The 72,089-nt window shown below is 35.5% G+C and overlaps 1 protein-coding gene across 2 annotated transcripts; it reads left to right on the top strand.

The window, feature by feature from the left end:
• The first annotated feature begins 29,283 nt into the window (after positions 1-29,283).
• On the top strand, positions 29,284-69,292 carry LOC145673354 (uncharacterized). 2 transcript variants are annotated; one of them, XM_081742990.1, is made up of 2 exons: positions 29,284-30,379; positions 65,275-69,292. In XM_081742990.1, exon 1 carries the CDS (start codon positions 29,912-29,914, stop codon positions 30,377-30,379), a length of 468 nt encoding a protein of 155 aa, XP_081599116.1. In that variant the 5' UTR covers positions 29,284-29,911; the 3' UTR covers positions 65,275-69,292. The 2 variants fall into 2 exon arrangements, with proteins under 2 accessions (XP_081599116.1, XP_081599115.1); XM_081742989.1 differs by having other exon boundaries at positions 29,284-30,409.
• The last annotated feature ends 2,797 nt before the right edge of the window (positions 69,293-72,089 follow it).

The following is a 72,089-nucleotide window of genomic DNA, read 5'->3' as shown; positions in this document are numbered from 1 at the left end:
ATGTTCGGTCCTTAATGAAGTTTTTGTCAGCTGAAAACAGCGACCTGATTCAATGAATATTGAATGAGTACGAACAGGACTAAATCCATAAGACATTTATTACCATGTGTAACAGCTTATATTTGATTTATTTTAGAATAAAGTCATTAATGTGATGCATTAATAGTATGTTGTTTCTTCAACCAACCAGGATTTTCGAAAAATGGGCACATAACATTTTATACAAATACGTTTATAAATATGTAAAATAGTATATATTTTTCATTTAATACAGCCTATTTATTAGCAAGTAGGTCTTATTAAAAAACCTGTTATAGGTATTTGCAAGCGTATGTTATTGTTATATACTCTGATAAAATCTTTAAGGCTCTTTTTCTCCATTCACGGAAACGTTCTATGTGCCCTTCTTCTGGAATAGGCCTCAATTACAAATGTTCGGTATATGGCCTCTTAGTTATGGACAGACATCAAGCCGAAAATCAAGCTCTTCACACATTCGGCGCAGCATGTCCCTATGAATGCGTTCAAAATTGCGGGCTATTGTTGATGCGGGCTCGCAGTTCTGGCAGGTTTGCTTGTAGAGGAGGTGTGAATACTGAATCTTTCATATAAACCCCCACAAAAAAAGGTCTATGCATGGGGTTGGGTCAGGAAAGCGTGGATGCCCGACATGAAATGCTTTCTCGGCGCCCTTCGCCATCTTGCCTCACTGCTCACTGCTGCGCTCTCTTGAGAGGAATCTGAAGTACGCCTGCAACAAACAAAATGTTTTGGGTTTTTCTACGTTTCTGTTGAATTTTGTTAAAATTTCTCAATTACAAGAGCTACAGTGAATTTATGAAATCGCTTTTCATTTATAATAACCCTGTATTTTATGCAGATTATTGATAATTATAGTACAAAGTTAAGTAAATATATTCTATGCTATTAGTATCCTATGAATATAAACATGATTAATCAGAATGAAACTATGAAGCATAATGATGGACAGTGTTTACAAAAGGTAATAAAACATAAAGAGTACTGTTTACTAAAACCATATATGTCAGCTGTCATATAATAATATAAGTAACTGCAGTAATAATATTAACTAATTGGAACTACAATAGCGAATGTTAATAAATACATGAATACTTCATTTACAGTTATGTTTTTAGGTGTATGTAATTACCAGAGAAAAGATTTATATTCACTTACTTGTCACTAAAGCTAATATTACGACTTTACCAACAATCCTAATGATATATATCTAATTACCCTAAAACTATCAATACTTATAAGTTATAGTCAAAATAAAAGCTTACCTTGTATTAACCACTATTTCTCTGGAAGTCCTACCTCGTGGATGAATCAAAGAAATTTGAGAACCACAAAAGGGGAAGAAGATATAGGAAAAAAAAAATAATGTGTTAATATGTTATGTATGTTCATGTTTGGTATATGTATATCTTATATTAACCAATTTTATTACATGTGCTAATAATGCAATAATATTTTGAACCTTAATCACTATTTTGATAATTTTGATTTTGTGTTATCTGTAATTGTAATTCAGTTTTATTTGACTGATTCCTTGGATACTCCCCCTCCCCCAATTCCGCATCTGGATGCGTTTGTTTCTGTTCTTGTTCTTGTGTTCTAAGCTGCTGACTCGGGCTATACACCTTACCTATTGTGAGTGCTTCCGCTTTTGCGCAAACTCTTCTTCCGCTGCATGTAATATACAGGATGTTTCAAAACAACACCGACAACTTTGGAAGATGATTCCTGACACCAACATACGACAAAAAGTATAGACCAACCTGGGTTCACAAATGCTTCCTTTTGGAGGTATAGGCTGCCGAAAACATGAAAAATTGAAATTTAAAGGTCCATAGCTCCAAAACTATGGGACCTACCGCAGTCGGGTCAAGACTTTACTTAGGAACTAATATGTGCGCTATTCAAAAATACATGTTTCAGAATCCTGCGGTACTTACGTAACATTTTTTATAGAGGGAGTTTGGCTACAGGTATATAATCTGAAGTACTCACCAACTACCTCTATAAATATTGTTGTGGAAATACCACAGGATTTTGAAACATGGATATTTGGTTAGGGCGCACATTAGTTCCTAAGTTGGCTTGACCCGACTACGGTAGATCCCACAGTATTGGAGCTATAGACCTTTAAAGTTCATTTGTTCATGTTTTCGGCAGCCTATAACTCCGAAATGAAGCATTTGTGCATCCAGGTTGGTCTATATTTTTTTGTCTTATCTTGATGTCAGGAATCATCTCCCATACGTTGTCGGTGTTGTTTTGAAACACCCTGTATATGTACTAGATTACTTATCCCACTCTTCGTCTTCCACTGCGTTGAAAAAGGCCTGCATTATGATAAAAGATGCATGAAAAGAAGATCATTTGACTATATTGCAGTGTCTACGAGGGAGACGACTCAGTTTCATGAAAGTTCATGAGAACCTAATGATATTCTTCAGAGATATAATGTGTCCGTAAAACGCGCAACTCGAACTTCAGAGTCTTAAACCTTTAGAGCCATCTGTACAAATAGAAACAAACTCTCTCTCAAGATCTGTCCATGCAGATATTACGATATAAACCGTGAGTGGGGGTTCGATATTTATCCTCATGAATGCTAGAAACATACGAAGGTAAAGATTTTTTTTTTCATGAAACGTGAAAACTCAGAAATTAAAGGGAATTGTAGCTCTTTGTGGACAGATGGGGAGGCTAATGGGGAAGCTGGGTAGAGAGATGTCGTTCTAAAAACATCCGACACATTGGCGTCAAATGTAGATATCCTACGGCCGTCATAATTTTATGTCATGAAAAAAAAAAAAAAACATTGCTATCATTGCGACACTGAATATAGTACGATAGCACATGTGGATGGCTATCAACAACCCTACAGATAAACTCTTACAAAGAAACTTGGAAATCATTGAGGAAACGTAATAATCTATCTACACCCAACCATGACTTCCTGTATTTTATAAGGATCTAACATTAATCTTCAGAGCTAGACTAAGGAACTATTGCAGTGTTATTGAAATTAACCGACTTCATTGTGTACCTGTACTTTAATATAGATATACCGATTTAGATTATTCTATTTCAATTTCAATGAGTATACTTAATAGAAGATTACAATAAATTATATGACCATCTGATTGCAGTCTTTCGAGTTCTACCATGAAGCTCCTCTGCAAAAAATAGAATTAATGCTATATGTACGGTTCACGTTAATTCCGTAAACCGATATATATGTGGTCAAACATTTCACACTTTATAGGAAGTTAGTGTTCTTTAGTTTAGGTATCTAATTAAACTAGTGGGCTAAGGAAATAGTGGAAGAATTAAATAAACTTTTTTAAAAAAAGTAACTGACTTTAAAAATGCACTGGAAAACCGAATTTTTTATGAAAACAATATTAACCTATTTCAACAAAAACATTAAAAAGTAGAAAATATAAAGGTAACCAACAAAGTTACGTCGAGATCTTTGTTCCATTGGCTCTCACACGTGAGTTGAATACGAATGGAGATAAGGCGAAGTTCAGTTGTTGGTGTGGGTATGTCCAACGTACTACCTGGTTGTGGCAGTTCAGTTACACCGTAAACTTGCGTAAGGACAGAGTAAACACGGGACTTCCACAGAACGTCATAATGGGGTGTATTCTGTACGAGTTCAAATAGGGGTCAAACTCCCCTCAAATACCACGCCTTTGGTGAGGGTGTCGTGATGACTTTCCGTGCTTAAAGTCATCTTCGATTTCTTCCCTAACTTTTGTCAACCATTTTTCTTTTCCTAGATGGCAGATTGTTGTAATTTTGTAATTTTGTTTCTGATCATTTTATATTGAACAGGGTTTTTCTCTTTTAGTTTGTTCCTTGTAATAATTCCAGGGTCTCTAAGGCTTTTTAGGTTCTAATTTCCTATTTACGAACAACACTGTGACCACATTTCTCATACATGACTTGATAGATTCCCAACTACCTTCTTCTTCTTCTGTTTACATTATAGCACTCTTGAATTTATGTATAAGCTCCATATCCTTCGGTGTATCTCCTCTTGCTCACCTCAACCATAGGTTGGTGAGCAACATGGAAAGGGAAACTTCTCTCTCGCTTGAGAGAAGTGTTTTATACTTTGATAAGGTCTCTTTTTCGTAACTGCATCTAAATATTCTATCCGTGGTCTTTCTCTTCCTAGTTTTCCTCCTGCCTTTCCCTCTATCAGCACGGTGATCCAATCGGAGTGTCGAATAAGATGGCCAAGTATGCTGTTTCTTCTTTTCTTATTATCTTCATGATCTGTCGTCCTTTATTAGCTTCCTTTAGTACGTCTTCATTCCTTTCCCTGTCGATCCATGATATGCGCAGCATTCTGGGCCAATATCACATTTCGAATGCTTCCAGTTTGGACATTTCAGCTTTTCTCAGTGTTCAAGTGTCTGATCCGTAAAGCGCCATGCTCCATACCACAGTCTTAATAAATCGTCTACCAACGTCCAACGACACATTTCTTAATGTTAGCAATCTTTTTTTTGCTATTGAGTACTTGTTTAGCCTGTGCTATTCTGGAACTTACGTCTTTTACACTTCTTCCGTCCGAGGATATTGGACTTCCTAAATAGGGAACGTCTTAACGTTTTCGTTTTTCTCTCCATCTAACTATACGTTTGCCCCTTCCTGTCCTGCTCTTGTGTATTTTATCACTTTGTTTTTCTTACTTATCTTCAGTTTGCTTGTTGTTTTTTTTTCAGTTGGTCATTCTATAGCAATTTTTCCCCTAAATGTTTCCAAACATGCTTCTTGAATCTAATGTTGTATCTTGCAGCTACAAGTGTATGATCACTATCTATATTAGCACCTGGGAAGCCAATGGCTAGTTTTTACTTGGTTTCTGTATCTTTGTTTCACTATGATATAGTCTAACATGTACCTCTCGTTGTCACTGGGAGCCTTTCACGTGAATCGCCTTCTCATCGGGAATTCGTGATATGTATTTGATGAAACCATTTCATGCTGTCACAGAATTCCAGTAACTTCTCACCTCCTTGAATTTATTTTTTCTACTCCTAACTTACCAACATATTTGTGGCCTTCATGTTCTCCAATGTATTGGAGAGTATGGGAAGTGCTTTATGGTGCGATACTCAATGAAAGGAAAATCCCATTTTTCCCCTCCTCGTAGTGGAGAACAGGCAACACATCAGACGGCTAACGTAGGTGGGACCGAATGTCTCCCAGGATATGGAGTCTCCTCTATCAAGTGCCAACGGTCTCCTTGGGGAGCGGATGAGCGGAAAGCGGTAGGACATCCCTTGCCCTTGGGACTATCCCTGAAGTTGTACGAGTCACCAAGACCAACGGCATGTAGATAATGAAAGCAACGTGAAGCTACTACATTAAGATCCAATTGAATATCCCTGAAATAGCAGCCATGGCAGAGTTCAGTAGGAACACATGAAGACCACATGATGAAAATTATCATCGAAACTAATTTTATATCAGGTATTAATGTGTTTGGCTTGCTAAGAACTTTTATTTCTTTTAGATAATAGTAATGCATTATTCTCTGGTTTTATGTGCTTTATTATTATTATTAGCTGCTTCTTGCCCTTTTATTATTTTATACTTTTTAGCCCTTTTGTTGAAGTCCATTAATATTACCTTTTAAGATTTTTTTTACGAAAATTGTTTTAAATTGGGAGAAATCTCGTATTACCGTGTTTACTCCCGTAATAGTCGCACTTTTTGTGACAATTTTTAATGCAAAAATCCAACTGCGACTATTACGCGAGGAAAGCTGCCATATTATCGCTACGATCAAAATAATTTCGAATCTTGATACATACAGCATTGTGTCAACATAAAAATTAAAATATAACCTACAAACTGTAAAATATTAAAACTTGTAAAAACTAAACTCGTAACTTATTGATTTGTGGGAGACAAAAAAGTCTTCTTGGTACTGGCACAAAAGAACGATATATTTACATAATCGGGAAACATATGAATAACAACTACGTAATATCACAAAGAAACACGCACGAGAAGTGTCAGAGCTGTCCACACATGCGAAAGCCACTATTCATTCTCATCCAAAGTTTCACTTTGTTATATTTGCATGTGAACGAATCTGGGTAACTGTTCCACAGAATATCATCTTCACCTCCAACCCTAAGCGTTGGATATGCCGGTCTTTTTTAAGCTTTTTGTCACGGTATCAGATGTTATGGATGACCAACTTTGTACTATGAACTTGCATAAAAGATCGAGAAATGGAAGCTTTATTTTACCATTGTCTTTGTAGTTGCTCGAACTCGCACAAGATAAGCAATTTGGAAGGAAGTCTCGTTCACAAAGACAAAAATCTCTTAGACTGTGATTTTTATGCGGGAATTTTTTTGTGAATGTTTTTAATTCAAACTTAAGGTGCGACTATTATGCGAGGGCGACTATTACACGAGTAAACATGGTAATAACAAAATAAGAGGCACTTTCTAAATAATCCACTGAACGATTTTGCAGATATAAAAGAATGAAATTGTACTAACGTGTAATGAGAGTGTTCATGTGTTTTTTCCTTTCTTGCAGATGAAGTTTTCACCAGAAGCCTTTTAAGATATAATACATAAAATGAAAATGAAGGATTCATTTCGTTCAACAATAACTGTAGTACTAATTATATCTGTAGATCTATCGTGTTGCATGCAACATCTACCGCTATTAAATATCTCTAACAATAATGGTGCATGCAATTTGAAGATTTGGTCAATGATAGGAAACACATTTTCAAGATTTCTGAGTAAGACAAGTAACAAAATCCTTAGTGTTATTATTTCATCAAGCGAAACAATCTACATTGATAAATATGTGTCTCTAATAGAAACAGAGTATCATATCCCTGTAGTTATTCATTGCATAGAGCAAAATTGTAACGGAAATATTTCAAGTGGGATAATACCAACTCCTGAAACACCTAGAGACAGTGGTTATTTCCTCCTCTTAGTGGACACCATATATACTCTAAAAGAAATGGTTTCTCAGATTCCGGTGCTAACCTTCTGGAACGCCAAAGATAAATTTATTGTTCTTTTCACAAAATCACTCAAAACTCCGATAGATGAGACATTTCTAAAAGACACACTGCAAGAATTTTGGAAAAATAAAATCCTGAATATTTTGTTAGTAATGACAAATGAGTGTTGTACCAAAAACAATGCTGTTCACAACGCAGATAATTATTTTCATGTAGTATATTACCTCCCTGTTCCACCTACTGGTTCAAATAACAAACAAGATTTTGGCGAAAATATACAAACTGTGAGAAGGAATGTTAGTGAAGATAGTGACCATTTAGACTTTGATTACGCCAACAAGAAAAACTATCCAGGATACCCAATACATATAACAGAATATTCGTACCGATATCCTCGTTTGAGGAAGAAGGCCGATGGTACCGTTTATATTATTTCTCCTTCGTTGAAAGCTATTATTGATCACATGAAACTTATACCCCGAGGTTTGAAGCAAAATCCTAGCAACAATTCTTATTTACAATTTCTGGTGAAAACAAATAAAAATCTTATCAGATGTGATCGGGAACTTGTTTTGTCACAAGCGGACATGGTTGCAGCTCCCTTAACGATAACTCCAACTAGATATGGGGTTCTGGAGTTTTTGCAACCACACTGGTTTTTTCATTTTAAGTTTCTGGTTCCCAAATCTGTTTTAATGCCACAATGGATGCATTATTTTCTTCCATTTGAAAAGACTTTATGGGCAGCCATAGGAGCTCTCTTCATTTTCAGCACAGGATCAGAATATTCTTTGCAGTACATTTTGCGGAACCATAAAGGCTGGATTAATAACACGATGTACATGCTGTCCATAGTTATTCAATTATCCGTTCCCAGAATTCCAGAGAACAGAATTTTAAAATTTTCCTTCCTAGTATATATATTCGGGTATTTAATAATTAACGCTTTATATCAGAGTTCTCTGGTTAGTTTTATGATCACACCTAAATATTATCCCGACGTAAACACCATTGACGATATTATTCACAGTAATTTTCCTGTGGTCAGCTATATTCAGTTCGCATCTCGAATTACCAAAGTTCCTGACAAAAAATTTCAAACACTAGCTGGTAGAACTGTTATAGGCAATGAAAGGGAGACTGAAAAGGCAATGATGCGTGCTGCAAAGGCAAAGGATGTTGTGATTTTTTTCCCATCATTTATTGCTTCAATCTTTCGGAATCGTTATTTGTCTGAGAATGGTTCGCCAACACTGCACATTGCTCATGAGAATGTTGGGCTGGCCTATTCTGCATATCTCGTCTCCAAAACGTTTCCTTATTTTGAGAGAATGAATGAAATCACGTGGAATTTGATTGAATCTGGTCTTATGTATAGGTGGGTTAACCTCTACGAACAGGGATTTTCAGCGGCATATCGTCATACTAAAAACTGTGTAGTATTGTCTTTGCACCACTTTCAAGGGCCATTTCTTTTGTTGGGCTTTGGTCTCTCAATTTGTGTTATTGTATTCTTGATTGAAGTCTGTGTACGAAGATGTAGAAAGAACTATTGATAGTTTCCTTTACGAAAGTGTTTGAGTTCTAAGTGTCTTACATCAAGAAAGGTAACTTTTGTTTACTCGCATCGTTCTGTGTTCTGAGATCTAGAAAAAAAATAATGCTAGTTTTCTCGATGGAAGCTGTAGAGTTCTAAATGTCTTGCATCAAGAAAATTACTTTAATTTTCTTGTTCTTTGTGGAAACTGTGTACAAAGAAATGGATAGAACTATTGATAGTTTTAACAGAAATGAAAGAATTCCAAGTATCTTACATCAATAAGATTACTTTTGTTTACTAGTATCGATCTGTGTTCTGAGATCTAGAAAAAATAATGTTAATTTCCTTGACGGAAGCTGTAGAATTCTAAATGTCTTAAATCAAGAAAATTATTTTCATTTCCTTGTGTTCTTTGTAGAAAATGTGTACAAAGAAATTGACAGAACTATTGATAGTTTTTACAGAAATGAAAGAATTTCAAGTGTCTTACATGAATAAGACTACTTTTGTTTACTAGTGTCTATGGATGTCTGTATATAAAGGTATAGAGAATATGCTACTTTCCTTGATTGAAGTAGTAAGTTCTAAATACCTTACACCAAAATTGTCTTTTCTTTCTCGTCTTCTTGGTAGAAAATTGTGTAAGACAGTATAATAAAGATAGTTTCCTTAAAGAATGCAGTATAGTTCCAAGTGTCTTCCAACAAGAAGATTATTTTGGTTTACTTGTTTTCATGGACGAAATCTGTGTACAAAGAATGAAAACACTAATATTAATTTCCTTGACGGATTTAATAGAATTCTAAGTGTCTTACATCAAGTAGAATACTTTTGTTTACTTGCCGTCTTGAAACTTGTGTGCGAGGTACTAGAAAAATAAACAGATTACTTGATGCTAGTTGACATGCAACATTGGAAAGTTTTACAAATGATTTGAACATTTTTATTGTTTTATGCATTATAAACATAGGATGAATTAATATTTTACTTGTAGTTACAAATGACTACTTTATTGATTAAAGTAAAAAAAATGACTCTAGCGGGAATCGAACCCGAGACTCTTCGCACGTTAATTGTAGATGCTCCTCACTCTGCCACCCCGTCACTAAATAACGTAACGCGTCGTACCATATATGCTTCTATTCGGAAACTATAAGATGCTTTTTCTCCGCTATTTCTGGCTATTGCGCTCACCCAGATTGTAATATTAACACTTTAAAAGTGTACTACTATCTCGCGAAAGATGGCCCTGAAGTTCATTTACCAAAGTCTGCTTTCCCGTTGTAAGATGTGAATACTCGTACTGTTCTTAGAATCAAAGTATTAGAGTTCGTATAGAGGGTATAGATTTAGTTCTACATGAAATAACGTTTTAAGAGTGAACGAGGCTTGAGGTTGAGTAATTTTTTTACATGAAATATTTTTGATGAGATGGTTTATTTTTTAATAAATAAAGTATAAATTATTGTTAATAATAATAATAATAATAATAATAATAATAATAATAATAATAATAATAATAATAATAATAATAATAATAATAATAATAATAATAAAGGAATAACAGAATTACAATATCAATTACGTAAACAATACCTTCTAATAAAGACAAGTATTTGCCATGACGGGATTGGAACCTGGGTCGCTGCCATAGGAATCTCGTGCTTTCATATTTTGCAACAAATTTCTCATACAAAGATAAGAAAACAAACTAGTAGTTACAGAAGAAAAACAGAACTTTCTATTTCTGCACATGCTGATAGTATTCAATGAATGTGAAAATAATTTATGTCGTCTTTTCTTCTTTGGAAATTGGAATTTAAGGTTAGGAAGAATTATAATATAAATTGGGATCATCGTTGAAAACAATGGCGTAGCCTCAACTTGCTGAACGTTTCGTGATGTTTTCCTCATTGAGGAAGGTCTATATAACTTATTTTTAATTAAAGAAGGAAATATCGAGTAACTTATTGTTACACTCACATAAGCAATGTTTTCTTACACGAGAATCAGTATCTTGTGTATCGTCTTACATGAAACGATTTTAACTAGCTAACAGTTTGTGTGGAAAATTAAGTGACGCGAGGTCTTCCCCGCTGGTCAAGTTGGTAGCACATCAACTTTTGGTGTGCAGGGTCCCGGGTTCGATTCCCAGTGAAAGAGCCTTTGGAAGTTTAACTATCTGGATATGTATGTGTTCGTGTCCTTGTGGAATTTTGTAAAGGTTAACGAAGTCTTGTATACGAGGAAACTCGGTTGCTCAGGAAACTGAAGTATGATCGGTTGATGTTACATTTTTTTTAAAAAAAGGTAGGTAAGTGGTTAACACATTGAACTTCTATTTGGGAGACCCGGGTTCAAATCTCCGCCTGGTTCAAACTTTTTCGAATGTTTGAATTTCAATTTCAATACATACTCAGTGTGTCAAGCAAGATCTCCTTTCCAGAAAGAAAAGGATGTTGGAATGTGGAGAATTGGAGATGTTCTGTCAATTGCGACAATAATTTACAAACTTATTTCCAGCAGTTGTTCTAGATTTGATATTTTCGTCTACTTTCAAACATTTTCTGATTCATAGGTTGTCAGTGTTTTTTATTTCTTTGAACATACAGTATATAATGAAGTAATACATTACATACACAGCAATATTGAGATTAATATATGGTGTTCATTGGACAACACGATCCGAACCATAGAGATTTTTCTTAGAATGGAGAACTGTTTGGTGCGTCATCTACTCAATTTCACTTGCATAAAGACCTGACTCAGTGCTACCAATTGCCGCCAGTGCCGACACAAGTTACATTTAAGTTGGGCTGCATTTGCTATGAGTTTTATGAGCTGCAAATTATATAAACTTCAAGTAATGGAATTAGAGCACTCAGGGGGGAGATACCTATTCTGGTGACTGTACGTAAAACTTTGTGGCAAAATGGCTACGACAGAGGGGGTGTTGCCACGGGGGATGAGAGCCCGACTCCACCAGCGACCTTCTGTAGTATGAAATAAGATTCATCTTTCATGTTTTTACAGTTCTTGTTTATATATTATCACTGCTAATTGCCATATTACTAGCACTAACTAAAGTGAAAGATTATTATTTATATAAACCAACTGGACTCCTACTTGCAACAAGGAAATCGTTGCGCATAGCTCGGCATAGGAACCAGATCATTGTTGCAGATGAAATGGAGCATTCTCTTACTTACTTCTTTCCATACGAAGACTATGAATATATCAAGACAGATACCCTGAAGCTACCCACCATACATTCGTCCAATTTCACTCTAGAATATCGCACGCTTCCTACCAACTGTAATTTTAATTCCATGGACCATTCTGGTTATATCTTGTATCACATTCATTCTTTTACTCGCTGTAGGCATAGCTTTACATTTTCTACATAAACCCTTACAAACACGAGAATAATAATCTCTTTTCCTTTCCAGAGAGATGACCCAAATTCAGATTCCAACTCTTTTTCTTTCCTTCGTTCCTACAATTATATTCACTTATTTTTGCCTCAACTTTAATAAGTCTCGTTAAAAAGGCAAAGACTTATCATACGTCTGGACATTTAATTTTCTTTGAAAAAAAAAATACTTCGTCGGTGTCTACTATTCCAACGGACATAATTCCAACCCAGACAGATACTACCGGACGTGACACTAGAATTTACACCAAACTTTATCAACAAAAACTTGAAGTATGACTACAGACAGTGATTTGGTGTGTACAATTATTGTACTTTCTGACCGCTTTGAGTGAAGTAATACCAAAGCTTTGATCGTACTCAGCCAGAACAAAAGTATAGTTCAATTACCATTTTCTTATTTTAATATATTTCATCATAATTGCTTTTTGGGGATTTATAGTGTTTTAGGTGTCTTCAAACTATAACAGTGTTTACAGTATCACGTGTTTTGAAAGTGTATCAATGTTTTTGTGTAACTACACCTCAGTGCATTAAAAGTGTGTTTTTCAAAAATAATCTTGTAGATAATTTTTTTCAGTGTGAGGATGTAAGGATCCCATATTTCTGTGCTAGAACATGTTTCTCACGCAACACGTGCTATTCTGTACAGCAGACGATACAGATAAAACCAGGAAGATTCGAAGACAGCACGACAGGAACCTAAAGGAACTAGTCACCCAGAAATGGCCTATAAAAATGGACCTGAAGAGGACAGAGATATCCCCCAACTCAGTGGACGCAGATACCCAGGCAGCGATACAGAGCGCCCTCCACGCCCTTCAACATGCAGCCCCCTCTCTCCAGCCGCTTAGACAATGCCTCGAGAAGTACAGAAAGCAATCAAGCGGATCTCAACCCACAAACCAGCAAGCCCTAACAAAATCACCCCAGCAGCACTCAGACGGGCACCCTGGAAAGTCATTGTGCTATTCTGCAGGATTGCAAATCCAATGCTATGGACAGGACATTTCCCCGATGCATAAAATTAGACCAGTCTAATTCTCATCCCAAAACAAAAACCAGCCAGGTCAGAACCCAAAAATTACCACCCAATAAGTCTGCTCTCCCACACGAGCATAATAATGGAGAGACTCATTTAACACCGTAGGATGTACCACATCCTCGCCAACCAGGCCAACCCACCACACCAATTTGAATTTCGTCCAGGCCATAGCACTACACAACAGAGATGAGTATTTTTGCTAACCCTCACTCACCCTCAGCCATCCTCACCCTCAGTTGGCTCGCTCACAATCACCTTACGCCACCCTCACATTCAATTAACACCCTCACATTCAGCCACCCTCACCCTCAATCCACCCCCTCACTCTCTCCCTCAACCACCCTTACCCCACAATCGACCCCCTCACACTCACCCTCAGACACCCTCACCCTCAGTTGACTACCTCACACTCACCCTCAGTCACCTTCACTCTCAATCGACTCCCTCAGCCACCATTACTCTCAATCGACTCCCTCACATTCACAGTTACCTTCACAGTCACAGTTACTAAATAAACAACAAGTACGGATAAATATGATTCTCATACAAGTAATTGAAATTTATATATATAGTAATATGCAATGATATACATTATATCTACGGTATATTATTATTTATATTTTATATTTGTATATATATAAAATAGATGGCAACTTTGCACTGGGATCACTCGGGCTCACGCTCACTAATCTCACATGGGCGCGCGCTCGGGCTCAGTTCCCTCAGTTAGGCTCGCGCTCGGATTCACTTCTCTCAGTTGTGCTCGCGTTCAATCAGACTCGTGCTCATTTATTTCATTAGAAGTAGCGCTGATTTGCGCTCAGGCTTACTTCCCTGAGTTGGGCTCGCGCTCGGCCTCCCTTCCCTCAGTTGGGCTCGCACTCATTTGGGCTTGCTGTGAATTATTTTATTAGTACTCGGGCTCACTGTCAATTATTGAGCCCGAGTGACGATCTCGAGAGCGTCGCGATAGAAAGTTTGGACACCTATCTAGTAAGCCAGATTTGCAAAAAAAAAAAAAAAAAAAATATATATATATATATATTTTTAGGATTCTTATATATCTTATGACCCGTTGCTGTTGACAAGTTTGCAAAAATGGAGATTAGGTGCCAATAAATATCACAAGTGCTATTCTTGGTTTCATTAATTGGTATGATAGTGCAGCTGGCAAATTTCCTTCCTTTTCTGGGAACAATATGTGGCTTAGCACTATATTGCACGAAGCCTTTCACATATATCTATCTAAATATACAGGGTGTCCAACATACAATGCAACCCGGAGTTTGGAATAGTAGAACTTTTGAACATGAAGTGATACACAAATAATGGTTATACCAAAAACAAGCCTTGTCCATGCATATATTTTTAAACTAGGAAGCAACGGTTGAAGTACTCTAGGAACCACACAGTGTTGCCAGATGTAACCGAAGGTGTAAATATTTTTTCTTTTTCTTTTTCTTTTCAAAACATGTAAATTGACTCATAACTCATACGTATGGGTGTTCCTGTCGTTAATTTTCAGTTTGTTTAGTTGGAGTGGCTTAGAAACTATGGAGCAGAAAAAAAAGTTTTTCATTTCCACCGATAACTAATCGGATGAGGCTTCTGTAAGGGGGAACCAGAGAAATCGTAGTTTTCATAAATTAACACTGTGAATTGGTAACTTTACTGATGTTTCAGTGCATCAAAAGGTGTGTTAAGGATCTGTCTACATTATGCAATTCCTGAAAACAACGAAAAACAAACTTTGAAATTATCGTAATAAAATGTTTACTTATTGGTGAAGGCAGGTGTCGTGAGCGGCCTGCTGGATAGAGTTTATAGGTCTTACTCTTAAGCGATAGAGATTATAGGCCTATATCATTTTGTTAAACATTCAACAATTTAACCTGTTCCGAAGTGAGAGACATATTTATTTCCTACTTGAGGAAATATTGCCTTACCTTTAACCTTATCCACTCCTTGTAAATTGATTAGATTAGAATCCTTTATTTAGTAGTACTGCCTCTGACAGGTTTTACTACGAGTAGGCGTCAGGCCAGGTTTCTGAACGAGTGCCGAAGGAACCTTTGAAAAATTAAGGGCTCACTGGAAGGCGTGTAAGTGAATGCAAAGAAGGTGAGTCCGCAGGCCCAAAGATTTAGAGTAACTTTAGTTGAATTAAGGTTTCATTTAACATTCTTAAAGAGATAGCAGAGTAGGAACTATATCTCGAATACGGGCTATAGTTTGGAATATAGTTTCCGAGAGCCAACTTGTGGACTCGATAACTCTTTTGCGAATTAGATTGATTCAAAATTGAGCCCAAAGATTTTTCGTTTATAAATAAACCATAGAGAGGAAAGAATTTAAGGCTTTTATTAACAGGATATGTTCCCGTATGTAATTTCATTGGATCAAATTTTATACCCCTAGACACAGCCAGAAACTGATATCCTCTGGGTTAATAGGATATTAGAATCTGTATAATACCTTTATTATACACTTTTTTAAAATATGCAAGGGATTTGGAGCAGTTTTTCTTGAGATTTCGAGTTATTTAATTGAGATTGTTTGTACGGCGGGTTGCCTAACATAATTACCATCTCCCGAGCGAGGTACGGGCCGTAACTATTATTATTATAATATATACTCACTCTCATAAGATTTAATATCACACCTTTTTTTAAATAATATTTTTTCCTTGCAATACATATATTGACTCAAAAGTATAGTAATACGTTTGTCAGTTCTTCACAACACTTAATCTTAAGTATACATCCCTTCCATATTGTTATAACTTCTGAAAAATATCAGCAACTGAACAAAAATACGTAATGTTACTTGTGTCTTAGTCAAATCATTTTCAGTTTTACACTAATAAAACATAACACATTATTTCTTCAATGAAAGTACTATAATAACAATATTGACGTGTTTGAATTAGCATAGGTTTAGGATTTAATTTAGAAATAGTTGTTTAGACGGCGCTGAATTATTGCTCGTTTTAGTTGTAGATGTAATAATACTAATTTTTAGCGTATTGTGCATGTACTGTGCGAATAAGAACAAAATGATAGAAATATATTTTGTTGGCCAAAGCAAAAAATAAGTTACGACACCATAAATACGGTAACAGTCCGTGCTTTCGTCTCCTTTGTCTCTGCTAGTGACACATTTCGTGATCTTGATCTCAAAAATTCTAGATGGCATGCCCACAAGGAATTTTCAGTTGCACGTCATTTGGCCATATACGTGTGTATGTAGAAGTCGAAACACCACAAAAGCATTTTCTCAGGTCAAGAGATTTAAAGATTACTTACCACTAACATGAACTTACGAAAGTAATTTCTTTTGACATAGTTCAGTTTCTTCCTATGATAAGACATAATTGATACTGTATATAGCACAAGTTTTCTTTCTCAAGCATTTGTCCCACTTGCTGAGTTTGGAGAAGGAGTGACTTCAGATATTGTCTTGTTATAATGTCAATAAATCTGAGAGTTTCCATTGCTTATTTTTCTCCAGACTCAAGTCTGGAAAGTATACTGCATTAATTTGTTAGAAGAAAAATTTCCAAGGGGTGTGCTACAGGTGAGTTATAACAGCATTTATATACTGTTAACCTGTTAACTTGGCCATCTACTCAGTCTTCTCTCTCCCCCTCTCTCTTTTTTATTTTTTATGAAACCATTTTCTCGTCCCTAACAGCACAATTACATATCAGGCATATGCTTATCATGTTCCCTCAGTTACATGGGAATGTGTCCAGTATGTGCCTTATGTATTTCTGAAAGAGAAATCGCATGGATGGCCAGTGATAGTCACAGTCTATGTCCGCCCCTAGGCACATGCCTGACATGTACCTTGGGAAGGTGCCTAGTATGTTCTAGGTATGTTCCCCATTCCGTAAGCGTCAATGAACCACAATATTACTCCCCCAAAATATGTTAAATTGCCTATATGCGTGATGTGTTTACATTAAGGTGAGTCTAAACAACACTTTAAACAAGTAAAAGAAATGTACTCCAGAGTGGGGGCGAACCACCAACCTTTGGATTACCAGCCGCGTGCTCTTCCGACTTGGCCATAGTTTTATTGTTCATGTGCTTGTCTTTATACAAAAAGTTTACAAGAACCAGACTGACTCCTAGGATAATACAATACAATATGTCTTACATACAAGAAAAGGAAAATGTAAAGTATAAAAATAATCGCGAAAAATAAAAAAAAATAAAAACGAAAAGATAAACCTACATCATGAGTTGTAGCTTTTTTTTAACGAGAAGGAAGGACATTACTGCAACACCACTTCTAAAAACCTACTAAAATACTGCCTGTCCAACTCGGGGGAAAAGAGCTTTCGACGAGTGCGTTTTAAAAAATCCAAGTAGGTGCGAGCATCCAGCAAAGGCACATGGCGATGGATATACACAATTGTACACGCCAGTAGAAAAAGCACAGCGTGGTGTTTGGTCTGTGGAAAATAACGAAAATCCGGAAACAAAACATAGGATGCTGTGAACTGGTATGGAGGTCGACGACAAATTTGTCCTAAGAAGGACGTGAGACAGTTCCAGATAGCTGGAGCACCCACACACTGATCGTACCGGTGGGATAGTGTATCTTCTTTGGCGCATCGAGAACACAGTGGGTCAGGAACACGTTTCAGCTCAAATAAACGAGCGCGCGTAGGCACCAACTGATGCACCACTTGAAACCATTCAACCTGTAGGTATGAAGGTAATACCGGAGCAGAGATATTAGCCCACACCTGTGACCACGTAGTCTGAGGATATCGGTGAGGAATTCGGATAATAATCTGATCGTTAGGCAACGAGAGAAGGAAGTTATACAAAGTGCGAGAATTGTATCCCGTAGGGCAGAGAACCACACCACTGTATGTCCAATAACGTATTAGTGAAGTAATGTAGTCGGACAACAATCAGCAAAGTTAATAAACGGGGGGCTCACAGGGAATTCATAACTAGGCCAAAAACATCGTATCCATTGCTGTGTGAAGGATTCGTTAATAATAACTGCAGCATAGAAATCGAGCATAAACAGAGTTTGACATTTCAATCTGAGATGTACTAGACCAAACCCTCCCTGTGAACGGGGAAGATAGAGTCCTGCACGTGGAATACGAAAATAGAAGCCACGCCATATATTCCATAGGAATAAGGAGTCAAACCGCTTAGCGAACAATTCCGGGAAGGGGAAAATTCGAGCCCGGTACCACAGCTTGGGTGCAATGTAAATATTGATAAAGTGAATACGATGAATTAAATGAAGGCGACGGAAACGCTGAGAAAACAAAAGCTGGCGAATTTGTAACAACAACGGGGACCAAATCTCCTCGAAAAGGGGAGTAGGTTGTGACGTAAACGGGATACCTAAGATCTTCAAGGAAGTGACGTGAGGTACACACGGCACCCCAGGCTCGTTAGCAGGTAAATGAAAACCATTGAACTGTAATAGGTTAGTTTTCTGTACATTATACTGTAATCCGGAACAAAGTGCAAAACGTTGCAACACTGCAAAAACCCGCGCCATAAGAACTGGATACACTCCGGTGATGGTGACGTCATCCTCATACCCGAATATATTTTGACTCAAGAAACGGGAGGGTCCAGGGGGGTGCAGGGTGGCCAACTGTCGAAGTAAAGGATCTAATGCGAGTGCAAAAAGTATCGTTGACAAAGAACATCCTTGCCTTAATCCACGTTTCAGCGGAATAAGAGGGGACAGGTGTCCGTTAATCTGTATACGGAAATTGGCCGTGGTATATAAATTGTTAATGACTGTGCGGAAGGCTAAAGGAAACCTCCAGGCTTCCAGCACCTGCAACAAAAAACTGTGATCTAAACTGTCGTACGCTTTTTCTAAATCTACAGCTAATGCACCCGCAGGCACCTGCCGAAAATGAAAATAAGCAAAAATATCGCGCAAAGAGCGAAGAGTATAGGAAAGGTTATGCGTAGCATGCAGTGCTGCCTGATAAGGACTAATGTAGTGACGGATGATTGGTCGAAGTCGGGCTGTAAGCACTTTAGTGAACAACTTAAGATCGAAGGGCAATAAAGAAATAGGTCGATAGTCCTGAACATAATGCGCTGCGCGGGATTTCGGAATGAGGACTAAGATAGCGGTATTACGACCCACTGCTTCGCCTCGTAACCAAGCGTTGAATAAAGCGGTAATAGAGGGACTGAGGTGAGACCAATACTGTTTATAAAACTGGATATTTAATCCGTCTTCTCCGGGGGCACTACTGCCCTTTGCCCGCCTGAGGACTGCGAAAATTTCCTCCGCACTAATGGTATTGATCAATGTCTGACACTCGTCATCCGTGAGATGGTGAGATAACGTGGACAAAAACTCCGAGGCATATGAGTAGTCTATGGGACGCGCACGTGCAAAGTCTGTATAGTAGCGCGTGAACTCTTGTAAAATCTGCGAACAATTAGTAGTAGTAGTGCCATCTCCCAGAATGAGAGAATGAATGGCGGTGGAACGCCGTTGTCGCAAAATCCAATCAACATGATAAATAGTTATAGTCTCCTCCGGAAAGCGATGATAAAAGTCTTCCGACAGATACGCACTAATCGACGTGTGGGAGTAAATAGTTTTAATCGGTGTTTGATACCGTTAATACAAGCCAGGTTCTCCAGAGAAGGCGGAGCATTCCAAAATTCACAGAGAGCTTGATATAAAAATTCATGTAAATGGTGGTCGTCTTCCCTTGCGACCCGCCCTTGCCATTGAAAAAAACTGCGAAATTTAGGTTTACAATATAAATTCCACCAGGAAATTACAGAGGGGTAGTACCGCTGCATGCTGCACCAATAAGGTAAGCGACGCGAGAATTCCTCTACAACCTGCGGCCGAGACATGATGTCGTTATTAATCTTCCAATAGGAAGGGCCCCGGGCCGGTGGTAGCAAGAAAGGCATTTTAAAGGCTACTTCAATCGCGGCATGATCGGACAGCGCCACAGGAATTGTATTTTGTTGTTTCACCGCAGTGCATAAACTCTCTGAAATGTAAGCGCGGTCGATTCTACTCTTCGTCGTAGTAGTGCAGTGGGTGAATACATGCTTAGAGTTTGACACAACTAAAGCGTCTTTTAACTTTAGGACACGAATAAGCTCTGACAAAGTAGGACAAGGCGTGGTAGGCGTCAGAGAACCTCGGGGATCAACAATTGCATTGAAATCTCCGGCAATTATACAATGAGGAATTCCCGGAGGAAGTAAAGAAGGAATGGTAGTTGCATAAAACTCGTTCCTCTCTTTTGTACGTGTAAAGCCAGAATGGGCATATAATGCTATAAAACAAATGTTCTGAATATAACAACGTATAGCCCTTCCTTCAGGGGCTAACACAACAAGATCATAACTCAGACCCTTTCGCACCAAAATCCCAACCCCAGTCTCTTGGTCGCGGTTAATAATAACTTGATAATTGGTAAGAAAATCCAAAGATGTAAGCAGAGAACTTATTTCTTGTAGAAAACAAACGTCTGGTCGGCGGCTTTCGATGAACTGTTTTAGAAGGGCCTTATTATGATCGGAACTGATTCTATGAATATTGAGTGATATTAACTTAAATGAATTTACTGTTAACATTATAAAATCACTCAAAAAGAAAACTATAACAAAAAGAAAAAAGTACTTACAAAGGTGAAAGTGATTCTTTCTTATGAACACTAGTAAAGTGACGGATTTTGAGACGAATAGAAAACAAACCGAGTGAAGTTTCCTGTACGAACACAAGAACTAACACTGCCAAATACATCATAACATACAATGTGGACGAAGCCCTGGAAAGCAGGTGTGAAGGTCAATAGCGAAGAGTAAACACACCACGCCTCAGGGCAATTCTGAGTCAGATATTGCCCGATGTTGTGATCGTAATTCGCGTGGCTCAGCTTGGTCTATCCCTCGTGTAACATCAAGGGCACATTGTTCCTCCTTTCGTGTAGACGTTCGAGTAACTTTCCTTCTTTTTTGTTGTGAAGAAAAATCAGCTTGCACAGAAGTAACAGTATGTTCAGCTGAGGACGGGACATTATTGTCTTGCACTTCAGACGAAGAACTGTTAACACTTCCTGCTCCGACGGACGAGTCGAGTCAAGTTCCATGACATCCACAGGCGTATTCTGTAAAGGCGGGGGTCGCAGTTTCACTTCAGAATCTTCCATAACTAGGACATTAATTGTTAGAGATGAATTCACTTGGGGGGTTCGTACTAACACTGGAAACTCGTTGGTATCAGTCAATGAAGGCAAGCCTGAGGAACTCTGAGCAGGGGCCCGGGGGGCAGTGACAGAGAGCGAAGGCGAGCAGAAGAGGGAAAAGAGCGATGCACTTTGCCAATCTCCGTCATGTGTAGAGACGTCTGTTCAGGGGCGGCCGTAGTTGGTTTTGCGTTCTTCAAAGGACACGTGGCAATCGTGTGAAAATTACTCTGACATCTGAAACAAGTAATAGGCTGCCCTTCATAAGACACACTCACCTTTCAACCGTGCACTATGATACGGGATGGTATATGCTTATGTATTTCCATATGAACAATACGTACGCCACTGTCTATGCCAGCGGGAAAAGGGGCACTCCATAATTGTGGTTCCACTTTGCGCACTTTACCATAACTTTTGAAATGATCTTCTAGGAATGATAATGGTAATTCAAGAGAAAAGTCGTATATACGCACCAACCGAATGGGGTCATCAGCGGGGACGATCCTTACTGTGTTTGTTTCCCCAGACACATGCGTGAATTCTACAGACGAAGGAGCTGTTGCTGCGAAATGTTCATAGGCTTGTAAATCTTTAAACTTAATATATATGCTATATGATTCCGCATGTAACTGGAGCGCACAAATGTTGTCGAAGATACGAGGAAACTTATTTTCCAACCACTGATATACTTGACTAGCATTAGGTTTTACATTTCTATATCTTCGGTCAAATATTAATTGAAATTGTAAGTCATTCTTATATTCCATACTACTACAAGCTATTAAACTGCAAAACACTGTACACACAGGGTGAGATTCACCGAGCACACTAAAGCACAAAACTTGTGGAATAAGCACGAGTCTTTTCAACTAACGTATGAGTAGCGATATCAGGCACTCCAATGGGACCAACACTACTCACGATGTGAACAGCTCGAGACGACGAGCTCAACGACCACGGAGGCAATGGAAGGAACATCGCTAGTAGAGGGATAAATTGTTGATGTCCTTTGAATTTGGCTAATCAGAGTGATCCTTTAACCGCGTTCGATTACAACCATTTGGGATCAGATAAAATCTGCTCGCCATGTAATTTTATAACAAAATGACGAGTTTCTATTTACTTTATTTCATAGTTCTTCCATATTCACTTTCAAATGATCTTTGACAGTTGCCAATCTAATAAAGTTGATGCGTTTGTTGCTTCTAGTACATTCCTCCCATTTTCTTCATTCCACCATTTCATTCATTTCTTATCATCACCGTCTTCTTTAGCATAGCCTGCATAACCGTAGGAAGTAAAATTCAAATATTTCATTTCATTAGTTTACCAAGGGATCGGGAGTTAGTCTACCCATGGACTTCAGCAATACAGTCACATTGCGCACATACAGCAGTCATAACTCGTCTAGTGTCGAAGAGAAATGTAGATATCGTAATAGCTTGTTCGCATGTGTTTGTTATATGACTTTAAAATGGACCTGTCAGTAGCCGCATCAAGTCGCCGCATACGCCTGGCATTTTGGAAAGAATGCCTTGAGCGAACGCACCGTCGAGTATTGGTTCCAGAAATTCTGTCCAGGAATTGTGAGACTTTCTGATGAACCTTGCAGTGGACACCACATGTGTTGGATGACGAGGCTCTGAAAGCAGCCATTGAGGAGGAAATTGGTCTAAACAGCTTGCTCAATTAGTCTAATTGATCAACTTGCAGAAAGGTTCCATGTTTCCACTGAAACACTGAGATTGCACCTGCATGGGATAGGGAAGTTATACATGTTAAGCAAGCGAGTACTCCACACATTATCTGCAGCCAATAAGGAACAATGGGTAACAGCCTGTTTATTCTTGCCCATTAACCCATCTTTGATCCCTTGCTTTCGGGTGATGAAAACTGGCTCTTCTATGGCACTCTCAAGCGTACCAAACATTGTTTGTCGCTACGTGAACCTGTTTCTCACCTCGCGACCATCTCTGCATCCACGAAAAGTTACACTCTCCGTATGCTGGAATTGTCAGCAAGTGGTGCATTTCGAGCTTCCACCTGGTGAGAGCATCACTACTGACCTCTACTCCCAGAGGCTGCAATGGGTGCACCGTTCATTGCGTCAGAAATCGGCATTGGTGAATCGCAAGGATGTGCTGTTCCTGCAGGACAATAGCAAGCCACATGTGGGAAAGAGAATCCGGGAGACCCTTCAGCAACTTGACTGATAAACTTTGTGTCATGCACAATATTCACCAGACCTTGTGCCAACAGATACCTGTTTCATTCTCTCGACAACCACCTCTGTGGGAGATCCTTCGCAAGTGAGGGTGACCTGTGGAACGCATTTACAAGTTCCCTTATATCCACGATAGCCAAGTCTTATCACCTGGGTAATGAGCAGTTGCAGAAACGTTGGCAGAAGGTGTTGGATGTATTGGATGCTGTTGGAGCTACTTCGAAACCTAAAAGTTCGTACCATCCACTGTATTGTTCTTTGTTTATCATTGCTCTAGAATGGCGAGAACGTTTGTAGTTACCTCCTGGTGATAAAGAAATTTTAAAGAGAGACTTACCGAACTACACGACAAGATAAACCAAGGGTGGATATCTGTAGCGGAAGAAAACCTCGATAAACGCATGAATGCAATTCGTGCAAGGGTTCTGAACTACATGATTTTGGAATTCCAGGAAAACTAGGAACTGCCTGGAGAAATTGAATTACATTATGTAGTTCATTCTTTGCGGTAGCTTAGATTGCATTCGATATGGTTTGATGTTCACTACTGCGCAATGATAGAACACTAGAGTCTGTCTTTTAGTATGGAGTATGTGCGATCCTCAATGAACAGATCTGACTAAATTGTTTCACCATCTTACGTTATTCTTTGGTGGGTTAACGGAAGTTAAAACAAGCGGACCGCCGTGTGTTTTTCTGACACGTTTTAATTCATACGTCTTTATTTTCCCCGTAAAATGATTAATTCCGTTTTCTTCAGTGATGTAATGTTAGAATATTTAGCGAGTATATGCTAGACCGTTTTCAAGAACATACCGTGCACCTATTCCAATATATTCTTGTTCTTTCGTAGCTTTAGGGTAAGTATACACTGGGCTATAGAAGTATTTGTTGGGTATACGGTGTATATTCCCATATATACCGCATTACATCCCTTTCTTTAAATAAATAAAAGAAATAATAGTCCTGGACACTTTTAAAATGTTTTATAAGAAATGATAGCCCCGTACACTTTTAAGATGTTTTATAAGAGATGATAGTCCTGAACATTTTAAAAATGTTTTTGTAAGAAATAAAAGTCCTGGACACTTTTAAAAGGTTTTTATAAAAAATGATAGTCCTAGACACCTTTAAAGTGTTTTTATAAAAAGTAATAATCCTGGACACTTTAAAAATATTTTTATAAGAAAATACTAGACACTTTTAACATGATTTTTATAAGAAGTGATAGTCCTGGACATTTTTTAAAAATGTTTTTATTGCAAATGATAATCCTGGCTATTTTAAAAATATTTTTATAAAAAATGAAAGTCCTAGACACTTTTAATATGTTTTTTATAAGGAATTATAGTTCTGGATACCCGTAAAATGTTTAGTTATAAGGAATTATAGTCATGGACACTCTTAAAATGTTTTGCATAAGAAATTATAGTCCTGAACACTTTTAAAATGTATTTTGTATAAGAAATTATAGTTTTGACTCTTTTAAAATGTTTTTTATGAAATGATAATCTTGGACACTTTAAATATGTTTCGATAAGAATTTATAGTCCTGGACACTTTTGAAATATTTTTATGAAAATGATAGTCCTGGACACTTTTAAAATGTTTTTATAAGAAACGATAATCCTGGACACTTAAAAATAGTTTTATGAGATATGAAAGTCCTAGACACTTTTAAAATGTTTTGTATAAGAAATTATAGTCCTGGATACTCTTAAAATGTTTTTATAGGATTGAAAGTCCTGGGCACTCTTTAAATGCTCTGTATAAGAAATTCTAGTCTTGACACTTTTAAAATGTTTCTTACAAGAAATGATGTTATTGAACACTTTTAATATGTTTTTATAAGAAATTGTAATCCTCGACATTTTCTAAAAATGTTTTTATTGGAAATGATAATCCTGGCCACTTTTAAAATATTTTTATAAGAAATGAAAGTCTTAGACACTTTTATATGTTTTTATAAGCAATTATAGTCCTGGATACTCGTAAAATGTTTTCTAATAAGAAATAATAGTCCTGGACACTCTTAAAATGTTTTGTATAAGAAGTTATTGTCCTGAACACTTTTAAAATGTATTTTTTAATAAGAAATTATAGTTTTGACACTTTTAAATTTTTTTATGAAATGATAGTCTTGGACACTTTTAATATATTTTGATAAGAAATTATAGTCCTGGACACTTTTAAAATGATTTTACAAGAAATTATAATCTTAGACACTTTTAAAATGTTTTCTGTTTTATAAGAAATTATAGTCCTTGACACTTTTAAAATGTTTTTGTAATAATAGACTGTCTAGTAATAGACATATCCATTTGAGAACGGTAATCTTCCCTAGCTGGCTCACTACCTTTCAAATCCAATGTATGCAGACTAGTGAGGGAGGAGGCAAGATAAGGGACAAGATAAGCGTTATCAAAATGTGCGAAATACTAACAGTAACTCCATTAGAAAATGAAATACAGAAAATACTATTGAGATGGTTTGACCACTTCATAAAAATGAAAGGAAAGAGAATAATGAAACAGGTATATGAGACTAAAGTTATAGGAAAGAAACCAAAAGTGAAGAATGAAGAAAGTATAGCTGGAAGGGTAGGAGGAATAATGAAGAGTAAGATATCTCACCTGTGCAGAATAAATACAGGGTGAGGAATAAGCAACATAAAGTCAAAAATGGTTCACAACGTGTAGCTCTCAAACCGTTGATATTAGGACCCATGTTCATATGCACATTTTTCTTAGAATCACCCACACTGCCATTTTGAAGTATTGCCCTTTCCTCCTGGGACACCCTATATATATATATATATATATAAGCGATGTACAAAATATTTATGAAGTTGAAAAACAATCTTGTGGAGGATCAGGGGAGCAGAATCGTCTTCAACATTGGAAGGTGGGAAGATCTGAGGCTTATTCTGGGGCATATCAATTTCATCTCACTTTCCTTTGTGACAATCGGACACAAATCATCACATTTCTCCAAAAAAAAAAAAAAAACACATTTTAAATCGGATTATTGGGGGGACAGTCCCTTCCAGTTCCAAAATTGGAGCCGACATGTCCCCCTCATCCCCCGCGATTTGCACCAGTAGAACTGAGAAAGTTATGCAGCAACTGTCAGGCGACTTCGAGGGGTTCTAGGGCGAAATGGGGCACCGAATGAATCAACAGTTCGCAGGATTACGAAAAGGTTCATTTTAACGGGTTCAACAGTGAACATTATAAGTCCTGGGCATCGTCGTAGCGGTCGTTTTGAGCAAACCATTGGTATGGTTCGTGACAGTGTGGCTGTTAGTCCAATGTAATTGGTTTGAGTTATTGCATACCAGTAGACGAGGTGATATGCCCGACGTCATTCACTATCCTGAAATCGGAATGTGTGACTAACATGTTTATGAATTTTGCTAGTTTTGAGAAAATAAAGTGCATAATTTGATGAAACAAAACCAACGCGGTTTTTGAATAACACTATACAGGGTGTTTCACAACGAAACCGACAACGTTTGGGAGGTGATTCCTGACACCAAGATAAGACAAAAAATATTGACCAAACTTGGTGCACAAATACTTCCTTTCGGAGTTGTGGGTTGTGGAAAATATAAAAAAAATGAAATTTAAAAGTTCATAGCTCCAAAAGTATGAGACATATAGTAGTAGGGTCAAGACTTCACTTTAAAAATGTTATGTACGCTATCCAAAAATTCATACTTTAGAATCCTAAGGCACTCACACAACAATGTTTGTATAGGATGTTTGGCTACGGGCATATAATTTCAATTACCAACCAACTGCCTTTTTAAAAATTGTTGCAGAAATACCGCAGGATTCTGAAACATAGATATTTGGATAGGGCACATACCAGTTCCTAAATAAAGTCTTGACCCAACTACGGTAGATCCCAAAGTATTGAAGCTATGGATCTTTAGATTTCATATTTTTTATGTTTTCGGCAGCCTATAGCTCCAAAAGGAAGCATTTGTGCACCCAGGTTGGTCTATACACTTTGTCTTATCTTGGTGTCAGGAATCACCTCCCAAATGTTGTCGGTTTTGTTTTGAAACACCCGTATATTAGGATGCTCCGTATGTTTCGACACCCCAGTTTTCTTTTGAATTTCACCCACTAAAATGGTTCTGTATCACGCCAAAGTAGCGCATGAGAATAATTAGCTCAATTGAATAATGTGAAATGGTGCCCCACAAGCAACCTCAATATTTCAATGTATTTACAACTTACGATATGGGGCAAAGATACGTTGTAAGTTTGGAAAGACAATTGTACATTAAACAAACATAGAGTCTATATTATGAATGTAATAACTAGTAAAAGACTCGAGACACGTTGAAAATAACGGGGAACACCCTAAAACTTATCCTTTGACCCCTCCTATTAAAAATTTTGAACCTGAACTCAAGATAGCGGACTTCAAGGTGGCTGCCAAGATGATACTATGTAGTAACAGATACGACTCTGCCTTCATCGTCTTAATTCCAATTGCATTCATTCAATTCCAATTTCATTAATTCATGATAAAATTTAAGTGGAACTTGCGAAACAATATACTCTTTGAAAGCAAAAAAAAAAAAAAATCAAAATCAAAATCGGTACTTCTATCGTATGTTGAAGGTACCTTATGCGTGAATATTCACACAATGAAGTTGGTTAATTACGATGTTAACACTGTCAGCGTTGAGGAGTTTCAGAGCCTAAGCTTCGAACACTATCATTAGATCCTTATGAAATTTACGTCGAGTTTCAATAAAAAAATACTCTTTCAAACATAAAATAATAATAAAAATCATACATCTTTATCAAAGCTAAGACTTTTCACTTCATTCTGTATAGTTTGTTACGTTATAACACTCTTTTTTGTTACACCATGTAGGGTAAGAATGAAAGTCGCTTTCTTTGTGACTTAACAGTGATACTTCCGATGTCATTTAAATCCAAATTCAGCCGTGCAATTTAGGGGAGGGGAATATATATATATATATGATCGAAAATAACAGATATTAGTGTGAAATCCATAGTTTTCGGGATCGCTGAGATGAACAGTGACACTTTCGATGCCGTTCAAATCCAAATTCAGCCCCACAACTTGGGGAAGAGGGGATATTAGTGTTGAATTCATAGTTTTCGGGATCACTGAAACAAACAGTGACGCTTCTGATTCCATTTAAATCCAAATGTACCCCTCTATGCCCAAAATGAAACGTATTCTCCCCGTGCGAAGCACAGGTATTCTGCTAGTTTTTAATAAACCTCAAATTATATATGAAGAGAGAAGACGAACAGTGATACTTCCGATGCTGTTACAAAATAATTGTTGACGTCATAAAATAATGTTGTTGACGTCACAGAAACAATTGCTATCAGATTGAACTTATTTATAGGTTTAGAAAATTATAAATAGATTCACCTTTTTTTTTATTTTGAGAAAATAAATAATAAAGTATACATAAAAGAAGAACCTTTTAGGCAGTAGAATTGCGTTATTATTGTTATCATCACACTCATATATTAGCGTGCATAACTTGGGCCGGTCAGAAAAGCGTCACGTTATCTATAGCATTGCATATATTACCCTTAACTTTGGTTTTCACGAAGATGGAGAAGGGGGAGGGGAAATAAGTAGCATGAGAAAAAAAGAAAATATAATGGAATGGGGAAGGTGAACTTGCTTTTGCGCAGAAGCGCAATGCTCTCGAAAAAAGTGGATCGTATACACAGAACAAAAACAGTTGACTGTGAAATACAAGAATGGATCGAAACACAATGGGGCATGTGAAAGTGCTTCTCGGCCGAAGCGATAGATTAGTTCCGGAAACAACTCACTAAAAACAAGTTTTGTTCTTCGGTTATTCTTCACAAGAAAGAAAGAAAGAAATGACAGTTTCTTTTAATCGGAAACGAGTAATTTAATTTAGTGTATGTTTAATTTCTTTTTTGTGTGTTTTGTGAATAGTGGAAGAAGATGAATTCAATGCAGAATTCACGTGTATTGAGTATTCAACGAACTATGAAAGTGGCAAACAAAATCATGTTTTGCTGCCATTACGGAGAGTGAGTCGTCTTTCTTTACAGCATGATCGAACAATACGAGAACATGTTTGTGTTTTGCAGTACTTTATTCTCAAAATTCAATGAATATTTTCGTCTAGTAACTATCTCGTGTGCATGTTAATGATTTTCTAGTGTTGTGATTTCATACACTCTCCATAGTGTACGAAGTACGTAACCTGTAGTTTTAGTTGGTTAATGTCAAATGTTCTGTGTTTCAAGTAAATTCACGAACGTCCCCATGTACTATAAACTTTCAGAAGCTTGGAATAAATACCGAATATATAATTGGATTCTGCTTACTTGAAAAAAAATCTATGTGTGTTCAATGTTCTACTGAAGAAAACTCGAAACGCAATGTGTGTTGTGACATGGCAGGACAAACCAACAGTGACGGTGAATCTTCTTCACCACCACCGCCGGGACTTGAACCAAGACCTAGATCAGCAAGAGTCCAAAGACGTTTACGCAAAGTGAGCGAGGACTCTTTGACCGACAAAGAGGAGAATTTACCCCCACAAATGCTAGAACTTCCCCCGCCCACGGGTCGAACGGAAAACGGTAACGGAAGTGGTGTGAGTAGGTCGTTAACGTACGAGGACATTCAACGAAACACGGGGATGAAAGTGCTTTCCAAAATTATGGACAGACAGAGGCATTTAGAGATGGTGACGTCGCCTGAGAAATTAAAGTTCTTCCGAGACTCTTCAAATTACAATTATCAAAAGAAACATGCACCTAGGAAATTGGAGCCATTGGAGACTCGTCGTGCGTCAATGGAATGAGTAATGTTAATTTTCAAATACTTATTCTTAGTAAGTATACATACACTGGTTGTTGCGAACGAGCCATCGGACAACAGTACACCATAGGTTAAAATTAATGCTTTATTATTATTATTATTATTATTATTATTATTATTATTATTATTATTATTATTATTATTATTATTATTATTATTATTATTATTATTATATGTTGACCCACCAATTTAACATGCGATTACATAAATATGGTCAGGTTCTAGAACACAGGTTCCCCTCCAGGTCCACTACCCTGAGGCCAAGTGAAGTGAATTAGGACAAAGCAAACTATTTCAAACAATTAATAACCGAAATATCACTTTAAATAGAAGGATTTTTTCAATAATCTACGTTATAAAATAATAGTTGGGGGAATGAGCCCCGAAACCCCTTCAGACGTATATTATTTTAGAACAAGGTGACCAGACGTCCCGTTTTAGCCGGGACAGTCCCTTATTTTCAATCGTTGTCCCGTTTTTTTTCTGATTCTCAAACGGGACGCCTAAATGTCCCGTTTTTAAGCAAACATGACCCAGGCGTCCCGTAATTATTATTCAAAATATAAATGGTCAATGCAAATTCTACACTCTTCCGTATCAACACTCATTGGGAAGGTTCAGCCGTGCCTAGAACTTCTGAATATTCAAATGAGAATTGAGTGTTGTGTGGTTCAAGTGGGAATTGAGTGGGAATTCTGAGTGTTGAAGTAGTTAAAAGTATTTTTGAGTAGTACTTAAGTTAGAAACGCTGTGTTATCATTCTTACGTGTGTATTTTGTAAATTGAAAACACTGCTGAGTCCCAAAACGCAATGTGGAAGTCATCCCCCACCCCACCCCGTCGTCGCCGATTCGTATACGTTCCGTATTTGAAAGTAAAAGTTCTGGTCACCTTGTTTTAGAATATATATTATTAGAAGAAATCCTTCAGTACAAATGTGATTTTGATTAATTAATAATTTCAAATCATTTATTTTGTCGTAATTCACCCAACTTGCCCTAAAATACAAAAGTAAGCAGGAAGATCAATAACATCAGACAATGCAAAACAATATACCAACTGCGAACAAATGAACTTCAAAGAACATTGTATGGCACAATTATTATTTTATTTATTTATTTATTTATTTATTTGTAAACACACTTACAAACACAATAGAATCAAGAAATAGAACATTAAAAGAAGCTCTAAAATGTACACAGAACACACGAAGTATAAAGCAATATTTCGCAATGTATAAGTACTTCGACAGATTTACATAATACAATCACATATCATGTTTGGCACCAATGAACAATTCAACAAAGACTCCGAAGACGAAACTGAATGGAATTTCGAGTAAGATGAAAAGCAAACTAAAATAAAAATTTATGCAAGTAAAATCAAAGAAATATAAAGAAAACTTCATTTATCTAAAATTATAATTAATTAAAGCATTATTATTACTTTATGATAAAATAATAGACCTACATATGACAAGTGTAGTTAAGTAAACAAACATGCCCCCCTGGACTGTTCAAAGATTGAAGTTGTCTTTGTTTCGGTAATAATATATTTAAACAAAACAAAAGAGTAAGAAAAACTGAAAGAAAAGAATGAGAAACGAATAGGATTCAAAACAAGATACATTTCATATATATATATATATATATATATATATATATATATATATATATATATATATATATATATATATATATTTCATGAGTTTTATAAAGAGGGACCTGTATTTTAGAACCTTCCCCACAAATATTTATGTTCAAATCTAAATATAGTAATCACCTTTGTTCTAACAATAAACAGCAAGGCATATTTACCATTATCACTGTTCATTTTGAAAGAGTTAAATTTAAAAAAATACAATGTAAGTTCAATTAAATCGCCACAAATATTACGTTGCAATTAAATCGTCACATATATTAAGTTGAAATTAAATCGTCACATTATTAAGTTACAATTAAATCGTAACATATATTAAGTTGAAATTAAATCGTCACCTATATTATGTTGCAATTAGATTGTCACATTTATTACGTTGCAATTAAATCGTCACATATATTAAGTTACATTTAAATCGTCACATATATTAAATTGAAATTAAATCGTCACACACATTAATGTAGCAGTACACAAATATTAATGCTAAAGTCTTAATATGGTTTCAGCTCTTGTCCTATTTTGAACTACAGTGGAGTACCGATTATCAGGCCTAATATTGTGAGAGGATAGGCTGGATAAGAAAAAAAAAGCCCTATAAACGGAGGTTCTATAATTACTAATTTTTCTGCGCACCCATATAGTTAAAAAAATATTTTCCATACCAAAACCCGGCTTTACTCAAATTACTCAAATTTTCTTATCTCTAAGTATAGGTCGGTAGTTTACAAATATATATGTACAGCGTATTTTAATTTGTTTTTTTTTTTTACACAAAAAGGAAGCTTAAGAATAAACTTATTGTACGGATCTTAAGATAAATTTTATAATATCCGACTTAGTTGCAGGAAACATAAGATAATGTACACTGTACTTACATACAATTTTTAAAATAAACCCTAACGTAAATCCTAAGTCGAATTCTTAAACAAATGATTTAAAGTTGTTTTATTCCTCATTGATAAATAATCATAGAAATGTAAAAAAAAAAAAAAAAAAAAAAAAAAAAAGTAGTTTTTGGTTTTTCAAAAAAGTCATTGATAGATGACTGGATTTCTTGGTCAAAGTTAGCGTTTTTATGAAGACGTCCAGTCTATTAATTAAATCTATTAAATAATTAGTTTTGTTCACGAGGCAAGATTTGGGGATTTCGCGTCTCGAATATGTGTCCTGAAAGTGCAGTCTCTTTTCGGAAATTATATTTAATTCCATTGGAAGACTTCGGTCTTGTCTCGTATATAAACAGGAAAATTCATATGGTATAAGGTATAAGATGAAAATGGTGGCCCCGCTTGGCGTAGGCGCTAATGCTCCCGCCTTTGATGCGAGCTGTCCCGGGTTTGATTCATGGTAAGGACACTCGGTCGAAAAAGTGTAAAAGCTTTTTAAGCCAGCCTCCTGAGTAAGGTTTTCCTGGGTTTTCCTCATCCATATCAGGCAAATGCCGGGATGGTACCTAACATATAAGGTCCCAGGTCGCTTCCTTCCGTTTCCTCGGATAGTGTGATCACCGAGGGACGTCGTTCCTCATACGTGACAGTCTAACATGGTCATAGATGCCGAAAGTCCAGAAATCTAATTCCTACTTCTACTCCCTAAGATGAAAATGCAAGATCTGAGAGGTGGCAATTGATAGATGTTATCAAAGAGGTTGGCGGAGGGCTACGAGGCAAGAAATCGTAGTCCGGAATTATGTATCTAGGTATACGTATAACAGCTTCCTCGTGGCTACATAGCGAATGCGCTTTTGGCTCTGGGAAACTGGGCTGGATCCTTGGGTCATGTGAACATTAAGCTGTAAGTCCATATTTCACATATCCTCGATGTTCAAAGGAACACAAAACTCTAAACCAACCAACCAAGAAACGAACAGTTGTAACATTTTCATTGCTTTTTAAAAACTGTACAGTATTAATTATAAGGTTTGAAGTTGATAATCAATATATCTTAAAAGTGTAAAATAATAAGAAGGCTTTTCATTTCGCATCTGGACAATTTTGCATTTACTACGTAAGCTTAGACAAGTAGGCAAATTATTATTATTATTATTATTATTATTATTATTATTATTATTATTATTATTATTATTATTATTATTATTATTATTCAGCACATAGGATACCATATAAAAAAAATCATGTTCTCTGGATCTTGAAGGTGAAAAGGTAGCGGTGAATAAATGAGCAAATGATGTTCTTTAGTCGTATATGCGAGATAGAAGGCACATCAGTTCAAATTAGGGTCCATAGTGGCTCAATGGCAATGCGTTGACGTCTAGTGAAAAGCGTATGGTTGTTCGATTCTAGGTTATATCAATGTATGGTCATTATTTCTGTGAATATACATACACGCGTCTGGTGGCATGGAAAAACTGGGTTCCATTCTCATTGGAAGTTCATGGATTGTGGATCTTACGTTAAACTGTAGGTTCACCTTCATAAAGAATTAACCTTCATATGAGAGATGTTAAATCCCAAACTAATCAAGAAACCATCGAATGTCACCTGTTTCCTCCTGCTATTTTCATTCTTTTTTTCTTTTTATCATAACTATAGCCGCGATGGCTCAGTGGTAGAACCTCTGGTACCTCTGGTGCACGGGGTGCTTGGTTCGATCTCAGCTCGTGCCAAATGCGCTTTGTGGTGGACAAACACGGTGTGCATGGGTTTTCTCGAGGATCTCCCGTTTCCTCTCACTTTCTTCATTTCATTCATTTCTCATCATCACCCTTTTCTTAAGTCTCGCTGGCATAACCGTGGAACATTAACTTAAAGATTTCTTTCTTTTGAATCATAATCGCATTTACATTTACATGAATTGCTTTCTTCTTTCAAACTGTTGAATAGATAGTCAACAAACTATTTCATTTTAAGTAGGGAAAAATAACTAAATAAATCCGTAGAGCAAAAATATCTAGGCTCTGTATGTTGTTCAACTTCGACTAAAATGACCACCTGAAAAACCATAGTCGCTAGCGCCCTCGCCTTCGGTGCAAACGGTTCCGGATTCGATTCCAGTGGGAGCACTCGGTCGAAAAAGTGTAAAACTCTTTTTCAGGTACCCATCCTGAATGAGGTTTCCCTGGGTTTTCCTCATTCATACCAAGCAAATGCCGGGGTGGTACCTAACTTATAGGTCCCAGGCCGCTTCCTTCCTTCTTTCCCTTTCTCCGAAATTTAAATACTCCTCCTCCTAAAAGATCATAGTTTTTTTTTTTTTTTTTTAAGTTTAACGTTCCAAGATTATGCACGAGGCTAAGAGAGACGATCATGATGAGGTAATAGTAGAATGAAGAAATTGTAAGAAGACGAAAGAACCCCGAGAAGTTCCACGTACACAGTGTTTATCCACCACAAAGTTTACTTGGCGCCAAAGTATCAGAGGTCCCATGCACCAAAAGTGAGAGTTCTACCACTGAGAATTAACGTGAAACATTAAGACGTTTGTCGTTTATAAATAAGATTACTTACCGACTCATTCCCACAAACAAGAAAACGACATATGATATTTCGCTAACGCAAAATAAAATAGAAACACAATACCAATAGTACACATCATCACCATCATCATAGGTATTCTACCATTATTGGCAGATCACTTACCACAACTGAGAAGCTTCTATGGTTACGGTTCACGGTCTTCAGCTAATCCCTTCGTCCTCACTTACGATTTTTCTGTTTTCATATCGTCCACCAATTGTAGGCTCTCTCACCCTCACTTCTCTTTCCTGCTACCATACCCTTTACCATGTCCCTCACGAATCAGAGCCGAGCTTAGATTTCTTTCTGGGGGGACAAGCATTAATATTTGGGCCCCCTAGAAAAAGTTGTTTTGGACCCTCCCTCAAAATTCGAAAATAGGCCCCTTCTTTCCATCTTTCAAGTACTCTTTGTGTCCCCCTGGAGCCTATGGGCCCTCCCGCACGCCCTTGGGCCCGTTCCATACATGACAAATTAATTAAGGAGACATATTAACAAATCTCAAAGAGCCATACGAATAAATATTATTTCTAGGGCCCCTAACAGTAGACATTTTTGCTGAAACGGGTCCATGGACTCATTCTTGTTTTATATACCTTTTGTGTGCTATTTAGTTTATGTAATATAGTGAATCTGTTTGATGCTTCATTTATAATTTCATGCTCGTATCGTATATGGAATAAGAAAATTTTGTCTCAAAGAGGGCCCCCTCGAACGGCGGGGAGCTTCTCTTGGGGGGGCAGTTGCCCTCCCCGCCCCCTCACAAGTTACGGCCCTGCTCATGATGCAGTTTCTTCTTACCCAGTGTCCTAACCAGTTTCTCTTCCTCTTCTCAGTAATATCTAAAACGGTTCTTTTCTCCCTCCACCATTTTTAGCACCTTCTCATTCGTTTTCCGCTCGACCCAAATAATTCATTCCATTCTCCATGCTCACATTTCGAAAGATTACAATCATTTTGTATCGTTTTTGGGTAATGTCCATGTTTTTGCTCCATACAGTATAATATTCCACACGGAGCATTTTATGAGTTTTTTTTTTCAAATTCTTTATCAATTGTTTCAAGGTGTCTAGTATACAGAAATTCGATTTTAACTCTGGTAAAGACAGCAGAGAAGGTCTAATGAAATATTTCTATGTATGAGATATAAATAGACATCATTAGTTCCCGTTACTCGGTAAGATGAATTGACTTAACTAACAAACTCGGCGCAGATCACTCTATTTGTTGCAGAAAACAAAATTCAAAAATTTCATTATATGTATGACATATCACAACTAAAGTTGTCATTAACCGTTAATAAGTTAAGTAATTTACACCATTAACGAATTCAGTCAAGATAAGTACTATAGTTATCTGTTGCTAAAAAAAATATCTTACATATATGAAATATGGGTTTTAGATAGCCGCCGTTAACTTCGCCATTATCCGTTAATACATTAACGGGCTTCAAAAATTCATTTGCATGGGCTATGGATAGCCAATGGTAAAGTAACCGTTATGCGTTAACCTCCTAACGGATTAACTCCATTAATAAAATTAGCCGAGACAATCGCTGTAGCTATCTATTACAAATAAAGTAGGATTAAAGCATCTATTCAAGACTTATCGTATGGAGTAACGGACGAACGGACTAACAACAAAATATAAGTCTCAGCGCGTGATCCCAATGAATCGACAACGCTTAAAAGTCTCTCAAGCTTTCTTGGTTTGTTAAATAATTTCATTCATGGGCTACATATTTAACGATGTAGGGCACATGTGTTTTTCTTTTCTCTTTTTTTTTCGTTTTGCCATCGATTTATATGGAAAAGTATTCTTGTGTTTAGTTTGAAATCAATTCGAATTTAAATGCTGATTTAACTGGTTTGTTTTTAGTGGCCCTTACTTTCCTAAATGATGTTTGGTTATATATGAATGAAATATTACGAGATTAAATTACTCGTACTTTGTGGTGAACATACACCGTTTTTTTTTTGTGTGTGTGTGTGTGGGGGGGGGTCTCCGGATCAAGCCAAATTAAGGATAGAGGTTAGAACAATTCAATTTTTAAGGAAAGAAAACTCCAGCTGACTACTTGCCCCAATGCTTGTATTTAGGTAATTTGCTTCAAGCTAACAAAGGGCAGTTGGTGAGTTCGCTACGAAAGTGAGTGGATCTAATAAGTACATTCGATAGCGCTAATAGAGCTGTATTACATAGGGCGACCACACGTCCTTATTTTAATGGGATTCCCCGTTTTCAGAAAGTTATCCGGTGTCCAGAGAAAAAAACGCAAACGCCAGGCAAATCGTCCCGATAAAAAATTGTCGCGTTTTTAACTCGTAGTTATATATTATGTTTCTAAAAAGTGCTTTTAAATCCTCTTGTTGAATCTTCACTTGGAAATATTTTGAAATTTTGTAAAATAATTTATACCTTTTGAACAGATTACTTTTTGATATTCTATAACCTTCCGTGGGTAGATAATCGAAGGTTACTTCTTTCTCACTGGGATGAATGACTCCATAATAATAATTATATCTAGATGAATTTTGAAACTATGTCAGTTTCCCGGATGTCAAGTTTTTCTTTTCTAAATCTGGCCATCGTCTGTCCCGTTTCTTTAAAATTGATTTGATAAATTGATCACCCTTGTATAGGCCTATAGGCCTGTATTCTCGAAGACTCCAGGGCGGACCGGGCCCCCCAAATTTTATCTGGCTCCCTAAAATTTTCACGGTAGTCTTGTAAATGAACTATAATATGATTATGAACACTATAATATGTTTGGATCGAACCCCCCTAACTTCTACCGCCCCCCTTTACATTTTTAGGCGGTAGAAATAAAGAAATAATAGAAATAATAATCTGAACTAGGATTTCGAGGAAGTCACTCTCAAACATTTTTCGCACCAATGACACATGATTTCATTCCGTTTGAATTTAGATTTAGTTACGGCTCTGAACCTGTAGTAACTGCAATGCCATTAAAACAATCCAGTATTCTTTGGTGCAAAGATAAATTTTATTTCTCTGGTTTGTTTTCTAACTAGTAAAACCCGGTTATCATTATCGTGAAAATTACGTTGAATAAGATATTGTGATAATATATTAAGGGATAATTTTCATTTATTACATTAGATGTCAGACTAATACAGATGAAATTTACGGTCATTACCAACATTTACGATGTAAAAGCACTTCATTATGCAATGTATGAAATGTCTTTTTAAAGTATAGGTTCGAGATTTCTCTTTGCACTAAGAACACTGCATGAATGCAATGGTCTTACAGTTAATACAATTTTCATAGCCAAAATTAAATCCAAATTTAATAGACAATTCGAATGAAATATAGTCATATGTTCTGTCGCATTACAGAAAATGTTTCGGAGCGATTTTCTCAGACACTACATCGACAGTTTCTGATCTTAAAGAATATGTCATATGTCATTAGATGTACGAATGTACTAATTAATTCCAGTTACCTTCATGGCGAACTGACTTACTGTTTTGGGGACATTCCATACCAGTCTTCTCAAAATTCTGTGTAGAGCAATGTAACGCACGCAGAAAAATTCAATCATTATAAGTGCTATCCCGATTATCGCAAATTTTGCATTGGGTTACGTTGACGCAAACCGTTACGGAATTTTCCCTCCTATCATTGGTAACAGTCGAAAGGAACTTCTATTGGAATGTCATGCAACCAACAGTTCAAGTATGCACTGTTGGTTGCCTACTTGTTATTCTTTAGTAAACAAAGTAACTGCATGAACAATTCGGTGATGAAATGTCTCAGCTACTGAGAGGCCAATCGTTCCATCAACCTTCTCAGGGTCTATCTTCATATAAGATTTCAATAAAATAAGTTTAGACATTTGGCGTAATGCTGTAAAACACAAAGTTGCACTTGATTTTACAAGTAGAATTTGCGTCACTAAAGTTTACGCGCGTTAGTGTTACGAGAACATTTTTAACATTGTTTTTATATACAGTGGACGCTCTCTTAACCACCCTCGCTTTAACCGCCCTTCGGATTAATCGTCCATCTTCCAAAATATTAATATTAATAATAATAATAATAATATTAATAATAATAATAATAATAATAATAATAATAATAATAATAATAATAATAATAATAATAATAATAATAATAAATAATTTCCTTTATCTAATTTGCGTTATCAGCTGCGCACAGAGCTTAACAACAATGTACCGTACAACAATAAAGATACGTAACTAATCGACCAGACGGTGTTTTTGTCTTAATTTTATTTCATTCAGCATTTTTCACTTAGTTATATTTTTCACTTTTTTCTTTTCTTCAGTCAATACAAACACACGTTAAATTAGTGTATTTTATGATTTACAGTGGTGATAGTCAAGTGCTTTAATAAATACAATATGTACTATAGTATATGCAGTATTGTACTTCATTCAACTGAGTGTTACTGGAACAGTTTGTGGTTAAAGCATCTGATTTTGGTAGTTACATTTTCATAATTAATAGTATAATCCTATTTTTAAACATTATAGAGATATGATTTGATTGAAAGCCTAAAAAATTGCAATTTTCGTTTTAAATTGCAATTGCAATTTTCGCGTTATCCGACCCAAACTCGGTCCCGTGGTGGCCGTTTAACAAGGCTTATACTGTATATATAGTGCGTAAATAAAAAAAAAATATTTCGTCAGAATAAATACTACCAACCGCATAGCAAAGAATGATATGTTATTGTTTTTTGAACGCCACAAAAATTTGTACACAATTTTATCTAAAACTACTTATAAGAATTCACCCTCAGACAGATCTTGCTCAGTTTGATGTGATATATCGATTAACAAATGTCTTGTCTTTGAATAACAAGTAGCATTGTCACTTGTACACTTCGTGAAGGAGTTTGGTTTGTATGGCGTTATATTATTCTCAATTAATATTGGAACCGGAAGTGGTAGTAGATTTATATCATTCCCAATGTTATTAGAACAATTAGAGTGGAGATGGATTATATTCTTGGGACACTTAATTCATTGCAGAAAATTTGCTCTATTATTACTGCTTTTACTCTATATAGTAATCAACATTAAAACCGGAAGTGGTTGATTTTCTACCACTTCCGGTTTTAATAGAGAGGACAAGGAATATGCTTTCGAGAGATTTAGTTGATTGCAGCAAGAAACCACTTCTCGCTATCTGTTATCGTTTTTGCTCTATAAGGATCAATGTTAAAACCGGAAATGGTTTATCTTCACCACTTCTTTTACTAGAGGCATTAGAGTGTAGATTGTAATATATTCTTGAGACGTTTAATCGACTACACAAAACCGTTTCTCGCTATCTATTACGTTTTTCCTTCCATCGCGATCAACATTAAAACCAGAAGTGGTTGATTTCTGTGTTTTTCCGGTTTCAATACGATGTTAAGGGAGAAAGAACCCTAAATCGATCAGAACTATGAAAGCAATCAATCATCTTAAGTATTAGTATGTTAAATGTTTTCGTGAAACAATCAGATATGAAAGAGATTCTAAGTTTCCTAATAAAAACTCGAAAATACTAAATACAAATTTCCCGATTTTTCGTAAAAAAAAAAAGGTTAGATTTCTCATTGCAGTGTAATTCTTGTCCGGAGTTTCTTCTCAACCTGGGGATCGTCAGAGGAATATCTTAAGGTCATGGGTGTCCCAAGGCCCCGAGCCCCCCTCTGGCTCACGAAAGTGTATTAAATTTCTTAAGATGTTTTTCATAACAAAAAAAAAAAAAAAACGTAATATAGCAACCAGAGATTTTGAACCCCCCGTAGAAAATTTTCTTCGGGCGCCCATGCTTAAGGACACTACAATAATGAACTAGTAAAGAAATATATATTTTTTAAAGATTACTTGAAATTTCTTATTTTGATAGATATTCTTGTTTCCACTCTTATAGTCAAATACAAGTATGAATATGAAACAAAATTTTTAATCAAATATTGAATTGTTTACAAAACAATTAGAACAAAAGAAAAGAAAATGAAATTTAACGTCAAACGATTATGCCATTTAGGTTAAGGGAGACGGATGATTGAAACAAGTGAATGATGATGGAGTTATTGGTGAAATGAGAATGTAGGAGGAAACCCTTCTGACACAACGTTATTTACCAGAAACTTACTTGTCTGGGGATCGAACCAAGGACCCCACTCACCAGAGGCAAGCGCTCTACCACTGAGTCACCCTGTTCCCCACTGAAATCAGATAGGAATGAAAGTGGTGAAAAAGTGAATATTGAAATACGAAACAACTACAAATACGAATAAAACTGCGTATTGAAATACAATTGAAATTAAAGGCTATTGTGAAACCTGATTCTTGTGTGATTTTACCAGAATTCACATGCAATAAGCAGTAATAGTCTTAAAGGGTGATTACAAACCAAAAATTACATATGAAAGTCACTGACAGAAGATATAATCAACGGGATAATCGTGATATGAAATACATTGAGAAAGGCTTCTCTAATACGCTGTATAACAAAAAAATATTAGACAGTAACAAGGCATCAGATAAATCTGTTATTAGAAATCGATAAAAAAAGAAGTCTTTAATTTAACAACCCACGGTTTTCTCGTGTCACTATAGAAGACGGCTGATTAATGAACGTGATTGATTAGATGAAATAGGAGAAACCTCGAAGAAACTTACGAATACGAGATTATCCATCACAAACTCCCATGGTCGAGGGTCAAACGAGGGTCTTTTCACACCAAAGTTAAGCGCTCTAACACTGCGCCACCGTTTTGTCCTTATTTAAAATAGAATTATCCATATATGAGCTTAAAAATCAATAAAATTATCCACAATCACACTTGTTTTACTGGTTACTTTCTTTTCTTTTCCTTCTTTCTTTTCTTTTCCTTCTTTCTTTTCTTTTTCTTTTTTTTTTTTTTTGAAGAGAAAAGTGAATGGTTATATTAAACTAATGAAACAAAAGTGATCTATTTGTTAGATTGTCAAGGCTAATATTGACAGCAATTTTATTAACATAATGAATCGATTCTGCTTTGCAAGGTCTAACATGGTAACGTGTATAATGTTGTGACAACACAGCGTAAAGTATTGAACATGAGAGAGAAAAGCTCGTTTCCGGTTGTAAAAGAATTGATCTATTGCATTGAATTGCTATGATATTTTTAAAGTGAAAATGTAAACAGTATAAAACCTACAGCAAGCCTGTCGAAATCAAGAAGTGATCCGAAACAATCGGATATTGTACACTTCTGCACTGTGTTAATCTAAGTATTAGTGATTTCAGAAGATTTTTTCCAGGGGGTGGGGGCGGGATTTCAATTCACTGCGGGTGATTACGAAAGTCCTTAGAATCTACCAGTGTTGCAAATTTAGGGGGAAAGTCGCTAAATCTAGGGCGGATTCGACTTCCAGGATAGCGACAAAAAATAATTTTTCCGATTAGCGACTTTTTTTGGTGATTTTTGAATGAGATTTTAGAGACTTACTTACAAATCTAGCGACTTTTCTGCTGCGAACAACTCTGACCTGTAATCAAGTACTATTAGTTCGAATCAGTTCAGATACATGTTTATTGCCTTTCGCTTATTTGAATCAGCGCAGGTGTTGACGAGATGGGGAAGTACGCATCATTTAACTTCATATTCCTGTTTTGATTGCTGTTATCTCTTACCTTCTAACGGGGACCGACTCCAACCTTTAATATCCTTTAGTTCGTAGAACTTCCGTTTAGAGGCACAAATAATATACATTACCGATAGCAAGCTGATTATCTGTAGAAGCGTGAGTAAAAGTGAAATATGTAAGATTTTTCTTTGTAGACTTTTACTTTTGTTAGTTTTTCTAAACTCATTTTTGATTTTGTTGAAGTGAAATTGATCATAATTAAAGTAAAAAATATATATTGTATTAAAAGTGAAATTATTGTTAGTCACATGTGATTCACTCATTTACGTTTTATTTTTGTAGCGTAGATAGTACTAGGACTTAAATTAATCACATGTCTTACACACACACACACACACACACACACACACACATATATATATATATATATATATATATATATATATATATATATATATATATATATATATATATATATATATAGATAGATAGATAGATAGATAGATAGATAGATAGATAGATAGAGACACGAAATTCCACGAATAATTTTTAGCGACTTTTCACCCAAAATTGGAGTCATTTCATCTCCCATTTAACGACATTTTGTATCAACTTGTTGGCAACACTGAAATCTACATTGAAGACGATAGGATGTATAGTCCCTGGTGGTGGGAGAATTTCATGGCTCTGGACTGATTACCCTTGGGCCGTCCCCTGAAATCATCATTGTTCGTATGTAAAGTTCTATAGAATGAACCAGTCGGTGCGTATATTGATATTTATCAGAGCAAAAGTGGTAAAATATAGTAAAAACTGTTATTAATTGCTTTCTGTTTCAATACTATACGGCCATAGAATCAAATGATAAGATATATATTTAAAAGTAGCATTGTTATATGGTTTTAGCATACCTAAAATAGGTTTCAACGCCGTCCTGATCTCTCTCTCTATTGAAATCGAAAGTTGAATATCTACTACTTCCCTTTTCAATAATAATTATCATAAAGCAAAATCAGTAAGGATAGATTGCATTATTTTCAACGGTACATCATCCCAAGAATAGATATGTTAAAATAGATAACAATGGATATATCCGTTGTTTAAAAAAATAGATATCGTCCAAGAATAGATATTGTTCCAAAAATACATATCGTCCCGAAATAGATATCGTCTCAAGAATAGTTATCGTCCCAAGTGTAGATATTTTCCCAAAAATAGATATCGTCACCTGCACTTACATCTCTACTAAAACCGGAATTTGTAGATTTACAACTTCCGGTTTCAGTATCCTGTATTTAAGGAGTCTATTGCAGTTCATACAGTAAAACGAAATTCGCTTATTGCTGGTGGCTTTACTCCGTAATACATCTCTCTTGGAGGTGATATAATGTAGTGGATGTGAAGGTTCATCTTGCATTGATGGTCTTGCATCAACCAACTAAGTCTTTGTCGTTTTCAGATCCCATGCAAATAATAGGTTTTGTCCTTTCAAACCTTTGAGTTGCATAAAATCGTAAAACAGACATAAAATTCAAAAACATCAGAACATCAGATGGGACTCACTTTATACACTTAAATCTCATCCAAATTCTGTTCTGTCTTTGTTTCGGTAAAAAAAAAAATAACAATAACAGTTTCAACCTCTTTTACCAACCCTTCCTCCACATAGTAGATCAACATTGTCGGGGAGGGGGTGGAGCTGAGAGGGCGGCTCTATTTATCATTCGTGTATCACTTCTCATCCGCATATTCTTGCATGTCGTCTCAGCAGCGAATACCACTACTGGAATCGCGGGTGGTTGCAGTTAGTCTTGAGAAATGGATGGTCTGTGAACGTCTTCCTCCATCTGGGATGGACGTACAACGATCACGGCCTGCTGTTGTGTGCATCCAGTGTTTGTGTTGTCTGGAGTTCAAGTCTTTAAAAATATAAAAACATACAAAAAACCTATTAAAACATAAAAGAAGTTTAAAAAATAAAAGCACAAAAGATCTACACATTTTGATCTGTTGTGGGTTGGTGGGGTATATTTTTTTCGTTTGGCAGTTTAGTTCCTTTTAGTTCCATTTTTTTTCTTTTCCGGAGCCATGCGTTTCCGTCGACGGGAATGGTTTACTTGTATACCAATTTCCCCTGTCCGCATCGAATGCACGCTGATCCTACGGTGAGGTTCCGCGTTCCTAATGAAAAGTGACTATATAACCTCTAAAACAGTCAGGCACGTAGCCAGGATTTCGTAATAGGGGGGTCCGTGATGAAATACTGTGGTTACCACACCAGGAACTAATTTAAGGGCAACAAATATTGGTTCGTTGAGCCAGGATTTCGCAAGGGTGTGTGTGTGTGAAATGAAATACTGTGCTTACACACCAAAGGGTCGATCCATCTGAACTATTTTACTGACAACATATCCATATTGATTTGTTAGGACAATAAAATGAGGATATGTTAGTATTTTAATAAACTATGAAGAAATCTCGAGCAAAAGAATATAAAAATAGTATTGAAAAAGATACATAGTCTTCCGAGGTCATTCGAACTCGGTTCTTCTTGTCTTATTTCCTCTTTTTCTTATGCTCATTTAATGCCGTCAAGAATAGCATGTGATCTCTTTGGCAGTAAAGACATCCTTTAAAATGATAGTGTTGCCGCGAAATTGAAATTTTCTTTAACAAGTGTAACTGGAATCTATGTTACCATGCTCACATTATTGGTGATTGTGGACACTTCTTAAGTTCTACCTGAGAGTCTATCGATCGAACCGGTTTATCGATGGTCATTTGTAGTTCTTAGGATTGGCATGGAACTAGATGGAATTCGGAATGCTCTGTTACAATAATACCCATTTTTAACTTACCCCTTCCCCCGTTTCCTCCACACAAAGCTCCCCATAAGAAAGAGTAACCTAAACTCGTGGTGTAGCTTTTTATTTTTAAACTCATTCTTCTTTTTCTCGTTTCTTTTTGTTTCATTCTTCCTTAATTTTTTTCATTTCTGGTCTCGAAGGGAAGGGTCCGGACCCCCCCCCTTACCCACCCCTTGGCTACGTGCCTGAGTTCAACCTCTACAACTCGAAGTAGTGAAAACTCCTTAAATTAAATAAGTAAAAATAAAATACAGTATATGTGTTGTTTTCAGGGGCGTCATTTAGGGGGGGCAGGGAGGGGCATTTGCCTCCTGAGTTTGAGATTTATGTAGATTTTATCAATAGAGTAGTAGTAAATGAGTGAAAAACGCGAAATTTTACTTATATCGAGGGGTTTTGCCCCCCCCCCCAAGCAAAATCTGAAATGACGCTCCTGGTTGTTTTGGAGGGGGACTTTCATGTCTAGAGATGAGTTAAACACAATTACATTCTACATTAGCAATAACAATGACAGGACTAGCAACAAGACAATTGCGTAAAAGCATAGAGCTGTAGCTAGAGTTATCTAGGTCATATCAAGAGAACTTCGGAGATAAACTTTGATTTTGATACGAAAGTTTGAGTTACTAAAGTTTTTAAATAAGATTATAAAACTTAAAATTCAACTTACCGAGGTTGTAATTTTTAAACTTTCGACTTACAGGCATTGTTTTAATATTAAGTGTTGAAGGGAATCTGAAAAAAATCGAGTTATCAAAGAATTCGAATTATCGAAGTCAAACTGTACATCAATGTTGTCTTGCAGAAAAGGATTAATATTTTCGATGTTTTTTTTCAAATAGAAAATATTAATGCTTTCCTGCAGGACACCATTGATACATTTTAGAACGCTTTTATATATGTTGCTGCTAAACTATTCGTCCTATGATGACAGTATCATCTTCAAAATTAAATAGGTAGATATTGTAATTAGTGGTGGGCACAAAAACCGGTTTTTCGGTTTTCGGTTTTTAAAAATTTTGAAGATTTTTTTGAAAATTTTCAAAAAACCGGTTTCCGTTTTCTCCAAAACCGGGTCGGTTTTTCACCGGATCTAGTTTCGATTTTCTTCAAAAGTGGTTCCGGTTTTTTCCAAAATCTGTTCTATTTCTGACCAGAATAGTATTTCGTTGTTCTCCAGAAATCGAATCTGTTTCCGTAGAAATAGATTTATGTGTCTTCCAAAATTTTTCACCGAAACCAGTTTCGGTGAAAACCGAACCGGTTTTGAAGAAAACCGAAACCGGTTTCGGTGAAAAACCGATCCGGTTTTGGAGAAAACCGACATGTCGGTTTTTCGGGTTTCGGTTTTTTTAGAAACCGGTTCCTAGTTTTTTATAAAAACCGGTTTTGCCCATCCCTAATTGTAATATTTTCACCACGTGCTTGTCATCAATAATAGGCAAGTAGACGACACTCCTAGTATCAACATACTATCACGTGGACCAAAAGAGTAGGGCACCAGCATCAACCACGAAGGAGGTTGAAGACACCCGAAATTTGAGTATATTTTGGGTCATACTTAGAGAGTTCTTTTCCCAAGAATTCTGAAAACCCTGTTCACCCCTCTAATCCTTCCGCTACTAGTCTTCGCGACATTTGGTAGAGATTTATGATCCCTTCTGGCTAAAAATCAATGTTACCTCTATTCCTTTCCTTCTTTCCTTTCTCCTAGTTAAAATATTTTTTTAAATTTTTGTTGTTGTTAACTGAAAATACGAAGGAAAGCTTTCTTCTTACTTTCCCGGGACTTTTAACTACACAATTGGGTCAGAGGTACGGCAACACTGAGACTAACCGAGGATTGTGGGGGTGAAAAGAAGCAGTGGTTGGGGAAAGACCCTTTGAGGCAGTCCCAATGCATATAAAAGAATCGGCAGCACACTCAACGGCATCAGTCTTCCTAGAATGATCATGCCTATCCTCTTGGCTACATTGGATCCTGAAAACTTCCTAACCCATCTTTTGGCTATACTGGGCCCTGCAAATCTCGTACCGCTCCCTTGGCTTCATTGGACCCTGAAACTCTCATAACCGCTCTCTTTTTGCTGTTGGGTCCTGAGAACTTCCCAACCATTCATTCGGCTGCACTGGGTCCAAAATTCTCGTGATCATTCTCTTGCCTGTATTGGGCCCTGAAATTCTCCTGTAGCACTCTACCACTGCTCAACAACTGAATTAAAGAACATATATAGCTCTTCGGACCAACATTGTGTAGAGATTATTAACGGTGAGGGAAAAATCCAGTTTCCGTATACTCAGTCTCTATCAACAGAACTTTACAATATTTTCTGGTAATTGTATGAAAATCTTATTTAACTTCGCTCTGGAATACGCTATAAGGAAAATCAAAGATAGCAACCAGGGCTTACAGTTGAACGGTATTCACCAGGTTATGCATATGCTGATGATGTAAATTTAATAGGGGATGATAGGAGAACAATAGAAAGAAATGCAGAGATCTTATTAAACGCTTGCAGGGACATGGGTTTAGCATTAAATGCAGAGAAAACTAAATACATGGATGTGCGTCGGGACCGTAATACAGCAAATTATGGATGAGTTAAAATATTAAATAATACTTTTGATAAAGTGGATAGTTTCAAATATCTAGGATCAATATTAACAGAGGAAAATCATATTCACGAAGAAATTAAATGTCGACTAAAAGCAGGGAATTCGTGTTACTATTCGGTTCAAAATCTCTTGTCGTCGCGAATTCTGTCGAGGAATTTGAAGCTTAAAATATACAAAACGATAATCATGCCTGTTGTTCTGTATGGCTGCGAAACATGGTCACTTACTCTGAGGGAAGAGATTGACTGAAAGTATTTGAGAACAAGAACCTGAGACGAATATTCGGACCCAAGAGGAACGGGAATGGGAAATGGCGGAAACTTCATAACGAGGAACTACATAATTTATATGGTTTACCCAACATTGTTAGGGTCGTCAAGTCTAGGAGGCTTAGGTGGGGGAGTCATGTAGCTAGAATGGAAGAAAGTAGAAACGCTTTCAAAGTCTTGACTGGAAGACCAATCGGAAAACGACCATTAGGAAGGCCTAGGTGCAGATGGGAGGACAATATTAAGATGGATCACTCAGAGATTGGAATACAAAGTAGAAACTGGATGCAGTTAGCTAAGGATAGCAGTCAGTGGAGAGATTTTGTGAACGCGGCATTGAATCTCCGGGTTCCATAGGCCATTGAGTTAGTTAGTTAGTTAATTAATTGTATAAAATCCTCCTTAAAAAAGTGTCTATATCAGAGATGCCAACTCAGATCTCTGTGAAACACCTCCATACGGAGGAATGGACTGTAACAAAGTATTATTGATTTGAACCATGGGCATTTCTATTTATTACGCAATTGTAAATCAATGTAATATACACTCAGGAAATCGTAATCAATGACGATTGTATATGAGACCTTCATGATAGACCTAATCGAACGCTTTTTCTATGTCCAACAATAGCAGGGCTGGTTTACTTGTTTTAATATAAATTTTTAAGTGGAGTATATTAAAGCCGTAGTAGCGAAGTGAGGAAGTGACTACCTACAAATTTAGTGAACTGAGTTTGATTCCCAGTATATATAATCCTAGAGAGCGTGACGCACAACTGACCGTATTGAATCGAAAGTTTTGATTATTCAATCAAAAAACTCGAAAGTTTTGATCAATCTATATAAATGAAAATGAAAGTGACTATGTTTGTGAGTTAACTCTTGAACCACCTAACCGATCTCGATACAATGTTCAACATAGATGAGGTTCGAGTCTGGAATGGTTTTTGTCATTTCACTTAGAAGCCCAACTTAGGAGAAGGGTGAGGTGATATGATCGTAAATGACCAATGTTAGTATCGAATCCATAGTTTTCGGGTCGCTGAGATGAACCCTGACACTTACAATTCCGTTTAAATCCAAATTCAGCCATGCAAATTGGGGGAGGGGTAGATCTATAAAAGTGATCGAAAATGACCGCTATCAGAGAGCGCTTCAGCAATAGTAAAAAGTGACTGACTAACTGAACATATTACTAATTTTTCTTATTTCAATCCAGCGAAGCGGGTAATTGACACTAGTAATCTGTGAAGAAAAAAGCGAGAAATATGCACTTCGAAGTGTTTGAATTGATGACAGCTCAAAAATGTATAAACATGTCTTAATACAAACGCTAACCAGTAAATGCCACAATGTTACTATAGCAACTATTGAAATAGAGTATTTTTTAAAATTTTTATTAAGAACATGCAAAATGAAAAGGAAGTATATTTGAGAATGAACAGAAGGAAAGTTAGCAATTAGTGCAGTTGTTTAAAGTAATCGTATAGATTAAATAGAGTTTTGTTTATTCCGGAGAAAATAGTTCTTCATTGATTCGAGCAAAGCTCTAATCTAAATACTCACTGCATTTACATGGCTAATCAACCTTCTAATCATTAAGGTTATTAGAGTCAAATTAAACTTTAAGAGGTTTATACTACATGCTTTTCTTCTAAATAGTAATTGGCGCATCCCTCATCGTTGATCTAGTGGCTAGTGCGTGTGCCTTTGGGCACGTGATTCCGCTTTCTAATTCCAATAGGAGAGCACAAAATAAATAAATAAATAAATTTTACAATCATGCACTTAAATTAATCTTTTGTCTCATTCATCCTATGGGCATAATCATGGTGTATTGAACTTAAAAAATAGCAATTGTCGTATTCAATGCACAAGGGAATCAAGTGAACTTTTTTGTTGTTATTTTTGAAAGTATTTCACCTTTAAGATGAATTTAAGGAAACTCTAAGGTACAACAGATGGCAGCACGTCCATTAGCTTTTGAATATATTTTTTTACAATATTCAAAATATTTCAATCACTCTCAATAGATGTATTCTCAAATTTTGTCTAAAGTGGAATTAAATTAATTAAGAAAATAATCCATGTAGTTTTGTGATATTATGTTTCTTCTATTGTTAGAGAGTTTTATTGTTGGAAGCATGCTTCCGAATGATGTAATTATCCTTTCGGTTCACTGCATTAAAAAAATAAAAAAAAGTGCACGGATTATTCTCTAATTCTTGATTCAATTTATCTTTGGACAAAGTTTGAGTATTCAATTTTTGAAATTGAGTCATTTATTGTGAATTTTATAACTCCTCACAAAATACATGGGAGAGATAGGGGATACATGCCCCATCTGTTGGCAATAATGTAGCCTTTACACTTACCACAAGATCTCTATTTCAAGCTTCTTTTAGAGCTTAAAAGATTCATAACTAGGTATTGTTAACAACTCTTTTAATGGAAGGAACAGTATAAACTATTCCAAGTGCTTCAGCGTGTCGTTCAAATTTTGTCTCTTTTCCTCTCAACTTTCGTAATTGAGAAATGAAATGAAATCTTTAAGTTTTACGGCCCACAGTTATGCCGGTTAGGCTAAAGAAGACGGTGATGATGAGAGATGAGTGTAATGGTGGAATGACGAAAGTGGGAGGAAACGGAAGAACCCCGAGAAAACCAACGGTCACAGTGTTTGTCCACCACAAAGTCCACGCGGCGCGAGCTGGGATCGAACCAGGGACCCCAAGCACCGGAGGTGAACGCTCTACCACTGAGCCACCGCGTCCCGCTTTCGTAATTAAGCTTGATTCTAAACTACCATATTTATTATTATTATTATTATTATTATTATTATTATTATTATTATTATTATTATTATTATTATTATTATTATTATTATTATTATTATTATTGTTAAGTATTCTCCGTGTTGGCAGGTCCTGATATTTATTTTTTTAAATTTTTTTTTTAGGTCGGACCTGGAAATTATTCTTCCACGTTTCTCGATCTTCAGCTTCCTTTTTATAAAACTCCCAATATTTTCTTCTATTTTTCAAATTATCGATCAGTTGTGTTCTTTTCCTTCCTACTCCTTGTTTTCCTTCCATCTTTTCCTCTATGGTAGTAGGAAGAAGACACTTTCTTCGCAAGATATGTCCATATTCAATTGGCCTTAGTGCGAAGCATGCTGGCTAAAACCGTTCTTTTCTCTCCTATCCGTTTTAAAACATATCTGTTTGTTACTTTTGCCGTCCATTTTATCTTTTCCATCTTCCTCTAGCACAACAAACTCTCAAAATATTTTTCTTTAATTTTCGTAATGTCCATATCTCTAAACCATACTGTCCAATACTCCATATGTATAGCACTTCACCAGCTGCTTCCTTAGTCCAATAGTAAGGCGCTAATTAACATTTCATGTGCATATTTCACTTGTTAAAAGCCACCAGAATTCTAGGTTCGATTAAGAGCGGTGAGTTTCATTAATTGCGTACGATATGCAATTGGATTATTAAGGGTGATCGGTGAAAGGTTTATAGAAAAAGTGAAAGAAGTATGTGTGGTATTTATTGATCTTGGAAGAGCTTTTGACCGTGTGAATTGGGAATTGTTGGAAAATCTCAAGAAGATTGGGTTGGAATGGAAATATCGAAAACTCATAAGAAACTTATATATACTTAAACCAACAAGTAAGTGTTAGAATAAAGGAGAAAATCACAGAGGAGACAAATTGGAAAGAAAGTTCGACAAGGATGTTGTCTCTCGCCAATATTTAATATCTATGTAGAAGAGATAGTAAAAAGGAGCCTACTTAATGAAGATGGCATTCCGATAGGAGGTAGAATGATTAGACGTATACGGTTTGTAGAAGATATGGCGTTTATTGCAGAATCTGGAAAGAAAGCCAATAAGATGTTAGGAAACTTGAAGGATATGAGATGAAAATAAATGTTAGACAAAAGCGATGGTGATTCGAATGAAGCGGTCGTTGTCAAATATAGAAGTAGGAGGGGAGAAAATAGAACAGGTGACTGGTTTTCAATACCTGGGTGATATGAAATGCGAACGTAAAATTAAAGCAAGGATAGGAATGGTGAAAGAAGCCTTTAGAAGGAAGAAAATATTATTTTGTGGGACCTTGAATAAAGAGTTGAGAAAAAGACTCATAAAATGTTTCGTGTGAAGTATGTACTGTATGTAGCAGAAACGATGAGTGAAATCTTTATTTTCACAAAAATGAAACGAAGGATGATAATGCGTTTTTAGATTAACTTTTTGAATAATATCACTTAAAAATAGTTTATATTTTATTTAATTCTATACTTATTATTTTAACCTTCCACAAAGAAAAGAAATCATTTGAATAACCCTACCGTCAAGAAATATACCATTAAAACAACCACAAAAGTGTATAATATTATTTATTAGTGAAAAGTTTTGAAGGACAGAATTCCAATATGTAGGTCAGTTTTGCAAACTACTACAAATATGCAAAAATATATATTGAAAGTTTATCTAATAAGTTGCTTATAAATTCAAATCTCTTTTGGTGTCTCTGAAACCTTCGGAAATGATAATAAGAACTAAAAAGGATATTGAAGATCACACTGCACAAATGATTTACACATTTGAATGTAGTCCAAGGGCTTTTCTGCAATAAATTTATATTGCTTGCATTCCTTATTACAATATGAAAGGAGGTGACTGACTGAGAAGAAATTGATTTTTTGACTATAAGATTTTATGTATTTCCATCAGAATAATCTTTCGTAACCGTTAGACACCATTTTCCTGCAGCTAACTTGTCATCTTCTACATTAATCGACTCAATATATTGTGTTTTTAAAAAACTGTTAAACATAAGAGGGTGTATGAGGTGCGCACCCAGAATTTTTTGTTGGGAGGGGGCGGTCCAATACTACTAGCCACTACCAGTGCCGGATTTGCGTATAAGTTTAACAAGCTATAGGTTAGGGCCCCACTCTCTTGGGGCCTCAGAAAATTAAAGGATAAACACTAGATATATCTTTCCAAAATACAAGAAAAACAAAAAATAAAATCTATATATAGCAACAGTGCTTCGTGTTGTGTAGGCTCCTATGGCATAAGTAATGGGGCCTTTTCTGCTAGCCTGCTTCCTAAAATATCACTAGTTTCTTCATTTCTGTGTATAGGGTGCCTACGTTCATCTGGACACATAAAGGGGCCCCATTACCTTCAATAGCTTAGGGCTTCACCAAACCTAAATCTGGCTCTGGCCACTATGCCTATGTGGTGTTGAACGAATTGTGATATTTTAATTTTAATTTTGTGACACTAGGTCGTACTTCTAATTTTTGTCATAAAATTGTACTATACTTAGAGAGTTGATACCCAGTTTTATTCTGCACCCGAAAAGAAGATAAGTAATTCCAAAATACTTCCATCTAAATTTTCAGAAAAAAATGATAGAACTAGATTGTTTTTATAAGAGGTGAAAGAATACAGATGAGGTGTCAGATCAAATCTTTATAATACATCAATCATTTCCTTGTTAAATACATATAGTTTTATTGAGAAAGTGTAAATATGTATGTAGGAAGGCTTTTGGAGGAAGATTCCAGAGCCGGTGAATCCTCCATATGTACAATCTGGGGTGTATGTCAACCATCTATTTTTCTTATATTTTTCTTTAAAGTTAAAGAGTTGATGATGGACCTCTCCTTTGCTTACTTCTTTTTAATATTTATCGTTCTCAATAACTTATCTTATATCCTTACTTTCGCCTTGACTTATCCATAATTAATATAGTTAATCTTAAGATTTTCAACGAATCTTCACAGCTTTAGTTTTACTACCAGCTTCTTCCTATCCCTGGTATCGAGGGCTTGATTAAAGTCAATAAATGAAACAGTATTTGTCAAAAGAATGTCAGTCACAATTTTAAGAATTTTCATTTTCTCTGTTTTTCAGCATCTATATCGATAATGCCATCACTTATTGTTAGAACCAAAGATGTTATAAAATAGATGATCTGCCTATACAACAAAATCGTGAAGCCATACGTTACACTTTCGCTATCCCTACTCTGTCCGCTCTGTCCAATAAGATCTCTATGTTTTGTGTCAATATTCATGGTGGAAACGAGAGTAGCCTCGGTTATTTTCTGGCTTCATTGGGTTAATAGGATGAAGATACATATGGACAAATCCTCTATTTTATGACTTTCTTGGTTGGAACAACGTGTTTTATTCCTGTCATTGAACGTTAATACTGAACATTTTAAGGTCGAAATTATGTTAAAAATAGCTTTAGTCAGATTATTTTAAAATTTCTTGAAAGTTTAGTTTTCATGAGTGGTTATTTTGATGAATGTTGTTTCAAATTATGTAAACATCTGAGTTTCTAAATCTTATATCATGAAATGAAGATTTGGTCAGTAATTTTTATGTTGAACATAAATTCGTACTGATATAATCCAATGCATTTTGCTATCTATTTTTCAATATTCTCATTAATATACTTGATAATAGTTTATATTCTGTGTTTCAAAAGCATTACTTTATTGTAATTTGATCATGACACATTTTCATTTTTAGGATTTAGATTTCTGGGCTTTCAGCATCTAAGGCCATTTAGTCCGTCACGTTATGAGGGATGACGTTCCTCGGCGAGCACACTGTCCGGGGAAAGGGAAGGAAGAAAGTGGCCTGGGACCTATAAGTCAGGTACTACCCCGGCATTTGCCTGGTGTGAATGAGGAAAACCCAGGAAAACCCTCATTCAGGGTGGCTGACCTGAAAAAGCATTTTACAATTTTTCTTTCGAGTGCCCCCACGGGAATCGAACTCGGGACCGCTCGCACCGAAGGCCATTTTCATGTTTGTATATTTGGCATATTACATCTGTGTTCTATTTCTGAATTTACTATATGTTACCTATTAGTTTGTGCATTGCTGTTATTATACTGTCTATTGGATGTCCTCTAACTAATTCAGCGTTGATTCCATCTTCTCCGCATTCATCGTCATTTCTTATTTGCTGTTTCATATTCTCTTCAACTTCTTGATATAGTGGAAATTGAAAGTTTTGTTTTATTTTCATATGTTTCCAACACTTTCACTTTTTTCGTTTGCATTTTGTTTTTTCTTCTTCTTTGTTTAAATTTCTTCAAAATGTCCTACCCATCTTACTAAAATCAACATGCCTTTGTCATTTGCAATTATTTTTCCTTCTGTGTTTTTACATTATATCAGAAATGAAATCATTATTTACTTTACTTATTGCATTGCAATAATTCTGTCTTCTATTTTGTTTATCGAACTTATCTATTTCTTCAGTTTGCTATTTTAGCAACTCTATTTCTTCTTATTAAATATCCTTGGGGATTTTTTCCTGTGATACATTTAATACATTTTTGATACATTTTTGTAACGAATCTTTCCTAATTTCGTTCTTAGCTGCAATAATTAATGTGCACTCCTTGTCGAAGCATTCTTCATTTCCCTTCCCTGACTTTTCTCCTATTACTCGTTCTTCAGTTTACTTGATTAATTTTATAACTATCTCCATTCTGCATCTACATTTGATTCATGATTTTTTTGTCTCGCATTTCATTTTGTTTCCCACTACATGAACATTTTATCTTATTTTGTTGATACATTGAATTTATTAATATTTTTTTTTTTGCTTCTATTACATTCTTCATCTTGGATATCTTTCTTTTACCTCATAGTTCTGGGATAAATCCATATAAAATCAAAAAATAATGGTTGCTGACAAAATTCATTATCTTTTGATTTTTTTTTACACAAAGTTGTAATATATTTAGAAAGTTTTTCGTTTCTTTTGAGCGGCCATTTTGTATAGGCGAGTACGCTTGTTACGCACTTGATAAAACCATGTAGCTCGTTATTTTTGAAGATATTGGTTTAAAAAAATTGAAAGATAATAATAATAATATTCTCATGAGTTTGTATTTTTTCCAGCAAGACTTCTTGGTACTATTGTATTAAGTATTATTATTATTATTATTATTATTATATATTATTATTATTATTATTATTATTATTATTATTATTATTATTATTATTATTATTATTATTATTATTATTATTATTATTATTATTATTATTATTATTATTATTATTATTATTATTATTAATCTTGGTTTTATGAAATCACAGTTCTTACTCAATAGTTATTTTGCGTTTGTATCATATTTAATTTAATGCCTCTTTGTTACAACAGTTATAATATCTAATTTTTTAAATTTCAATTTTGAAGTTCGTAACTTTCACCCAACTTTGAGGGCCAAATTTTTTCTCAGCGTTTTCATTCATATCCGAAATATTCATGACTGCTTAATCGGCAGATTCTGCCCGCTTATATCGCAGATAACCCTCATATTTGAGGTTCATTGCATTAACCGCAACCTGTAGTAGACGTGGAATTAGCAATTAACATTGTCTGATGTCCTTGGGTTCAGGAAAAGATACAGTATCTTAACATATAAAAGTATATTTAAAAAACAGAAGACGGCAGCGGTGACTCAGTGGTAGAGCGTTCACCTCTGGTGCATGGGATTCCGGATTGAAACCCTGCTCCTGCCAAGTGAACCTTGTGGTGGACAAACACCGTGTGCGTGGGTTTCCTCGGGGTTCTCCCGTTTCTTCCCACTGTCTTCATTGCACCTTTTCATTCATTTCTCATTATCACCGTCTCCTTTAGCCTAGCCCTCATAACCGCGGAATATAAAACTCAAAGATTTCATTTCATTTCTTCAAAAATTTTGATTTCATTTGTCAAGAAAAACAGAAGAACCCGAGCAAATCATATGCAACGGCAGTGCGAAAACCTGAATATACTTATGTGCTATGGAGGAAACAAAGTAAAACTTGATCTTACGATTTCGAGAATAAAATTAGATGTGGATAGGAGTATAAAAATAGCTTATTTTATTTTACATAGTTTATTAGGATTGCTCTAGTGGGTCTTATAAGATTGTAATATGAGCACGTCCGTCCGTTACTCCACACGGTATATCTTGAATGAAACCGAATTATTGTGTTTTTTCAACAGAAACTAGAGAAATTATCTCTACCAAGGTCGTTTATGGAGTCAAGCAGTTAACATCCTAACGGTAACAGAGACTCTCCGTAGCCCATATCTCACATTCATAAATATAAGATTTGCGAGATCTTCTTTACTGTCTTTACCACAGTTTATTTTCTTATTGTGTTTTTATTCTCTTTCGGCACAGACAGTTACACCGTGTCTTCTTTTTCGATATTGTATTTTATTCGAGAATGGATCAAAAAGTGACGCGACCCTCGCTAAAATTTTGTTTTCTATTGTACCTACTGAACTATCTATACATACTATTATAGAGTTAACCTTACTCTACTAATGTAATCTTTTCCTTTCTAGATTGACTGATTAGTACCATAGATCTATAGTTAAAAGAAAGAGTAGTCATTTAATTTCTGGCAAGAGAAGGTTATCCACCCAAGGATATCCATAATCATTTGAAAACTGTTTATAGATACGCTGTAATAAACATCAGCAATGTGCAGCATTGGGTGAAGACGTTTCGATACTGAGAAACAGAAATTGCAGATAAATCGAAAAGCGTCAGGCTGATAACATCAGCCATAGATGCACATCGAGAACATGCTGATGAATTGATTCGAGGAAACCGACGTATTACGGTTCAGAATGTTGCTGATGCATTGAATGTCTCGCATGACACTGTACAAGGAATAATAGCTGACTTTGGATTCACGAAATCACAGATTGAATTACTTGGATGAAGTTGAAACAGCTTTAAAATCACCGGTCAAGATGCAAAACCATGCATTTTTCCATAATAACTTTGATGTCTGGGTTGAACGAGGGCAGAAATGTGTTCAAAATCATGAAGATTATGTTGAACGGTAGTTTCCTGTATAGGATAGTTCAGGCTATGATCTGCAATACATTTTGCTATTCCTGTTCATTAATACATTTTTAATGCCACAGGAGGCATTAGTTTTGATGCATCCTCGTATACATATGTGTATATGTGCATGATATTTAGTTTGCCTTTGTTTCAAAGTCAGATTCTGTTTGATTTGAGTTCTTCCGCAAGATCAGCCACGATGGAAAAACAAGCTGTTTTCATGAATAATTAAGAAAAAAAAAAAGACAACCACACCACAAATCACCGCTTATTTTTAACGATCCCATGTTTCAACGACGGAGAAGCAAAGCTATTTTTGTAGTCTCTTTTGTATGAAACATGATTAAATTATCATACAGTAGACTATGATGAAATAGCAGAAGTCACGACACATAACACTTAAAAAAAGAAAGAACCACAGAAAGAAAAAAAAGAAAAAATCGAGGGTCAAATTCAATCGATTGCTTTGACCTTTTGCAGCTCTAAAGAACGAAACAATTCTATGAGAATAATTTAAAAATTCTTTTGATGGTTGTCATTGCTGTGGTTTCATGTTTTAAAGCAATTCGTATCAAGTAATTAGTTTGGCCTTTGATATTTTCGTTAAGATTCTGAACTATCTATCTTCAGTATTCTAGTTAAGTTAGAATAACAGTTGCCAAACGTTTCTTTTTTTAAAAAAAATGGCTAAATGCCTCATAGAATTTAGTTTAAATTGGCTAAACCCTTAAAAAATATTATAACTAATTTTATAGCTACGAGATTTAACAATAAAACAAACAAGATATTTTATAATTTTACATTATACTAAAAAGGATGTAGTATTATTCTTCGTATAACTAACTAACTCTATGGTCTATGGAACCCGGAGGATCAATGCCGCATTCACAAAAGCTCTCTACTGACTTATGTCCTTAGCGAACTGGATCCAGTTTCTAGTTCGTACTCCTATCTCTGCGAGATCACCATCTTAATATTGTCCTCTCATCTGCGCCTAGGTCTTCCTAATGGTCGTTTTCCGAATGGTCTTCCAGTTAAGACTTTGAAAGCGTTTCTACTTTCTTCCATTCTAGCTACATGACCTGCCCATCTGAGCCTCCTAGATTTAATGACAATAACAATGTTCGGTGAACCGTATAAATTATGTAGTTCCTCGTTAAGAAGTTTCCGCGATTCCCCCATTCCCGTTTCTCTTCGGTCCGAATATTCGTCTCAGGATCTTGTTCTCAAATACTTTTAGTCTATGTTCTTCCCTCAGAGTAAACGACCATGTTTCGCAACCATACAGAACAACAGGCATGATTATCGTTTTGTATATTTTAAGCTTCAATTTTCTCGACAGAATTCGCGACGACAAGAGATTTTGAACTGACTAATAACAGAAAATCCCTGCTTTCAGTCGACATTTAATTTATTCGTGAATATGGTTTCCGTTTGTTAATATGGATCCTAGATATTTGAAACTATCCACTTTGTCAAAAATATTAGTTGATATTTTAACGCATCCAAAATTTGCCGTATTACGGTCCCGACGCACATCCATGTATTTAGTTTTCTCTACATTTACTGCTAAACCCATGTCCCTGCAAGCGTTTAATAAGAACTCTGCATTTCTTTCTATTGTTCTCCTATCACCCCCTATTAAATTTACATCATCAGCATATGCCATAACCTGGTGAATACCATTGAACTCTAGGCCCTGGTTGCTATCTTTGGTTTTCCTTATAGCGTATTCAAGTACAAAGTTGAATAATAGTGGGGACAACGCATCTCCTTGTTTCAGGCCATTCTCCACGTGAATGCTCTTGCACAAAAATTTTCCTACCCGAAATTTCCTTTGGGATTCATTTAAACATATTTTAATTAATTTAATTAGCTTTTTCGGTATTCCAAATTCTGTAAGAATGTTTCTCTACTAATCGAATCGTAAGCCTTATCAATAAATAGTTGATATACTGGGATATTGCATTCCCACTTCTTTCCAAGTATTTGTCGAATGGTAAATATTTGGTCGATAGTTGATCGATTTCGTTTAAATCCGCACTGACAATCTCCAATAATTTCATCTGCGTATCAAGATGCTAACAAGGGGGGCACGGTGGCTCAGTGGTAGAGCGTTCACCTCTGGTGCTTGGGGTCCCGGGTTCGATTCCAGCCCCCGCCAAGTGAACTTTGTGGTGGACAAACACCGTGCTCGTGGGTTTTCTCGGGGTACTCCCGTTTCCTCCCACTTTCTTCATTCCACCATTTCACTCATCTCTCATTATCACCGTCTCCTTTAGCCTAACCGGCATAACCGTGGGACGTAAAACTCAAAGATTTCATTTCATTTTTTTTTCAACATGCTAACAGAATGTAGAAAGAATCTTATAGGATGTTGATAGGAGAGATATGCCTCGATAATTATTACAGTCAGTTTTGTCGCTTTTCTTGTGAATTGGAGCAATGATTGATTCTTTCAACTCTTATGGCAATACTTCCTTGTTCCAGATAAGGAGAATGAGTTTCTGTATCTTGTTCCACAATTTTTACTCTCCAGCTAAAATTAACTCAGCCGGAACTTCATCTATACCAGGAGATTTGTGTTTCTTTAATTTCTTTATAGCGATTTGTACTTCTGTTCGGCTAGGCTCTGGAATATACGGTTCTGCTATGTGCATTTACCTTTCTCCACGAACGTTAGTTTTATATTTCGTGTTCAGCAAATCGTCAAAGAAATCTTTCCATCTATTTAAGATGCTATCTGTATCAGTGAGAACTTCCGTCAGCTTTCTTTAATATATATGCACTAGGTTGATCGTTGATCGCCTTATACATGTCTCGAATGTTTTTATTTTTAATATTATCTTCAAGTCCCTTAATTTTAGCTTTCAAAAATTCGCGTTTCTTTGTTCTAAAAGTTTTAGAGGTTTCCCGGCTAATGTCTACGAAATTTTGTATAGTTATTCCATCGGATTTTGTAGCCAATGTAATTTTGCCTGTTTTCCCTTCTCTGCTAGTTTAATGCATTCTTGGGTCGAACCATGGTTTGTTCTTACGTATTTCCGCGTATTCCAATTTTTCTTTAAATTCAAGTATCTTCAACACTAGTGCACTCCGAATCTTCAAAAGCTCAGAATCTATTCGAAACTTCAATCTGGTATTCCTCTCTTACCTGACTCTCTTGTAATTTCTTTAAATTAAATCTTTTCGTTTTCAGACATTGAATATTTCCTTTATTCAACGATAATCTCTCTCTTATTATCACTGCTACCAGGTAGTGATTAGTGTCACAATCTTCTTCCTAGTATTCTCAAGTATAATATTGAACCATTTAGTTGCACTTTCAATACAATCTCCGTCCAGAAAGTTCGGTGAATATGTTTATATTGTTGTCTTGCCTGAAATAGCAGTTACTGTCCCTAACCGTTGATGGTAATGCACTTAAGGGAACGGCTATATATAAGCCCTGGAAACACCTGGCGTACTCGTATTTAGGAATGGCCTTCAACTGGGTTGTAGCATTACATTGGATGTCCGAAATGTTCGAAAACTTCTGGCCCGTCAGGCTGATTTCAATTTGGAGAACAAGAAACAGTCCGGCGGAGACAAGTCTTAGGAGCAGGATGGGTGATTGAGTGGCACAACTTCCCCTGTTGGCCAGGAACTACTATACCAGAAAGGCAGTGTGTGGCCGAGCATTGTTGTGGAGCAGGGTGCCTACCCACTTGATCCGTTACAGCAGACAATTTGCTTGTATTTACAGTACACTTTGCTTGCATCATTGATCAGGTGCTAGACATTTCTTTCTTCCCCGCAATCTCTGGGGTTATATTGGCTACATATCGGTCACATTACTGAACTAGGGCAACACGAAAAGTACTTTGTCCTCACTCAACACTTTTGTTGGCAAATTATGCATTGAAATTAGCTACGGGAGAATGGAGTTTCCAGAACCAAGATTTTCTCGATACCATGGTAGTAAGAGAAAATGATGAAAGATATGTAAGACAGATTGCGGTGTTGAAATTTAAATGCTACTACAAACAGACGGATTGCCAAATAGCAAATCATATTTTATACTGTTTTTATTCATAATTTTAAAATTTATTTGATTGGAAAACTACCGCTAAGCACAAATTGGTTAGAAATCCGCAATTTTGAACGCAGAATTGGCTAAATATTATAGCTAATAACAAAACTACATTTTTTACTGGCTACATCATGTGAAGATGTTACAGCCCAGACTTACAAAGCAAATTTACTTCAAATTAGCATAAAACAACAGTGAATATTCATAATGATCAATTATTGTTTACTTTAGTATGAGTTATATTTCTCCAGCTTATTCTTCCCCGTATGTGCCGTTCGCGCAGGAGCAGGGTCGCTCTTAATGATAAGTAACCTGAACGAATATTAGGGAGTTGTAAAAGATATATTTTGTTGGTTTTCTTCATTCAAGTGTGATAATTTTATCAAGTTTGAAATTCGCAACAATGACAATGTAATCATATTTTTATAGATATTATTTGTTTACTTTGTATATGTATATATATATATATATATATATATATATATATATATATATATATATATATATATATATATATATATATATATATATATATATTGATTTAGCTATTTTCTAAACAAGACAAGACAAGACAAGAATACACTTTGGTCCATTAATAATATACAAATTTAGACATTTTTGAAGTGTTACTTTGTTATTTTCATATAAATAGGGTTGCCGATAGTGCTGGCGACCACCAGTTAGAGAAATAATTTTCCTTTTTTATCTCCAAATTATAAAGTATTATTAGTGTTTAAGGACAAAATTATCCAAAATTTAGAGTATCTCCAAAACGTTAGGATTTCGTAGAGAAATAATTTCCCTTTTCATCTCCAATTCTCAGTATCATTAGTGTTTAAGGACAAAAATACACCAATCAATAGACCTTAATCTGAACTAAATGAAATACGTCAGCATACAAACTCATACGTAGTTTTTGAGATTCGTTTTGTAAACCTTAAAATTGACGCTGTACTAGAAGCATGTCACTCATTGAAGTCACACTGATACTGATATATAACCTCACTAACTTCTTTATATTATAAGGTTCCATACCCGTCCTCCATCGTGCAATGTTTTGTTCGGTAGGGTCTTAAATAACGAACTCGGGAATTAAACTCATCGCCTTTTATTATAAAAATAAAGTCTCATAAAAGTTTTTACAAGTTCTTGTGACTGTTTAAATGTTTCGGCACACAAACTGGCTTCTGAATAAAGGTAAGTTCAAAGCGGTCTTCGACAGGTGTCGAGGATACAACGTAACCCATGCTGGGCCCCAGGAGAAGGTGTTAATAGGCGAGTGATCAATAATGGACAGATAGTTTCCTCTTCTCGTCGTCTTCTTTTATAGACGTCTTTTTGAGGGGAGGTCGGCCTTCTTCGTAGTTTTTCCGAATCCTCTTCGTGTCTTTCTGGTGGTCTCTTTAAGTTGTCTATTTTTTATGTACGAAAGTAAAAACACGTGTTCGTAGTAAAACGTGTGGTTGCTGTGTGTGAGAGTATGGAACCTTATAATATTATGACTGTAGAAAGATGATAGTACATTTATAGTTAATTTGTACAGTTTTTAATTTGTTGGAAGAAATTATTTATTTATTTGTGCATAAGTGGTAAAATATACTGTCACCTAGCCGAATTATCTATTGCTGTATGTCTTTTCCCAATGGATATACACCTACACGTTACTCTCATACTACTTGTCACGAGTAGGAGCGACCGCCCCTCTGCCTGCTCGAAGCCTACTTTTATACAGGTCTATATGTAAAATATGCACTACTTTATTTCCATTTGCTATAAAACTCCGTATTTGAAACCTACACTAATCGTCCAGGAGGATGTCTCCAAACGACTTTTCTGGATCCTCTGGTGCTACTTGTAAAAGTAATTTACTAATGAACAAAGATTGAAAACCGTGGACTTTCAACTTTAAAAGATTTTTAACGATTTTGTATAGTAGAATAACAAACCAAACCAACTTTTCTTATCAGCAGTAAAACTGTAAAAAGAACATTAGAGTCACGTGCATACTATCAATGAGTCATAATTTTCAAGTACATGAACTTGATATTTCATTGTCTCATTCCAATGTAATTTTCCTTTTTGTAGAACTGAGGATATTTGAAACAGGGTCTATTGTTTGCCGAGAGATCCGAAGAACTATTCGGGTTCTTATGCGAAGCAAAATACCAAAATTGAGAATCAAATCCCGAACAAGAGCATGGCACTGGGGTTTGCCACTTGTCTCCAAAGTAAAATGCAAACATAGCAATAAAATTATTCAGAGAAAACTCGATAGGCCTAAGGAAATAGTTTAACATTTTGAAAAAAAACTGCATTTATCTCAAGTAAATTTTTAAATGTAAATCTGTTGTTATACTGGTTGTAAGTTAGTTTATTTCTTTTGTTATACAGGTTCAACAAAGAAGGATATAGAAGCTGAAATTCATCTGCAATCTCATCCAGATCAGCCTCTTACAATTGTTACGATCATCGTCTTCAAATACCATCTGAACCGTTGAATTGCTACAGCTTTGAAGTTCATCACACTGATTTGATTTTCTCTTATAATACTTCCTGAAAAAAAGTATATAACGTCAGTTTATTTATAAGCTATATTTATTGTGTATTAAAAATATAATTTTTTGTTTATTTTATGATAGGAAAATGATAAAGAATTCACAAATAATAAATATATTACTTTGCCAGCTATTAATACACTCATTCCCTATTTTAACGGACGTAAAGGGAGAAAAAGTGGTCCCATGTTGCCGATTGTACGCAGTAAGTTGATATAGACTATCTTTCCTAAAGATTTGTTTGTTTTGCCTCTTTGTTTAAATTACCTGTAATGTCTGTAATGGTTAACACCCATAATTACAAAGCAAGAAAAAATACAATATTATACTTTTAATCAATTACACTATTCAATCTGATCGTATAAAATATCTGGTATACTATAAATATTCAATTGAATACAGAAAATTTTATTTTTTTAAAGTTTAAAATCAGCATTTTCAGACTAAATGAGCTGATTCGGAGTTTATACGTTGTTTCCGAGTTCCTTTAAATTGAGATACGTAAAATCAAGGGATAAATGTACTCTAATTTAGTAGTCATTACAATAACGTATATTAAGGGCAGGAATATGGTCTTCAATTAAATATTTAAAATACTTTGCATATGCTTTCAGGTTCTGATTTTCCATAAATAATAAATATAAAGTTGTATTATTTTTAAAAGACATTTTAGGTATGAAACCAATAGATACAAATAAACCAGGTGGAGTCGTGCAAACTATGTAACGAAATGTTTATAACGGATTTTGACATGTTGCGACAAACGTATTGTGCATCTATAATATATGATCATAAGGAAAAAAATAATCTAATTTATATAAAACAAACAAATAATATTTATTAATGTCATGTTTTCATCTAATACATTTTATTCGCTATTGCTACTGCTGCCGTGTATTTATAATTTGGCTAACTTTAGCTTCAAAAGTGAGTGGTACGTTTCAAGCAAAATACTCCATCTAGTTTATTTATATCTAAAGTATACACCCCAGATACATAGTGACATCTTATTTAATATCAGTTTAAGACAAAATACGACAGTCATTATAAACATACATGTCTCTAAAATATAAGTACATTAAAAATAATTAAATTAGCTTCTTCCATTAAAGTAAGTACATGAACGAAAATATAGCTAATTGAAATTCTAATATTTATTTACCAAAGCTTACTCTAGAGTTTTGAGCGATTCAACATTTTATAACAAAAATTCCATTGCTCTAGTACATTATGCAATTGTTTGTCTTTAATTATATGCAATGTAAATGACCAAGGCAGTAATCATGAGACATCACTAGAGGAATTGCATTCTTAAAATTGCAATTGCATGTGCAATTGCCTTAAAAGCAACAACTATGTTCTTTCTTTCTTTCTTTCTTTTTTCTTTCTTCATGTTGAATTTAATAGAGTCAGATTAATCGGGACAAGCTGGGACATTTTTGCAACAAATATTCACTGAAAACCGGACACCCTATGACAATTTACAGTATAGTTATATTTATGCCTCACTCTTTGCTAAATATCTAAATAAACAACGTTCATAAAAATGAATGTGAGAGAGAAGATTTTTTCTATTAGTTGAGAATCAATTAGTAATAAGAGCGTTATTTGTTAAATATCACTCGAACGATATAAACTTATGATTTTTAGAAAACCCAGGACATTTGAAGTTTCGAAGGAAGTTTTTGGTTGAGACAAATTATATACATCCCGGTATATTCTGACTAATCCAGGACGCCTGGGGACCCTATAGATATATTGTAAGCAATAATTGCGTAATGTAATGCAGGTTTTTGGTTTTGTTGAATGTTTTTTAATATTATTTTAAAAAATCTAAAATAATAGTTTTAAATCAGACGAATCAAATCTTATGTTAATGATGTTTTCTATCAAAGAACTGTCGGGGCCACGATGGCTCAGTGGTAGAATGTTCACTTCTAGTGCTTGGGGTTCCGGGTTCGATCCCAGCTCCCGCCAAGTGAACTTTGTGGTGGACAAACACCGTGTGCGTGGGTTTCCTCGGGGTTCTCCCGTTTCCTCCTACTTTCTTCACTCCACCATTTCATTCATTTCTCATCGTCACCGTGTCCTTTAGCCTAGCCGGCATAACCGTGGGACGGTAAAAAGATTTCATTTCTTTTTTTTTCAAAGAACTGTCATGTCGGAGCACACCCATGTGGGGAATCCACCGGGTTCGAACCCTCGCCACCAAAGTTTGTGACACGACATATATTTGTACATTTTCTTAATAAAACTGTATTTGTTTAGCAGAGCAATGATTGATGTAACCTAAGGATTTTGATCTTATGCTTCTTTCCGTACAAAGCAATCTAGTTCTATCATTTATGCTGAGGATACAAGTGGCATTGCTTAATAATTCATTATAGTTTTTTTGGGGGGGGGGGGGTGAGAATAACAACCGCTTGAATACTAAATAAAACGTTGTGTCTAGTAGTATTATATCACCTCAAACTTTCAACTCCTCGCAAGAAAAATTCTAAGTGTGCGTCTGCTGTCATGTGACAGTGAAAACCAATTAGCAACAACTGCAAGGTATTGAATACCTATCCAATCTCTTTGTTTTATAGCCGGTTGATTTATTTGGAATGCTTTCTTTTGAATAAACTTAAATTTTAATGGTTTGATTTTTACTGATTTCTTGTTCATCAGTTTTTGTAATCACCCTGTAAAAGGAATAGAAGTCTTGTAAAGATACTTTTATACAGATAAACGCATCACATATCACATATTGATGTTTCAAATCTATGTGTCGTGTGCGTATATTTGAGTTCTTCTTTCGTAAATTATACCAATAATAATAATAATAATAATCGCTCAAGACTCTAGTAATTCTTATCCAATTATTCAAGAAAAATGTGTATATGATTCTTCCTTAAAATGTTAACATAATTTTCAGTGCTTCCAACTGTGCATCACAATTCATTATCATTATTACTAAAACTCTAAGAAATAATAATTAAAACAGTGTTAGAAGAGTGTGGTAATGAACGTAATAATGGTTCAGCTTCAAAATATTTAATAATGGTTTTAAGAAAGCAAAGTGGCATTTTGAGTGGAATATTGCAAGAAGAGGGAAAGAGGGCAGACAGTTTCATACAAAGACTATTTATGGCACATTACTTTCTTTTTCTGGCTTAGTTGGTGCTACTGTATGTTAAGTGCAATGACAACATAAACTAGTTAATGTCGAGTGACAATGTGAATTATTTCCAAAATGATCTTCCGCCATTGCTTCTGCAATGTTACAATTAAACGAACAACAAAAACAAAAACAAAAAATGTACAGGATGTTTCTGAAAGGTTGTTGTTGTTGCAGATTATTGTTCCAGATTTAAAAAAAAAAAACAAAAAAAAAAACAAGGTGCAATGTCCGGAACACAGATTTTTTGTCGTTTTCGCCTGTAGAAGTATAGCAAAAATATGGATAGACAGATCTACAAAAGCCATGTATTCTCCTTCTTTTCATTATTTCTAGTTGTGTTGTATATTGTCTTAAGAACCTCGTTACGACAAATTGAAAAATTTCTGATCTACCTCTGTATATCGTTTTAATCCACACATTATGTGTCTGCAATATTGACCAATCTTTGAGATACACCCTGTTCAGATACGCAACTTAATACAAGAATTAACGTATCTATACTATAACACAACATTATTTCGCTATTGATGTTAATGAAGTATAAATAACTATTTAACAATATCTATATTTCGTTTATATTTAGGTGGTAAACTGCCTGTTATGTTCAATGTATATATATATTAGTATGTTATGTTGTATGTATATCAAATTTTGTGTTATTCAATAAAGCCTTGGACGGATTAATTTTAATATTAACAACACTTTTGTTCTTTCTGTGATTTTTACGAATAACCTTATTCAATAACTTTTTTGTGTGTGTTTGTGCTTCTTCGTAGCCAAGGGTTTCCATACCATGGGAATGGTCTCAGGCTTTATTCTCACTGTGGGAGGATACCACGGGTAAAACTCGAACTAAACATGAGGATATCATTTTAAACAGCAGGTTCCGTCTTATACAGAGTGCTTGGGAACAACACAAAGAAACTTAGGGAAATAAATCCTCACAGGAAAATATGAAAAAAAGTAAAATAAAAATAGACTACAGGCAATTGCACTAAACTATCTCGCTCCAATTAGTTAAACTAATCATACAGAGTGGCCCAGAAGTAGATATACAGTCCCGTACAAATTGGTCATGGCATTTTATAGCATTTACTTATTGTTATTCATACAGATATTGACTTAGTTTCTTTCTTATTTGTTCTTAATTTATTTTCACTTATACCTTAAGCTCGAAACAAACCGAAGCAAATACATTCATTATCTTAATAAATTAAAATGTCACACTTCATCGATGCTAGTCTGTATGCCTACTTTTGGACCACCCTGTATTATTCTGCAATTACACAGGCCTGCGATGGAAAAAAAACTACATGGGGATCGATAGTTGAACTTAATGTAGTTTTTGGTGTTGATTTAAAACAAAATAATGTCTATCACGTCACGTTTTCATGAAAAATTTAATTTTACTTGGATTTGTATGAACATTTACCGTAAACTTGTTTTGAAAGTGATCTGAAAGTGATCTGAAAGTGATTTGAAAGTGCTTCTTGGTTGAAAGTGTCCATGCTTCTTGGTCAACAAGACGGATATATAAAATTCTCAATGCTCATTTGTGAATGGAATAGCCGTAATAACACTCGCCACTGAGTCAAAAAAGACTGGCTGAAAAGACGAATTCTTGAACCAGGCACCAAGAATGTGATTTGGAACAGCTTAATTGATCCTTAAAAAAAGTATTGTTACCCTCTCTGCATACATAAAATTAGGTGTAATGAAATAGTTTGTGAGTGCTATTCCAAAAGATACCAGAGACTGCTCGTTTTTGTTTTTTTCTCAACCAGAGGCTGCTCGTGCGATCTGGCAACAGTGGTTTTTATCCATTTAACCCTATCATAATAAATACATTGCTAACAAACCAATTCGCCTTAAAAAGAATCGATTATTTTACCTAGTTTTCAGTGGATAGAAACCACTGTTGCCAGATAGTACATGCAACATTGTTCGAGAGAATTCCTTTTCAAATAGGATTTTCGCAAAAATATAGATATCGAGTTAACAAAAAATTCTGACGTTATGGACAAAAATGGAAATCATTTTCGAAATCAGCACCACACCAAATCACATATAGCTCAGCGAAAACTTCTCTTGTATTTTTCAAAAACATCAATTTTGCAGGCCTGTGTTACTAAAGAAGCATTTTTTTGTGAAATGCGAGTAAACTTATGAGGCGCTTTAGGAAACCCTCACCTAAAGAAAATTCACTCCGGCAGCAAACTACCCTTTTTGGATTTTTTCATAATAAATGACTTATGTCATATATTATAGTTATTAATAAATGTTTGATTATAAAATACCAATAAAAGAGTCGCATTTGACAAAATTGTAAAAAAAAATACCTTGTGAATATTTTTATTGAAGTTATTTAGGCGATATTATTATTAATGAAATATGATCGAAATCGTCTGAGACGTTTCTGAGAAAATCATTTAAAAAGAAACTTATCCCCAACACCTTGTGGATAATTAATAAGAAATGACTTATTCTATATTGTAGTGTTAATAATGGAAATTTTCATTTATGAAATATGAACAAAAATCCTCTGAGTCATTTTTAAGAAATTTGTTCGAAAGTTGTCACCCTAAGAGTAAACTATCCCTTGTGGACTTTTCAGAATAAATGAGTTATTCCATATAGTCAGGTTGTTAGTGAAATATGAACAATCTCGCCAAAAATTAAAAAGAAATAATACAAAAAGAACTCACTCCAAGAATAAACTGCCCGTCCAAGACTTTTTCCTTTACAAATGAGTTATGGTACATTGTCAAGTTATTACATAAATATTTATTTATTCTTGAAATATAAATAAAATCTCCTGATTTTTTTTGTGAAAATGGTCCATAGAAAACTCACCACAAAGAATAAACATTACTTTTCGTAGATTTTTTATTTAAAAAAATGCATTATTCTATAGTATAAGGTTGATAATAAAAATTTCGATATATGAAATATAAGCAAAATTGTTTAGATCATTTTCAAGAAAATAAAACTTTTTTATTTTCCCCCTCCAGTAAGCTGGTCTAAGTTTTGCGATTAGGGAAAAATTTGATTCTATCTCCTACAAAATCTTAAAAGAAAAACTTTTTTTAATGAGTTCCGTTTCTTGTAACAGATAGATCGATTATGCCGGCCAACTTCGTTAATGAAAAAAACAAACAAACAAACAAAAAAAATCCGTTAACATCCTTACAGATAATGGAAACTTTAACGTCTACTATCGATATCTCATTTATTCATAACTACACGTTTTGTATAACGCTAATATGCAACCCTCAAAACATTTTAGGATTGCAGGTTGCATTAACATTTAGGAGTAAATATTTTGATACTTTTAATCCATACACTGTCTTTAGGAAAGTTTGTTTTGAGCCAGATTATTCCAGTAGTGTATCAGTATGGGGCGGCAACAGGGTTAGCCTGAAAGCATAGAAGGCAATCCATGAGGTCTTCTAGAAATGGAAATTGATTGATCCAGCAGCGAGGCAATA

This window comes from Thermobia domestica, chromosome 16 (genome assembly GCF_964235325.1).
Source record: "Thermobia domestica chromosome 16, izTheDome1.hap1.1, whole genome shotgun sequence".
NCBI lineage: Eukaryota > Metazoa > Arthropoda > Insecta > Zygentoma > Lepismatidae > Thermobia > Thermobia domestica.
The sequence above is the reverse complement of the archived record's forward strand: the minus strand, read 5'-3'. Positions and strand labels throughout refer to the sequence as shown.

Coding starts and splice junctions, on each gene's coding strand:
- LOC145673354 (XM_081742990.1), top strand. CDS start 29,912: ATGTGTGTTCAATGTTCTACTGAAGAAAACTCGAAACGCAATGTGTGT.